At 28.4% G+C, this 72,089-nt stretch overlaps 1 protein-coding gene across 1 annotated transcript; it reads right to left on the bottom strand.

Moving 5' to 3' along the window:
- Nucleotides 1-26,420: 26,420 nt before the first annotated feature.
- LOC136969659 (IDLSRF-like peptide) lies at nt 26,421-60,951 on the bottom strand. Its single transcript, XM_067263948.1, has 4 exons — nt 60,694-60,951; nt 44,145-44,282; nt 28,221-28,373; nt 26,421-27,111 (listed from the first exon to the last, which is right to left on the bottom strand). Exons 1-4 carry the CDS (start codon nt 60,821-60,823, stop codon nt 26,918-26,920), a joined length of 615 nt encoding a protein of 204 aa, XP_067120049.1. The 5' UTR covers nt 60,824-60,951; the 3' UTR covers nt 26,421-26,917.
- Nucleotides 60,952-72,089: the final 11,138 nt, after the last annotated feature.

Below are 72,089 nucleotides of genomic sequence, written 5' to 3'. Positions count from 1 at the left end.
ATTTCTATAATCTAGTGACGAAACGGCTCTTTTCAGAGCTATTTTATAATGGTAAAGAGTAATTCGATAGCATTTTAACGAACGTTTAGAACCGACGCTGTTGTTTGTACAGTAAAACCTCGATTTAACGGACTAATTGAAGCAAGAAGATATCCGTGAGAGGCGAAAGTCCGTTATATAATGAAGTAGGTTTTTCAAAGGCGCTTGTTAAAAAATTGACAAATTAGTTAGTTTATCTGTTTTTATCTTACGCAGAACATTTGTATAATTAAAATGATGTATGTGTGGGAAGTTTAATTTTACAAAAAGGTTTCTAAATGTATTATTGCTTTAGTTCTGAGACTAATAATCAAGTATATGATCCAAATCGAAATAAATAAACAAAGATATTTTTTGGAAAATACATTTTAATGTAAATATATAAAATTACTTGTCTTGACTGAGTGAGTGAGTGATTGATTGATTCATCATCGCCCCGAGCAACCCGCTGAACCTAAAGAGGTAAAATTTGGTGCACAGTTAGGGTACGTCATGAAAGTGCAAACTAAGAAGGGATTATTCGAAATTCCCCCGCGGGGGGAGAGGGAGAGGATTAAGGCTTAACCTGAAGAACGGCTTCTACTGTACTATTTTAGATGAGATTTTTTGTTTTTAACTACGTTTAGTCTTCATTAAGTTTTGTATTTATTGAGTACTCAGATGTATTAAATTTATAACATTTAAGACAAAACATTTTCCACAAAAACGAAAAAAACTGCACCTGCGTCTTACACGTCGCTTTCTCTTAACAATTTCCTTGTTACTTAAAACTTTCATTGTTGACAATTCCATTGTTACATAACACTTCCATTGTTGATGGAAGTGTTAACACTTAATCCAGTCCCTCTCCCCCGTGGGGAGAAATTTCGAAAAATCCTTTCTTAGTGTGCGTTCTCGTGACGTACCCTAACTGTGTACCAAATTTCAACTTTCAACTCCTAACCGTTTGGGCTCTGCACTGATTATTATTATGTTGGGTTAAGTGAGATATACTCGGTTAACACCGGTGGCTGTGTACTATGCCGGACCAAAGTCAAGGCATAGTAACCAAAACAGAAATTAAAGAAGTGTATCAGTGTGTGTGTCTGTATTCAGGAATTTTCTCACAATATGACATGTATTCAATATAGTGGCCTTCTGTAGTGTGATGTATGTGTTTCTATTCAATTGTAATGTGCCCAGGCTTTTGTGTAGTGTGTGTGGTATGATACCTGTAGAGGAGAGAACAACAGGTACAATAAGCACCCATCCATCCTCCACAGATGCCTTATTTCCTGGACGAATTCTGTGTACTTGCTAATTTTTTCGGTGCATGCGTTTTGTATATTGTGAGTGTTTGGAATGGATATGTCTATAATGTATGTGATTTTATTGTGTTTGTCAATGAGTGTGATGTCTGGTCTGTTGTGGTAAATTGTTTTATCTGTGATTATGGCTCTGTCGTAGTACATTTTGTGCGTGTTGTTTTCCAATACTGTCTGTGGAATGTATTTGTAGTATGGTTCGTGGATGTCTACTAATTTGTGTTTCTTTGCAAGCTCTTGGTGTATTATATTTGCTACTTGATTATGTCTGTGTAAATAATCTGTCTGTGCCAAGAGCTTGCAACCAGAGGTGATGTGTTGTATAGTTTCTGGCATGATGTGACATTTTCTGCATGTGTCATTTGTGAGTGTTGCATCTTTGAGTATGTGTTTTCTGTAGTTTTTAGTATTTATGACCTGATCCTGTATGACAATCATGAATCCTTCCGTCTCCCCAAAGAGGCATCCCCGAGCTAACCAGCTGTTTGACGCAGTTTTGTCAACAAAATCCTGGGCCAGATCATAAGGATGCCTGCCATGGAGTGCCTTTCGAGCCCACGATTGCTTAATGGTGTCTATGCTTTTTATATGTTGTGTTGTGTCCATATGATGTGAGTGTAAGTTTAATGGTGTGTTATTCGAGTCTGCTAGAGTTACTGCTTTATGTAATTGTGATGTTTCTTGTTTTCTGTAGAAAAACTCTCGCAGTGACTGTATTTGTTTGTAGTGAAGGTTAACTATGTCAATCAGGCCACGTCCGCCATCTTTACGTGGAAGGGTTAATCTTTCTGTGGCGGATTTAGGATGATGTTGTTTATGCTTAGTAAGTGTAGTTCTTGTTTTCCTTTGGAGTTGCTCAAGATCTGTGTGAGTCCAATGTATAACTCCAAAAGAATATGTGAGTACTGGGATGACATATGTGTTTATTGCTTTAACTGTGTGTTTTGCATTTAACTGTGTTCTGAAAATAGCATTTAACCTACTTTGGTATTCTTTAATTAATCTTTGCTTTATTTGTGTATGTTCTGTTAGTTTGGCCTGTTGGAATCCTAAATACTTATAGAACTCGCCCTCTTCCATGGATTCAATAACGTCTCCATTTCCAAGTGCAAAATCTTCTTTCTTCAGGATTCCTTTTTCTATGTGAACTGTTTTGCATTTATCTAGGCCAAATTCCATTTGTATGTCCTTGGTGTATGAATGTGTGATTTGTAGGAGTTGATGAAGTTGTTTTTGTGTGGATGCATAAAGTTTTATGTCATCCATGTACTGTACATGAGATGTGACAGTGTAAACTGTGTTGTTTTTTCATGTCTGATATTGTAACCATATTGCGTGTTGTTTAACATGTTGGATAATGGGTTCAGGGCTAAGCAGAACCAGAGAGGACTCAAGGAATCTCCTTGAAAAATTCCTCGCCTAATAAAAATTTGGTTTGTTTGTATGGAAGTGTTACTAACCCTGAGATGTAGTGTTGTTCTCCAGTGCTGCATAGTGTTTTGAAAGAATGCAATGAGTGATGGATGTATTTTGTACATGTGTAGGATATGTAGCAGCCAACTGTGTGGAACACTGTCGAATGCTTTTCTGTAGTCTATATATGCCATGTGTATGTTTCTGTGTTGTCTGTGTGCTTGCCGTAGAATGACTGAATCTATGAGTAACTGTTCTTTGCATCCCCTGTGGTTTCTACGACAATCTTTTTGTTGTTCTGTTAGAATGTCGTGTTCTTCAACATGTTTGTATATTTTGTTTGCAATACAGGATGTCAATAATTTGTAGAGTGTTGGAAGACATGTAATTGGTCTGTATTGTGTGGGGTCTGTGGTATTGTTGTTTTTAGGTTTCATGTAGGTGATGCCCTGAGTAAGAAAATTTGGCATGTCTTGTGGATTGATGATGATGTGTGTTAGATGTTTAGCTAGTTCCTGGTGCAGTGATGTAAACTTTTTGTACCAGAAATTGTGAATGTTGTCTACACCAGGTGTCTTCCAGTTGTGTGTTCTGTTAACAGTGTATTGGAAATCATGTATGTTTATTTCAACACAGGGCATAGTTGGTATGTTGTGCAAGTTTCTGTTTTCCTCCTCGATCCAGCCTGCATCAGCATTATGCGTGACAGCACTGGACCAAAGAGAAGACCAATATGTTGTGAGTTCTTCTTCTGTTGGTGTGCCACTGTGCTGTGTATCAGTGTTTGCTTTGTTATTAATTTGTCTGTAAAAGAGTTTTTCATTGTTTGTAAATAATTTATTTTGTTGTTTTCGTAGTGTACATGTTTTGTATCGTTTGAGTGTACGTGCTTTGGCAGCAAGTTTCTGTTTTAGTGTATCAATGTATTCTGTAATGCGTGTGTTGTGATGTTCATGTTTTGTGTGTGTTTTTATTTTCTTGAAAATGTTTTTGAGCTGTTTCCTTAATTTGGGTGTTATGTTGTTTTTAGTGTATTGTGTCAGCCTGCTAATTGCTATCTAATGTCATTTATTTGTGTTTCTATTCTTCTCTGCCAGGCAGGCTTGTGATAGAATTGTGTTTTCTGTGTATTTGTCTGTGATTGTACTTTCAGTCCATGGTGTGTCACTACTGTGACTGCCCCAGCATAAACTAATGTATGAATGTCTGCGAGTGTAGAAATTGAATGAATGTAGTGTGGTAGTAAGTGAGTGTTTACATAATTTAGTGTTTTTCTTACTTCCTTTGACGTGTTTAATTTTGGTATTCGTGGTCGTTGTGTGGGATCTGTACCTGTATATTTAGTGAGTGTTTCCTGAAATATAAGTGAGAGCGTATTAACTAAATCCAAGTCTATGTTATCAGTGATGGATGAGGAAGTGTCTGTAGTATCATTAGTGGTAATTGTTGTATGTGTGTTATTATCAATGCTTGTTGCTGGATTATCCTGACAGGTTACATGATCTTCATTAATGTTAGATGTTTCTGTCTGTTGATGTATTTGATCAGCAACCTGTTGTTTGATAAGTTCAATTGTTGTTTGTGGAATAAGGTTGTTGTGTATAATTGTTCTTTTTTGATCAACAACCCTTTGTTCAGTGACAGTGAAATGAGGATATTGTTGTGTGAATTTATGGTGTAGTTGTTGTCTGTATGCTGTCATGTTTGTTTCAAGTTTTGTGATTGTGTAATAAGTACGGATGATAAACTCGTTCATTTCTACTGTCCATTTCATCCGTTGGCGTGGTTTTCCAGCCTTTGTGGTCTGTGGATGCATTGCCACAGAAACACCAAGGCTGGGTTGGTTCCTCACATCTGTTGAGGGCATTGCAGTAGCCATGCTTGGGCCGGTGCTGCTTTCGCCACCGGTAACCAGGGGAGACTGTGGCCTATTTTTCGAACGTGAGCCTCTGCCTAACCCACGAACGCGGACCTTGTTAACCCGGGCGACGTCCGAGCCGGTATCACACTTTGATCTAGTTATCACCATAATAAATATCACCACAGAATGAGGGTGTGGTCACTCTTAGCTTCATTTCTCCCCATAGACCTTACTGGCATGGGTGTCCCTACCAGGAGCTTGTGCTCCAGCCTGCATTGCCCTATGGATCAGTAAAATTACTGGGCTCTCCCACCACGACCAGGTGGTGACCATGGGAGAGTTATTATTATTATTATTATTATTATTATCATCATCATCATCATCATCAACTCGTCTCGATTATATATATAGATTGTAAACGTTCCAGAAAATTGATCAGGTTGAAAACGTTCGTTTGAAGCAGTGAAATGATTCTCAGTAATAAGGGATATGTGTTATATAACAATCTGTGGTTGTTGAAGATTACCGTTGATCCAAATCATTTTCCCAAGCAACACTGGGCTTATTTGCTAGTTGTATATAAGTAAATAAAGAAATAATGTTCTTGGAAATAATATATAATTTTGACAAAAACACCAAAAAAATTTACCAAAGTAGGAAAAACCCTTTAAAATATTTTATTCTACATTTTTTCAAGTCTAATTTATGACTACAGCATCTTATCCTCCCCTTCTTCACATCAGTTGTCGAGTGGAGATAAAAGTAAATAAAGAAAAATGGAGAAGTTCACCCTTAGGCTTTCATTTGTTTTCTTCTTTTTAGCAAGCCAGGCCCACAATTGGGCGGCCAGGAGACGACGGACGTAGTCGGATATATCCGAACGGACAACCGAAAAATTCCTGGGGTTTTGCGACCCGTCTAATGGCCGTGTCGTTTAATGTAGGCCCAATATCTTTCTCCTTTATACATGATTGCAATAAAAGTTTTTATGCTTAAAATAGCTTTTTTGTCCAAGATAAAAAACGAGCATAGTGTTTTTTGGGTGTTTTAAAATTTGATATGGCTTTTTTAATATTCGATGGATGACCGGCATGACACTCTTGTTATCAGGAAAAGTGTAATATATAGTGGCAAGATACTAAAATCAAGAACATTGCGCATCAAGATCAACCAGGCATTGTGACGATGTCACAATAAACAATTGCTCGTTCTAATTTAGAGTTAATTTTTTATAATCTATGTATAAATAGTTATAATAATTTTTAATCGTATAATCTAAAGTAAACCACAAAAATCTATTTTATCAATGTTTAATAATGTTTTATCTGTGTTTTCAAATAGACCTAATGTAAGTGATATCTGATAATTCTTTACAGAACTTTTGTTAACATTTAATTATGTAATAAAATGTTTTTGTGGTATGTTTTTAATTTGTTGTGATATATCTCACATTGTTATCTATAATTTTTATGAAATAAGAGCAAAAATTTTGTTTTCTAACATTTGCAATATTATTCTCCTAATAACTACTTCAAATTCTAGTAAAAATTGGCAAGAAGTTTTTAAAAAACTTATTTCGATCAATATATTCTCATATTACGTGTAACGTTAATTTAGACACTTAAAAAGTCGAAGAAGGTGAGTGATTAACACTCAACATTGAACATAAATTGTTTTAAAAAAATAGTTTTGAATTTTATGAAAGAATTTTTTTCCCCACGTGGATGCAAAGAACAGATCATACTTAGCATTTTTATGTTTTAAAAGTTAAAATATCTCTGTTAGTTTTGAACAAATTAAGCTTTTAGTGGTGAAATATATACGAAGTAACCTTTCTCTATGGTACTATATTGTACGTCTAATTTTGCATTTACCAATCGTGCAGAATTATGTTCCGAACAGTGTCTAATTTAAGGACTTGTTATAATGTATGACTGAATTGTTGACAAAATTAACAGTTCAGATAAGTTTGTTACTTGTTAATCCTGAATTTTATTCTAAGTAACATTCCATAATTTGGAGGTGGCTGTTAACGAGGGTTGAAAACGTTTGTTCTTATAATAAATTGGTTTAATGTAATCTCATCTAGTTTTGCAGTATTTTTTATTTATCCTGCCATTAATGCACCTGAAGTACAGTACATTATAATTATTTTTTACAAAGACAATATCCGCAATGTATCCGAACACAAAAGTAGGGGATTGTCGACGAAACATGGCTTCCCTATATCACGTGAGTTCATTAGTCAATAGAAATGGGTCGGAGAGAATGCCAACCTCTTACTACATAGGGCCAGGGCCGGATTATCGAATAGGCAAAGTAGACAAATGTCTAGGGCCCGTAATTCGGAGGGGCCCGGCTTCAGTGCAGAAGATTTCTCTGTTTCAAAACGAGTTAAAAACTATTTAAGAAATTAGATAGGACAGAAAAGGCTGTATTTAACAATTCCTACTAAACTCCGCTCGACTAGCCATTACCTAAAAAAAAAAAAAAGGGTCAGCCACCCGTGCGTCAGAAGTAATGTGCGCCACGAGATCTCTCGCACCATCTAGAAATATTCCTAGGGCCGCCTCTCGTGGTAGTAATGATGTATGGTTATGATTTATTTTCTAAATCTAAACTTATACGTCGCGACATCGCATATTCGATGTAGCGTTCAAGTTGCTCGAGTGCGAAGATATTACAATTCAATAGTGTTTTATAAAAGAGTTAAAAAGGGTGACACTACGGTGTGACTTGGGGTGATACCACGATATCCGCACCGGGTGTCACTCATGCTAGCTACGCTAATGTCACATTATATAAGATTTGTTTAGAAGCAACTTATTTAAATGGGGCCCCAATTTAAATTTTGTCTAGGGCCCGCTAGAGGCTTAATCCGGCGCTGCATAGGGCCACTAGTTCTGGGCCTTTAGAGTTCAAGCTTCATTCTATACGAACCAAGAATGCTATTTCAAGAAGAAAGGAAACTTCAGATATAACATTTATTTTTGAAATATTGCTTGTTTACTTGATGGTTATATATTTCCATATTATATATATTTATATCTGAAATTGTATAGTTAGTCTTTAGTAATAAATGGTTTATACTATTTTAAATTTGATTCTAGTGAAATATATCCATTTTCGAATTTGGTATAATACTTTTATTATTTATGAATATGTTGGAAAGTTACTAAAATTTTGATTAACAATGTTTTTCCTGTTTTATATATAAAACTGTGTACTGAATTTTAGACTTTAATGTTTATGCAGAATTCTTACCGTGAATCCTTATAATCCTTAACATTATGAATATTTTACGTAAATATCGATCTTATGTTTTTCTTTTCTACAAAATTTATCTGTTTTTTTTCTTTTTGTCGGGAATTTACAAAAAATAAGTTTTATAAAATTTATTCTCCGATTTATTAAACTTTAAACATCTAAAATTTTTACATTAAAATACATAGTCAAATTGAAATTCATTGCATAAATATACATATACATTTATGCAATGATTTTCTATTTGACTATATATTTTAAGTTTTTTAGTACTAATAGAACTTCGATTTGTTAAATTTGTAAAAATTTAAACTGACTATGAGGAATTTCCTTTTATTCCAGAGATGCTCACTAGTCGTCGTAAAATCATTAAACACTGCATAGAAAGTCTTCCCAGAAGGCATCTTCTTTGGCAGATCACTCAATTGTTGCTTTGCGTTCTGTCAATTCTGTCAATCCTTTATCCCAAAGGATACAAAATAGTCACAAAAATAAGATTGAGTTGGATTAATAGAATTAGGCAATGCACACATTTGCGATCTGCCATGGGAAAGATGCCTCCCAGAAAAACTGTTACGGGAAACTGACCCCTATTCAAGCATTAGACACGTAAAGAAAACCTGGAAAATCCACGTGATCAACGAGGCTGGTCCCGTTGGCGAGGCGTGAACCCGCGACCAACTACCAATCTTCAATAGTTTTACCACTCGGCCAGTAACAAAAATAAAAATAATACATTTAATTTATTGTAAACATAAAAATATTTCTTTGATAAAATCAATAAAGCCATAAATTGACTTTGACATATCTAAATGATATAGTTTAAAATCTTGTTTATCACAATTAGGAGTTTAACACAAGTATCTTATCCTTATATTTCCAAAATACGTAAGCCTACATAGAAGGATAGAATAAGATATCAAAAATGAAGTTGAAGAAACGAATAGTTTTACAAGAGAAATTATATTTAAAAAATAACTAAATTATCTTTATACCACAGGTAAAAATCAGAAAATTCTCTCCTGCTTTGTCCATTTTTTAAATAATGCCACCATCATTCTTGAGTAATTTTTCTTAAAGTATTCAAAACAAAGAAATATTGAATCCAACAGATTTTACACCATTTGTCCACATCTTCCAGATTTATTTTCAATTGCTAGCAGTAAATAAAAGCAAAGATTTCAAGGAAGATTTTGATCATCAATTGTTAAAAAATTAAATAAGCATTTAAGAATAAGTAAAAGTAAAAAAAAAAATTGGAGTTTTCTCAGTTGTAATTTAATTGTGTATCCCGGAACGGATCGATCTAATTTGAATATCTTAAAACTTCCTAAACTTTTATGAACTTTAAAATCTCAATTTCTAAAAATAATTTTATAATAAATTTATTTGAAAAATTTAATAATTTTTAATGGTAAATTGATGAAACAATAAAATTAAATGGAAATTTTAATTGGCTTTAATAACTGCAGTATAAAAATTATTACCATATATGTGATTAGTAATATAATTTTGAATAAAGCAATTTAATGTAACGAATTAAATTCTAAATTCAATGTAATTTAAATTCATTAGATAATGAAAATTAAAAACTTATTACGAATAGTTCAATTAGTAACATTAAATGCATCTTACATTATCTTTAATACGTAATAATTAAAGATGATATCATACAGTTGTTTTAGGCCATTACAAAATTATGCATTTTAATTCATGTAATGATTTAGTGGTTTCATTAAACATCTCATTCAACTGCATTAAAATAAATAAGGTCAAAAAACCGCTCTATCGGCATAAACCGTAATAATCAATGTACGATGTTCTCAATTGTCATTTCTAATTAAAATTTATAATTAATAATACTAAATAAAAAATAAATTGCACAATTAATAATTTAATTTGATGATCAATTGCGTAAACGTCTTAAAGAATATAAGAGGTATAAAATTTGATTTAGAATTAATGAACAGAATAAAAAAAATTAAAATGCGTTCGTAAAATTGAGGCAATTTGAATCGAAATTGAAAACGTTTTAATCAAGAAGTCTGTCAGATTAATGTTTATACATTAGCTGATGCTACAGTTGATGATAATGTAAATGTATTCAATTCTTTATATTCATTCTGTATATACATTAGATGATTATATGGATGATAGTTCTGATATGTATGTAATTCGTTTTTTATCTGATCTGAATATTTTTAATATTACTGAAGACGACATAAATAAAGCTATTGTTGCTCTTACGGATTAATTTTACTCGCCGTTGCACCTACCAATCGTTCTAATCAAAGGATATAAAGAATTATTTGTTCCATATTTATTAAAGATATTTATGTCGTCCTTTGCCATATTTTATTACCCCAACGTTTTGAAGTACATTATAAAACCTTTATTCAAGTTTGGTAATAAAAATAAAATAGAGAATCATCATCCAATTTGTTTGGTTCGTGTTAATACTTACGATCCTATCAATTACTTCTTGAGATCAGTCACCTACTGGAGATTGCATACGTAACCAAAGAATTTACAATCAGCCTTAATAAAGATATTTTTAAATATTGGAACTGTACGATAGTAAGATTTTAATAATCCAAATAATATCTTATTTCCATATTTTTATATGCAAATAAAATAAAATTGTTTAAAAATATTAGTAACTAGCAGGTTGCCCGGACAAAGAATAAGTACAAACATCAAGATTATTAGATGATTTCGTACGTCTAACCCTTTATTATATTATAGTATTTGCTTTATATAATTACAAAAGTTCTTAGGTAAGGGTTTATCACACCGAGTGACCAATCTAACGTATTTTAAAAATTCTTTAAATTGTGTACAGTAGAGGAATAAAAAATTTTAAAAATGTGTTAGATTGGGTACTCGGTGTAATAAAACCCTTGCCTAAGATAACATTTATAGTTATATAAATCAAATGTTCTACTATAACTAACATTATAACGAAAACCATATAAAGAGTTTGGTTATTTCAGCCTTCGATTGTCTCACGTTTATCGCGATAGTCGGTACGAAATGGCACAATTTCATTGGTCAAGTAGATACCAATTTAAAATATGTCTTCAATTTTTTCAGATATCATATTTTTTCTTAATATTACTGTAAGAAACTGTACCATGCAAAATGGTAATCTGCCAACAAATCAAATTTTGCGATAAATGGATCAAATATTTAAACTCGGCACCCTCGAAAACCACTTGAATCATATTTTGTGCTAGCGATAACCTTGTATTATGTAATTTTCTTATTAGAATGCCACCATACCGCTGGTCCGAAAGAAAAAAGAAAGGGAGATGAAGTTAATTTGATCAAAAGTAGTCGTTGATCTCCTCCCGGAAGAGAAGATGGTCAAAGATTACTACTTAATACTGTTCTACTATTAATATTTGAAAGTGATCCGAGTTAGACAGATTGTGATGGATTTGCAAGTGATCGAAGTTACTACCTTAATGTCCGAAAAACTTCATATGACTTGTTTAAATAAAAAAGTCTTGTAAAAAATACCAGAATAATTGCTTTTATGTGATAATAAAGTGTTTATCATTTTGCACCAGATTGTATCAACTACGTGAGAAGTACCTGTACGTTCTTGTAAACATAGCTTTTAAACTGCAGTCTATAAATTCAGACTGTCGTTCGCCTGTCAATCTCGAGAAAGGAATTAGACAGATAAAAGTCAAGACCAGATATGGAATATGGGCAGAAGGCCCACGTTACTTTAATTCAAAATTTCCCCTGAAAAGAGTTAGATGGATAACCGGCATGACTTTATTGCTTACAGGAGAAGTATGATATACAGGGGCAAGACTACTCCTAGAAGAATTGAGGATATTGAGGTGAAAAATTGCAGCCCGGCATTGTGACGATGTCAAAATAAATAATCGCTCGTTAGAATTAATTTGGTTTATTTGGTTACGACAATGCGACACTTGAGCGATCTACCGAGGGGAATGCATTCCGGGAAGACTTTTATGTAAAGCTGGTCCCTATTTAGGTGTTTCTAATATGAAAATCTCGGAAAATTCCACATGACCATCCCGTTGGACATGCCCAAACCCACGACTAACTACAGTGTTCTGTGGTTTTATCCACTCGGCTACTGAAGGAAACTTATTAGAATGAAGAAACTACCATTCAGAAATAAAAAACCCGAGTTGTTAGACGTAGAAAATTAATAAATACTTACAGGCTTTTCACAAGCTTTCACACGCTTAAACACTTCTGATTCCACGCAGGCAAGTGCTATATGCAACCTGTCTCAGAATGATATAGCACGTCTATTTCGCGCTGTATCATTGTCGCAGTAATTAAGTGAATATAATATATATACATATATTACAAAATAATTCTTACTTCTAATTAATAATTCTAATTATACTTAATTTATTATTTTGTTAAATTTTTTGTCAATAGATAGCGCTACGTGTAACTCAGCAAATCGAATAAAGAAGGAAATTAATTGATTTATAGAAATTCAACTGATATTTTGGGAGGCGATGTACGACATGATCTAAGTTAGAAGTATTTGAACATAACTGCTGAGTTTCGTAGCAATTGGTCGAACGGCCTAGGAGTGTATAGCGAACAAACAAACACGCAAATAAATGCACATACAAACAAACAAACATCCTCATGTATATATAGATAAAGATATAGAAGACAAAATATGCTTTAGATGCTGTGGCTTACAGCTGGATATGCAATAATGGATTAAAAGTTAACATTTAAAAAGATCATACTTTATGCGTTATGCTTAAATGCATCTTAAAAACGTGTTTAAATGGAATACTTTTTGAAATCTCGCGTAACAACTGATCTCGGTGTCATATTTTTCTAGTAACTGTAGATTTAACAATCATTACTGGAAAAAAACTGAACTATAAAAAATTTAGATATAAAAAGATTTTAATGTTTTAGAAATTTTCGCATTACGAATTTTTATGTATTATCTCGATCTGTTTTAGAGTACGCTCTGCTTCGACAGTTTGAAAAAGTAAACAAACATTTCTATGAAAAAGGAGGCTAATGCCTGCCTTACATTAAACAAACACAATGTAGTTTTTTTTATCAAGAATCAGGGCAGAACACTTAAGGTTTTAAAGGTTGCAAAATAGTAAAGGATGTACATAAACTTGTTCATTTTCAAAAGTATATTTTTTAAACTACGTGGCAAAATAATATTTATTTCAAAATTACCAAAAATTAAATACATAAATTATTACTTATGATACAAAAACACATGCAATTTGGTCCGGTGTGGTGCGGGGCAGCCAAGAACGTTGTTGTCCTTATTATTTAACAATATTAAATAATAAAATTACATTGTTCATGTAAATATTAGTCAAAATTGGGATAGTTTTCGGTACGTTAAATTGTGCTAAAGCTTTCTTTAATCCCAACTCCTTCCTTATAACATCATTTTCAGATTGTTTCAAATTAGTTAAAGACCATTCTTGTCTTTTGGATTTGCGAACATAATTTTTTATCAACGTTGTTCAATATATAGGCTCTCTGTCTAGAGAGCATATATATATCAATATATATAGAGATAATTCTACTTTGGCAGCCAAAACAATCGAACCTGCTTTAGAATAGGTGGTACATTTCTACAACTAGTTAATCGTAGTACATAAAAAAGCTTTTTTATAATATTTCTATAAATAATTACAGTAATGGCACAAAAGATTAAAACACTTTTAAGTTCTTTTTATTTATTTTTAGAATTTTTATATTTTTTAAACAAAATTAACAAGAAAATTTACTTAACTATTTGTCTTCTATTTCGATAATTTTTCAATATCATGAACAGCATAAAAACAGATCGATTGGTTTAAAGCCAATCCAATATTTCCTATAACCGAATTAATTAAAGCTAATTTTTGTGAAAGTTTTAAATGTAAAAATGTCAATAGTGGTTGATAAATTATGTATTTTTCGTAATCCTTTCAAATTTCAGCAATTGGCAAATCAATTCAAAGCAAAATTTATAAATCAGATTTATTTTTCTAAATTTCACTTAAACTTTAAAAATAAAACAAAAATATATTACAAAAATACATCAAACGAAATCCGATATCATAAGCAAATACACCAACAACTGCCGTAAATGATCGGGCTAAATTTTGGATATATGATTACATTACAAAAAAAAATCCAGCAACGAGTTGCACAACTTTCTCGACTATTATGAGATTTTATTTTAAAAATAACTTTTATATTATTAATTATGATAAATAAAATTGTGTGTAGCGTCATCTGTTATGAGATTTTGCCACGAAAAACTATTTATATTACTAATTATTATAAAATGACAAAAAGCTTAATTTTGAGGGTAGTGTTGAGTTTTATAAAACATTGTAATATGCCAATAACAAGTAAAATATTCATTAAGTCCGACCCCATTCGAAATATGACACATGACATTCCTCCATCTCTACCTTTGACCATCAAAATTTAATATCAATTTACTTTTCTTTACTATTTCGAAATTATAACTTCAAAATATCAATTAATCTTAAATATAAAAGAATATAAATAATATAATTTCAAATGGCGTTTTATTAAAATGAATTTTTTGAAATCAGATAATATAACTGCGATACAAAGCCACAGTGCTTGATATCTTAATTAAGAAGATATCAAGCACTGTGGCTAGAGGTAGGCTGTTAAGCCTCTATCTCATGTTAAATTTAATGATTAGGATTAAATTTAGAATATTTTTTAAGAAAAGATCTTTCCAAAACGAAGTCAACAGATGACTGCGTAATCTATCCTTATATGGAATCCAAATTCTTAAAATTTATTATGTGTAGTTTGAATGAAGAATATTGTTCCTTATCTATTAACAAGTTTGCTGGTCCAATCGCGTTTCTGTCCTATCCAGAATAGGTACCGAATAACCGAGAAGATAGCTAACAAAAACAAAATTAGTATATTTTATGTAGTCGTAATAGAAAGTTTACAATTTAAAATCGGAATTGTAAAGGACGAGGGCGTAAAAATGTTTATTGTGCTTTCATATTTTTGGATTCTATTAATTAAGGTAGCAGACGACCGCTCTGGGGCTCACCATAACCGACTTGGCCATCCAGACAGGTCGAAAAACCCCAGGAATTTTTCGGTTATCCGTCTGGATATGTCCGACCACGCCCGCCACCACTCGGCTGCCCCATTGTGGACCCGGCCGAACCAATGGGCTTGCTAAAAAGAGGAAAACGAAGAAAAGGCGTAAGCGTAAACTTCTCCCTTTTTCTTTATTTAATTTTATCCACTCGACAACTGATGGAAAGAAAGAAAGTATAAGATGTTGCAATCATAAATTAGACTTGAAAACATTTAGAATAAAAAATTTTAATGATTATTCCTACATTTCTCGTTTTTCGAGCATTAAATGAGCCTTTTATCATACCCATTACAGGCTACAATGAGGGGTGAGAGACGGAGGCCGATGTATGGGACCTACCGTTTCGAGAAATTCCTGGCGTTCTACAGCTGCCTGGACTCGATTCCGGATCCCCCAAAACGAAAGCCTGAAATCTTAACTGCTTTGAATATCTGCAGTCCATAAACATTGGCTAATTAAAGAATTTATTTAGATTATGTCTTGATTGTTGACATGTGACGAGTTTTCAAACTTTTTGTTTAAAATATAACTACACTGTACTTTAATTACTTTAATAATTTCAAAAATTAACGCGTATATTAACTGTATTTATACTTTATTTAAAGAATTATATTATTAATAACGGAATTGTTTACTGTAATGATTGAAGCATTTCATATTTTTATGCTCAAATGGGAAAAAATGGAATGTTTATACGGTAATAACATCCTAACGTTAAACATATAAAAAATTTGCATAAATTTAACCAAAAGAAAAAATTTTAAAGATTCGAATGAAATCTTTCGAATACCAATCGTTCGACGGTGAAACTCATTCGTCACTACTTTAAATCGAATAATTTTCAAATTTTTGCGTGCGATCGAACAGAATATTAAAACCGCTAACCTGTCGTCGGGTCGAATTTGAATCAGAAACTTCAGAAATTTTTATGGGCTGGATACTTCAGGACGGAGCCCGAAATATCCGGACAGAAGGCCTATGAGTTATCGGCTCACCTGGCTCACAATTAGTCATCACTCGGCTGCCCAATTATGGGCCTGGCCGAATTCAGGAGAGGCCTAGAAAGAGCCTCTCACTTAATACCTAGAGAGAGGAAAGCGTTTTAAAAAACAAATCCTAGATTAGATATTTAAAATAGTCTAAAAATTTAAGTACCGAACAAAACCGAGTAATCCCGATAATCCGACAATTCTCATCATTTTCATATATTTTGTTATAAATTTAGCCTATTTATCAAAATTCCGTTTGTTTTTAATCGCTGCCCATAAAAATAGAGTTATAGAGTTAAATTTCATAAAAATCAAAAATTAGAAAAATTATTTATAAAACTTTCTTAAATTAATAAAATTGAAGCTTATTGAGTTGCGCTAATTCTTAACAAAACTGGGCATTAATGGATATGATGAAACATTCAGAATATATAACAGTAATAAGTTAGGAAGGTTATACCTTTTCTCTATACCCAAATGAAAAAAAAATATTTTAAAATGTTAACTAAAATATTATACAATCTACACATTTTCATAACTTTGCATACTTTGGTAGCATTTTCAGAAATACATAATTTATTTAAATAAAACTACAGCAAATCCTCGATTTAACGGACAAAATTTCCGGTCATATTATATATATCATATACAAAAATTAACACCTTGTTATGCGTTTTAACATTCGTTTTATACAGAGTAAAATTAACAGACTTTTTTTTTTCAAATCCAATAATCACCGCTCTTAACTTCATGCCCCGAAGGGAGTGTCTCGATATATCATCACCCAAAGACGAATAAATAAAGAAATTTTTTTGGTGCCTTTGTCAAAATTATATTTTGTTTTCTTTTCAAGAACATTATTCATTTATTTATTATGTACAATTAAAGTGTATTTTCCAAAAAAAATCTTTGTTTATTTATTTCGATTTGGATCATATACTTGATTATTAGTCTCAGAACTAAAGCAATAATACATTTAGAAACCTTTTTGTAAAATTAAACTTCCCACACATACATCATTTTAATTATACAAATGTTCTGCGTAAGATAAAAACAGATAAACTAACTAATTTGTCAATTTTTTAACAAGCGCCTTTGAAAAACCTACTTCATTATATAACGGACTTTCGCCTCTCACGGATATCTTCTTGCTTCAATTAGTCCGTTAAATCGAGGTTTTACTGTACAAACAACAGCGTCGGTTCTAAACGTTCGTTAAAATGCTATCGAATTACTCTTTACCATTATAAAATAGCTCTGAAAAGAGCCGTTTCGTCACTAGATTATAGAAATCTAGCAATTTCCGTTGATCGTTTGTATTTTATGGACGCTTATTTTCTTCCTCGAACCCTCCTTCTGCTTTTATTGCGTGATCTTTTTAACCCACTTCTTCCCTCTCTCAGTTTGGATGATCGTCTCTTTCTATTTCTGCTTTTCCTCAATACAAATCGAACTTTTGTCTTGTCTTTTCCAATTTTTCTTCTTCTCGATCCCCTTCCTCTTCTAGATCCAGTGCGTTTACGAATTTTTTGGCGTCCCGTTGGTCTTTTGCTATGAATATTTGGAATTTCCCTTGGGAGAATCTTTCCTGCTTCATCAAACATATCTTTCGGATTAGGAGCCAATTCACGGTTTAAAAGATGGACTTTCTCAATTGAGGGCTCGTCACGATCACGTTTTCTCTTTTTAGATCCTGAGTTATTCATATTGCTTCTTGCTTAGTAAATCGAAAGAAGAAGAATAACAGAATTCGACGCTTTCGAACAATATTTAAAAATGAATCTGTTCTATCGCAATGAAATATTTTAAATTCAAATTAAAATTTTTGTTATATTGAACTTTTTATTAATTTTTTAAGGCTCTTTTAGTCTTGTGGGAAGAGGACGTTTTTCTCATACCTATCGTGAATCGGTCATGCTCAGAATGGGACGAGCGGGTGGCGAGAAACAGGATTCGACACATCCGAAAATTTCCTAGAGTGGTTGCCTTGATTCTATCCAGGATCAATTGAGGAAAATATTGATTACCATAAAATTTGGGCATTCCACTGTTCCCCTGATTTGATTACCTTGACACATACATGCATACATATTCTTACGCTCATAATCCAAAAAGAATGAACAACAGGCAAAAGGAGACTACAATCTTACAATTCATCCATTCAGCAACTTTCGCCACACTTTCCTGTCTAGACACATCATTTTTGCATTAGGCATGTTCATATCTCTTCTAATACACTTACTCGCATTTTCTTTCTGGTTCAATACTCTTTCAGATACTCGTCCAGCCAAGAATTTCTCGGCTTTCTCCTATCATGCTTCCCATCTCCTTTTTTTATGCATAGGCCTACTCTCTTCAACAGTTTTTCTCTTTTCATTCTTCCAACACGCGAAATCATTGTAGTGCCGTTTTACTCATCCTTTGAACCATACTGTCTTTTACTCCATATTCTTCTCACACTTGTTCATTTCTTACATAATATCTCCTCGTTATGCCATACACGTTTCACAAATTCCTCATCTCACAAGAGAAGTGTCACAGGACTGCCTGTTGTAACTCTTCTGCCATACCCAAGTTTCGCTACCATATATGAGTACAGGCACCACAACACTCTCATATACAGCCATTCATTCATGCTTCTTTAGCCATCCTTTTATTCGTTGCAAATTTACTCTTGCACTCACCACTTGCGCTTCTGCATTCACTCTTCTGGTGATTTCACCTTGACACTTCGTGATAAACATAAAAATAGTAGGCCAATAACCAAATAACTAAACTTTTAATATGGTTTTCATTTTAACGTTTAGCCTTCTTACTTTTTGGCCCGGCAACGCCTGACATATCTGGTCATTATTAATAAAAATATAAATTTTAAAAATTCAGCAACGAGTTGCTTAACTTTCTCGACAACTTTTAAAACCGCGTGTGGTGCTATCTGTTATGATATTTTATTTAAAAACTTTCTTATATTTTTAATTGTTATAAAATGACAAAAATCTTAATTTTGAGGATAGAGATGAATTTTATTTAAAAAAAAAATGTAAATGCTAATAACGAGTAAAATCATCATTAAGTCCGACACCACTCGAGATATGACACGATCTCCTCTATTTCCCCATCTCCTCGACCTTTAACCACCAAACTTTAATAGCATCAATCTTCCTAATACACAAACCTCCTTGCAAAATTTCAAAAATTTTTGATTAAAAGTACGGGAGCTATTAAGTTTCAAAATGAGTGAACAAAATTGTGCTCTCTTACACACACTAACATCCATACATACAGAAAACCCCCCGAATTTTTTGCATTTCTAGATATTTCAATGTCCCCTGGGTCCAAAACGAAAAAATCTTAGAGGGGAGGTCATTTTTTGACCGATCGCCATACCGAAATTTTTTATATATAAAATTATTTACTACCAACCTACGAGTTATGTGAAATTTAGCTCATTGATCAAACTGCTTGGGTACCAATGATATAAAATTCTTCAGTCATTAACGACAATTTCATAATAGCAATTCTAGAAAACAATTACGGACGAAATCAATATTCCAGTTGTATTAAGCTAAACTTTACCTAATATATTAAATAAATCTTATTACTTTTATATATTGTTACTATCAAATCTTTTCACGTACAGTATTTACATTTGCGTGAACATTGTTTTTTTTCTCATTTATTTTTAAATTTAGCGTGAATAAATTTATTTTTAAAATATAAAAATGTACAGGAAATTCATAACTTGGGTGTATCTAAAATATCGTGTAAAGTAAGGAGTAAAGTTTTGCTTGTATTACTCGAATTATGTAAGCACGTTATCTCACAAAGACTACACCCTTTTACAGATAGATCTATAAATACTACAAAATGAACTTTTCATTGATAGACTGTAGGGAGACTGCAGCAATCCATAAATCAAAATTTAGATAGATCAACTAACGTTTCTCTTTCCAAAGAATCAAACATGGAGATTTTGGGCAACCGCGGACACTTTCTCGTGACATTCGCAAGGAGCTTTATAATACCTGGAACTGCCTTGGTTTTAGTTATAATTACAATTTTCTTCAACAGATTGCAGTATCAATTGATATAAAATGATGTAAGTTTTTTCTAACGAGTTTCGTGATCTAGACTAAAAAAATCTCTGTGATTCTCATCTCCCGTAAATATTGTGTAAAATTCCTCACTAATTTTAAAAGTAAATGACTTTTTCATAAGCCAAAATATATATAAGACGATTATATGAATAAAATAAAATTAATTTAGATATAATTTAGTATCGAAAATATATTAAAGTATTTTATATATTGCGTAAGTAGCCTACTATTTATTTTTGTACCCATCCTGAGAACACTAAAAAGGCCTTTTTATTACTCGCTTGAATTTGATCCCAGATCCCTCATAGTATTTAGGATGATGCCTTAACAGCCTTTATCTCTGAAGGAAACTATGTTCTATATCCATTTTTGTATATAAATTTTAATACTAGGGAATATTATTGTTTCATTTTTCTTTCACTATCTTCACTTAACTCCATTTTTGTTCATCTCCATTATTGACATTACTTGAACAAGAATCAATTTATTTTCGTTTGTTTTCTGATAGTTTTCCTAAACTTTCAAATTCAATTTCTCAAAAATTACGAAAGCAAAAACAAAAATAAATAAATAAATAAAAACTGCAATATACAAAAATAAGATAGAACAAATAGGTTGTCGGCCAACGAAAACTATAAGATTTTAGAAATCTTATAGTTTTTAGTTATTAAATAAATTGAATTTTAGTGATGTCAATTATATAGACTTATTCGATAAATAAATATATATGTTTTCTTTTCCGCACGGTGAACACTCAAAATATCTTTTCTCTATACACATCGCGTGTTCGACCAATCCTAATTCCGTTCCACAACAGCCAAACCAAGCAACTGGCTGATGAGGAACGGAGTGGAATATATCCTGGATAAGATCACGCATGAAAATTTTTAGGGTACTCGCCCGAATTCGATTCCGAGTCCTAGAGAAGTACGGCGCCTTAATATTTGTAAGCAGTTAATTTGGGTTGCTACTAATATCGTTGGTTGTGGGTTCGCGCCCGACCAATGGCTTAGCCATTTGAACTTTTCTGGTTTTCTTCACGTGTATAAAACTTAGGTAGGACCAATTTCCCTTGGAGGGTCCTCTCGAGAGACACTACCCCTATTTGCACTCTCGAGTGACACTACCCTGGCATATTACCTATTTGCTGCATTGTTCCTTCGATTCAATCCAATTTGGATTGCTATTGCAGTGTATGTGACTGTGTCAATTACGATCAGATAAAGATTGGTTATATTCAATATAATGCATTACACTATCTCCGAGACAGATTTATCTATTGGATGTGTCAAGAGATAGAAAGTTTTAAAATACTCTTGTATTATTTTCTCTGTGCTGATTATTGGTTAAAAGTTATTTATTCATTATCGTTATCTATAATAAATATAGCTATTCCCATATAATTGGATCTTGCGAGATTTTATAATTTTGAGGAATGCTATCAGATTCGTAGAAATTACAGTCGGTTTGCAAAATAGTGATATACGCACACACATTGACGTTACTAAAGTAGAAATGGGTGATTTGAGAATTGAAAAAAGTGATAAGCTTGTATTTATGACATCGAATAGATACGAGTGACATAAAATTCAAATTATATTTCAAGATAATTTTTTCGCATTATAGTTTAGAATTAAACACTGTTTTCGCTTTATCTAATAAAATACCTTTTACATTAAAACAGATTAATATTTAAATATTAAGTTTTCAGATAATTCAAAATTTGTTTTTTTTGAAAAAAATAGAGATATTTATTTCGATAAATTCTACAATTGTTATATTAAATTTTTTATCGTGTTTTTCTCACCGGAATTTCATGATCGAGTAATATTTAATGCTTTTCTTTTTAATTTGGTTTCTTAAATTAGTCGATAGATAATAAATTTATAGATCTAGTAATAAGATATTGGACATTTTGTAATAACGAAATGAAACATTTAAAAATATTTATGAGATCTGCCAGATGAAAATATCTCCCGGGATGCACTTTCTATGTGAAATTGGCTCCTATTTAAGTGTTAGACACGTGAAATAAATCTGGAAAACTGCATCTGACCAATAGTGTTCAGTGGTTTTATCCAACTCGGCCGTTGGATATAAAAATATGATTTCATAAATTTATAAAATTATTCATAGGATAACTTATGTACTAGAAATGTACAAACTTCATTATTAGCCTACTGATCATAATAACATAAGCAAGAATATTCTAAATTAGTGTTTACTAATTTAGAATGATTATATTGAATGACAGAGTAATATTAAATTTAATATTACTAGAATATTAAGGAAAATAGTTTCGTGTTCATTACAAAGTAGAATATAATATTCTGTATATGTAAGGCCGACTGGGTGGCCGAAACGATTAAGACGTCAGCTTCTACTCTGGGGAATCCAGGATCGAATCCAGGTGAACAATTCAAACGAATTTTAGGCTAATTTTAAAAGTTAAGAATAGTTTTAGTCGTATTTCCAAAAAGTAACAGTCAAAGAAATGTTTTGTTTTTAATGATACAATTTATTGTAACTAAGATATTTAAATGTCTTAATGATCGATATTTATGAAGTACGTAATTACACGAGCAATTATAAAACATAAATAAGTTTCATTCAGAATTTTTTTGATTGAATGCTAACTTTTTGAGGCGATCATTTTTTTAAAGAAGGAACATTTGTTTTTGCCCCTTCAAAAAAATGTGTTATTTTTATTTGTATCTATGAAGTTATTAATGATTAAAAGATGTATTAAAATATTTTTTAAATCAAAATGGCAATTCTGTTAAGTAATTTAATTCTTACATTTAATAAATTAAGAACTTGAAATAAATATTAAAAAAAAAACAAATAATAGGAAACTTGAGCATTAACTGTTATTGTTATTTACAATAAATTTTCTGAACTACTGAAACAATACGATTGTTGATTTTACAAAAAGTAGGTCAGAAAAATATTTTAAACAAAACTTTATTATTTTTTTAACGGAAAATCCAAAAATAGAAAAAATAGAGGGGTCTCATTTGAAATTTTAAAGTTCCCCCCTATAAGAGGCAGGGAGTGGTTTAATTTTTATAAAATTGAAAAGGTTCCCTCGGAAATAAATAACTTTTACTCTGATCAATTTTTCAATTAGATGCATATTTTACGAACATTATAAATGAAGCGGGATATTGTGCTCTAGTGTTCTATATAGCAACGAACACAGAAATATCTTCCTTCGAATATATATAAACTAATGAACATCAATTCCATTTTTATTCTGGGAAAGTCTATTAATCAATAAATAAATAACGAAATTTATAACTCTATTACTAAGATTTTGTATTAACTTTATACTTTTATGATAATATTTTGCTTTATATTTAATTATTTAATTAATTATTAATATACTGCATCGTCATCATTTTCTTCAACAAAAGTTCAATTTTTTCCTCTTTTAGACAAGAAATAATTTATTAGCTTAATTCATCTAATTGTTATATTTAATTATTTTTAAATATAAGAGAATGTTCATGTTGAGCAAATTCGAGTATTTTTCAATGTAATTTTCAAAATGTATGCATACGTGGACATTTAAATTTAAAATTTAAATGAAGTAAGTGATATTTTTAAACATCATTTCGTATACAAGAAGTTAAAATATTCCGTACAAATAAATTCATTACTGTCAAATAATTACTGTGTAAATAATATAGTTAAAAGTGATGTTTTAAATATTAATAGACTACACTGGAAATAATTTTGCGCAGTAAAGTATAAAATTATATTAACTTGTTTGAAACTAACGATAGTAATTTGGATATTTATATAGAAATTTATCTACGAAAAGTTTATGTAATGAGCGGGAATAAAGTTTAAGTTTATGCAATGAGAAGTAATTCAATATTTTAAATAAATTCAAGTAAAAATTCAAACGAAAATGGTTGTGATGTTATGGTTGGATTACTAGTTCGAATGTTATTAGCAACATTCACGGTATTAATATGTATTTTAATTAGGAAAGATGGATAGAAATAAAATTGGAGTTAGGTTGATGGGATAAGGGCAACGCATGGTCAATCTGCCAAGGGTGCTTCTCGAGAAGATCGTCTATCCGTGTCTAACACGGATAGAAGATCTTGGCAGATCGTCTGTGCGTGTCTAACACCCTTCTATGAGAAGCTCGCTTTCTTTGTTTCTATGAGAAGCTGGCTCTTGGGTGTTAGACACATCAGATAATCCTAAAATCTCCATACAGCATCTGTTGGTCAGAGACAAATCTCTGACGAACTGTCAGTGTTTGGTGGCATTATCCACTCGGCCAATAGTGGGCTCGAGAAATGTACGATTACATTATTGTACATATTCTTATAACCTCATCGCTGACAGAATCTACGTCCTTTGACACATTTTAATATAATCATTGTGGTTAAAAAAAGTCATTATTTATGCTTTTTAAACAAGTTTTATGTTTCTTAAAGTAATATTTTTCTGTTTGTAACTGATAGATTTAACTCCATTGTATTTATTTCAAATTGCGAAATTTTAAAGTTAGAAATATGTAATATTCAAATAGTAATTTTTTTCGAATCTTATTATTTTATCAAAATATCAAGATTTCGCAGGACACGTCAATAATAAGATATATTAATTTCTATTCAGGTAGAAATATAACTTTGTTTTCTTTCTAGAAAACCCAAGCTCGAATGTAGAAATCCTCAATTCTCTTAGGTTTTATCGAGGAATCCATCCGAAGTCATCGATCATCGTTCTTTTCACGGGCGATCGATTCTTTTGCGTGTCTTGCCTGTTGGGCATAACAATTCGTTATATGTATTTCTTAATACTACCTACAGGCCTACTTTTTACTATTCGAAATTTCTTTCTCTTATAACAACTGAGAAACTCGGGAAAAAATTTTTAAAGGGAGATTTTTAAATAAAACAATTTTTTTAAAACTGTAAATAAATAACCAGAATAAAGAAAATTATAAATCAGGATGAATTTAAATATTTCATTAAATTAATTTTTTTCTTTTAATTCTTGTTTTTTTTTTAAATTTAAAATTTTCTAATCTTTCAAATAATTAGAAAACATATTTAGAAAAAACGAAGTTGAATCAAAATAAATCAAATAAATATTAAATACATCGAAATTATATTTTTATACTATATTAAGTTCAGAGTGAATAATGTTTTAATAAATTTTTATATATTATGATAAGCAATCGATAGAATTATTCTTTTTCTTACAACTCGATTTACATAATTAAATATATTTCGGCTCATGAATAAGGAAATTAATTTTATTCATGAATTTTTTTACACTTCTCTCTGTTATTATTTTTTATTTTTGAAAATTCTGTATTTCATATACTGCCTACATGTTATTTTAGCGCTACATGCTTAAACTTTCGAATGTTGTTATTAATATTTGAACAAATTGAAATTAAGTTAATTTTTTTTTCTGATTGAACATTCGAAGAACAATTGGATTTTCTTTAATTATCGAGTTTATTTTCTTTCGCTTACGTTAATTGTTCTAAATTGGAATAATTGATTAATCACGCTCTTATTCGGTAAGGAAACGTAATGACCTTTGATATGTCTGTGAAATCTTTTATAAGTCAATCGCAACTCTCTACATAATTATAATTCTTTCTAATTATGCCGATAATCTTTCTGATTTTACAATTAATGCATAATCTATAATGCTCTCGGTTTATTATTATTATAAAGTTTTAATTAAGTACAGGATTTGCTTTAAAATGCTTTATTATTAGAACATGATAACCGGAAAAAAACCAAAAAATCAGTATTATTATGGTTTGAATCCGATAATATTCACTAGTATAATTACCACAGTGCAGGGATAAATTCTTTTATTAAATCTGAGAATAAAATTATTAATTATACAAGAGGATTTTGCTAAGGAGTTTTGGATTAAATATGATAAAAAGACATTCATATTTAATGTATGAATCAAATTATTCTAAAATTTAACGTTGTTCTACAATGGAAATTAATGTATGAACTATTTTTATAAATTACTAATTATGTTAATTTTAAATTACATTAAACCTACATAAAAGTTTACCCAACAACTATAACAGTTTGAAATTGAATAAAACCACCATAATGCCTTTATATTTTTACTGTATGTAAGTCAATTTTTATATCAAATTTAGTAAAATTCCATCAGACAACAAGGCTAAAATCTAATTTTGATGCAGAACATTGGAATAATTTTTAAAAATTGATCCAAACATTTTTTTCCTCTGTTGATGTTGGAGAGTGAAATGTCATGTTTCATCTACATATATCAAAACGACAAAAATCACACGATATGCATTTATTTCCATGCCATTAACATATCACTCAGACAGAAAAATATATTTACAGATCACAGTTTGAAATCGAAGAAATAGTGTAAATAGAGCAGAAAAAATATTTAAATATGGATTCTATAATTAAGAGTTTACTGTACTAATTTATTTTTCTTGTCTGATTGAAGCAAATCTGTTCTTATTTACGGTTATATTAAAAATACATGTTATCAAACCAAACGGATATTTTTAAAGCGATTACGATGTATAATAAGAAAGAGATATGGGTAAAATCACAGAATCACATTTTGAGCAATGATGTGATTCATACACAAGGATATTCAAGATGCTCGATGCTCGGTTTTTTTATATCGTATAATAATAATAAAAAAAATCAGAGAATAAATAAATATTGCTGTTTTTAATAATTCTTTTCTTAACATCACTTCTTAAGATCGTTCGTCGGATTAAGAATTTAAAATTTAAAAAAGAAATCCGGTTTTACGGGTTAATCCATGAAACCAGTGCTGACTAATTTATCCAAGAAAACCTTGACGTCTGCTAATTCGGAGTCTCTGATCCCCAAAGCTTTGAGCAAACTTAAGTCTCCACTTTCGACTGCCGTAAGAACGCTTCTCAAATGTTCCAAATCGGTTCTCATTAAGTGAAGTGCTGTCCCAAAATCGTCCAAAGTTTCACTCTCTGTAAAGAAATAAATTACAAATTATTAGCACATCAATTAAAACTATCTTTATTGTATTAGTATAACCATTAAACTGAGGAATTTTTAGCATCTTTTTAAGTGAATAATGTTTTGCAAAAATAAATTTTAAACGATATTTTTACAAATACAGTCTAACCTCTGAACAACGATCACTGACGGTAACAAAAAATGACCTTTGTTTGAAGGGTGTTCAAAAGGAAACGTTTATGAATAAACATTTCCTTTTGAAGCTAAACGTGCTAAGAAAGCCTCTTTTTAGCAAACCCATTACGTATTCGATCAGACCCTCAATTGGGCGGCCGTATGGCGAGGGTTGAGGCCCGACGTATCACGATGGGCCACCCCCAAAAAATTCCTGGTATTTTTCGACTCATCTGGATTTTATCCCGGTCCCTCAGAGAGGTAAGCTGCCATGTGCTCGGCCGTTCGCCATTTAGAGACGGCCGTTATTGGAGGTTCGACTGTACTTCTAATATATTGATATATACATTTATATATAATAAACATAATTTACAAATAAAAATAAATGATAGAATTGAGAGTGATATGTTATCATTATAAACAAAAATTTTAGAAAGAGATAATTCGATACTTTCTTTGGCTCTGCCATATCTTTTCGCCGTATTTTTGTTTATGTTTTAGAAGTTATAGTCTATAAATAATAATAATTTACGTCAAAATTATTAAATTATAAGAAAACTTTGAAAATATAATTTATTTAAGAATTTTCTTTCCTGTTGCATTCATTGATTGAAAATGATTAAAATGTGCAGTGTGTGTGTGTGTGGGAATTTTCCACACATTTTCGTCGAGAAAGTAATAATTTCGATTTGAATAATAGTTTTCCTGTAGAAATTTTTCACATAAATCTTTATAATTATTTAATCTATATCAATAATAAATTACCCCAGAAAATTTTATACAAGACGAAGAAAATATTGCAGAGATTTAAAAGAGTAATTGTATATATTAAGAATATAATATAGTTTATATGCAAAAATTTGCAAACTAGGTTTGGTTTAGTTAATTTACTTACAGTTTTAAAGTAAAACGCAATTTAAACAATGAAAAGATCAGTTTAATTTACCCGAGAGAGCAATTGCAACTTTCTGAACTCCTCCGAGTGGTGCCAGTGCATCTCTTGCTCTATTACCAAATAATTTTTCTAGATAATTAGGTCCATGATTTGCTAATAATGTTTGCAAAATGTTAGCCGTTTCTTCTACTGGAGGTCGTTTGGCTGGAAGAAAATAATGAGATGTTAATTGAGGATAAAAACTTAGTCGCTGCCAATTTAAAAAAATTAAATTTATATAAAAGTATTGCATTTTTAGATAACAAAGGATACTTTTAGAATTTTAAGTTATGTTAAACAGCAAGTAAACAACATCTGGAAATGACATGCTCTTCTCTATGAAAGGAAGTAATATATATATATAAATTCGGATGTAGATCTCAGAAAAATGTTTGTAGTTTCCGTATCATTTAACCAATACACTTTGATCTTTATCTGATATAAATTTTATTTCCTTAGTTCTGTCTGTCAGGTTAGTTTTTTACTGATATTTTTCGTGTGTCAGTTATTATATAGCATGATTTTTCGTAGTAATATTCTAGTAACCTAACTACTAGATACGAAGAGCTGAAAAATAAATTAGAGTGCAGGAAAAACCAATAAAGATATATTAAATTTGAGTTTGGTGATGATAAGAATCTTTATAACTAAATATTCCAACGGAATTCATAGCATTTTTATGTCTGCTTATAAGAAATTATTGACTTTGTTTGTATCCGTACGAGTAGCGAATAGTTATGAACAAATGGAAGAAGCAAAATCTTCATAAATCAGAAATCTGTAGGAAGCTAGCTTTCATTAATTATTCATGGAACTATCTCTTTAATGATACATCAGTCTGGGATTCACATGATATACATCAAGCTTACCTGTCCAATTTCTCAGATGAGAACATTTTCTGAAAGGATAAATATCGCTATAAGAAAAAACTTATTTTCAAAAATCTTATTATAATTCTGCGGAAAAGTTACGATATTTTCGAACGAGTTTACGTTTGCTTCATATTCTATTATTAAAAATAACTTTAAAAATACACAAAAATATAATAAGTTAAAATTCAAAAATGATATAATTTCTTTCAAATATAAAGTCATTTTTATAAAAATCGAAATTAGGGATTACTGATTGAAGAAAATCAATTTTAAACTAAAACAAAAAGAAGATCGTTTAGAAAAGAAAAATGGACACATTTTAAATCGAGAAGATTTACTCGCCTCTCACTTTTTAAATATTCAATCTTAGTGGCAGTCAAATGGGGTTCAACTTGAGAAACTAAAATAAATTTTCTACAAATTCTTTCTTACTTTCAATTTCAAAGAGAATTTCGCATTCCTTCGCAGAACAAAAGAAACCATAGGAAAAAAAAAGAAAAAACGAAGATAAGAAGATATCCGATGCAATTTAACAATGACAGCCAGTACATGAAGGATTTACAGATAGAAGGTCTGCTCATGCCCTATTGCCTTCTGGTAACAAATCCGGATGTCCCAGAAACAGATTGAAAAACTATCATTTAGACTAAGTTAAAGATGGTTTATGGATACTCGTATCGGGATAAACATTCATTACAGTAATGAGCAAGTTATATTTTGATATTTGTATATTGGAATTTGTAATACGATCACTTTAATTTGTATAGAGAAGATTTTAATGAAACCATTATAGCGATAGACTTGATTGTATTCTTTTATAATTACGTCCGTCGTTAGAGATCTATTTATTTAGGTTTGAGATTGTTTTAATTAATTAATTTTGGTAAAACATTTTAAGAAAACGTCTAGAATCTTATAAAAGAAAATAAAGTATTAAAAAAATAAACAATTCGAAGACGTTATAATGATGAAAATACATCCATATTATATATTTTACAGTTTAATCACGTATTAAAAATATATATTAAAGGTGAGGATGATTTAAATTTTATGTTAAAATTGAAGAGATCATTTTTTTAAATATTACTTTCAAATTGCTAGATACGTGAAGATATAACCATAATATATTTATCTAGAAGAGTGCCTTGAAAATCGAATAAAAACTTTCTAAATTTTATCATTTATTGGAAATTTTCTCTAGAGGCTCTCACAAAGCCGTTCGAATTGGCTTGATATTTATATCTAAATTCTTAAAATTTCTACAGCGCTAAATATATATTTAAAATCCTTTGTTTAATAATTCCACTATCTACATATACTTATCCTCGATATTACTTGTTATGTTGGAATAAAATATGAAAACTAAAATTCAACACGGATCAAGGATTGATTTAAGTTCAGTATAACTTGATATAAACCAATTTTCAAGACATGTTCAATATTTTATTATTGAATACATTGTGCATGAAATAACATTTCTTTGAACCATAGTACTATAGGAAAATTTAAGTCTAAATTTAGTGGATGAGGAGAGAAAAACAATTTTTTCTACTTTGTTTTTTGCATATGCAATCGTATTTTTTTGTCAATATTTTTGCATAGAGTTAAAATTATAGTATTTCTACATTCAGAATCATTTCAAATCTGTATTTCTTTTGTTTTATGCGCTTTATCGATCAAGATTGGGCTAATACTGGATATTTTAAAGAAAAACTAGATGGATCTAAGAATAAGAATGTATGTAAGAGATATAAAAGCAAAACTGCATTAAACTAAATTTTTTATTTTGTTATTTATTTATATATTATTCCTGTATTCTATAAATAAAATGTGTATATTTTTTTGATTACAAGATCGCTAACGGGAAGAAATAAAAGGAAAAAATATAATTAATTAATTCTGTTTTGATGTAATTGGATATAAATATTTTTTTAAAAACAAACTTCGTACATTAATTTAAAAAAATTAAAATAAGATTAATTTAATACCTGTAAAATTTCAAGAAAAAATTAATTTTCAGCACCGAATTTAAATTTTATGATGCTTAGTGAAAAAAAATACTAATTTTTTTAAATAGATTACTTTAAATCTATATAATTTAGGGTATAAAACGCCGACTTATTAACCTTATTAATTTTTTTAATATATATTTTTATAAATATTAATATAATTTTTTTTTATAAATTAACATTATTGATATTTTGAAAGGTCAAAGGTACAATATCTTATGAAAATATGATAAATTATAAAAATAATCATCATTGTTATTTGCTTAGTGAATTATGTTTGCGGATCTTCCTGAATTTTTCTTTGTTTAATAAATTAAAAGAAAGAAAACAATCAAACACATCAACAATAAAAATTATAGATGAAACCTATTAAAATCTCAATTAAATTTTAAAAATTTCAGGAAAAAAATAAATTTATCTATATATTATTTTCTGTTTCGTGCTATTAAAATAAGGTATCCTTGACAATGCATTATAAATTATTCTAGAAAAAATTAAATTATTAAAAATCATTATTAATGGAGTCTCGAAGGCGTGGTTCATGATTCTTTACATTTATTAGGATTCGTTATATCATACTTCAAATCTGAATATATTCAAAAGCTAACAAACACTTTGTGCAATAAGTTTTATGCATTTATCTAGCTTCAGGCAATTTTGCAAACTTAAATTATAGGTCTTGAATTTGCCTGGTAAGTAAATTTAGTTTGCTGAGTTCGAAGTATGTTTTCACAAAACAGTGGAAACGAATAAAGATCACATTTACTCAACATTAATATCATAAGATTTATAAAATTGTGAAAAAGTTATAACAGTAATAAATGTTTTAAATAAAAAATTATTAATCTTTACATCCAAGTCTAATGCTTTCGTACTTTTAAAATAAAATAATGAATTTGTTTAAAGATTTTAAACTATTTTTCTAATTTTAAGAGATTTTAATAAAGTAAATACGATTATTATTTTTAAAATCGTTCTGCTTAATTAAAAATAAAAACATCAATATTCATTAACATCATTCTATAAATAACGAGCAGACATTCACATAGAAAATCTTCATATAATAATTCCGATTACCGTTTAAATTAAGCAGATTAAATTAAAACATTAAAAGTTTATATACTCGATATAATTTAATTATTTTGAATATATAAAAATGTATTTAAATTAATTATTTAGACACCTGTATTTAATTTTTCATCATTTTAATTTGACTTATAAAAAAAAATCTGCGTAATAAAATTTTAGAATATTTTGAAACAGTATTTTAGAGCAAACGTATATAAACCTGCTTGATTAAAACTTTTTAATTAATATAATCACGTTTTACGTTGCTGAAATTACTATCGTGGGAGAGTCCCAGAGAAATTTCCTCCGGGATAGATTGTCTACATCACTAGATATTAACTAGACCAGATCAGATCTATCAGATCAACAAATATATATATATATATCTTTTTATCGATCTGGTACTTTCAGGTGGACGTTTCTAAGCATTTCTCGTGTTCAGTTTTATAAAGTATATCAGATTATGTTAATCGTTTTCGAAGTTTGGTACTAAATAATCATTATCATTATCTAATACAGATATGGAGTAAACTGTATTAAAATTCCCGAGTACACGTTATCTTTTACCAACCTGAGATAACCAACGAGAAAAGCCTTACACTGTATACCGTAGAAAATAAATGAAAACGATTGTTTAGCAAACAGAGAGATAATGAATGTTATGAGTGAAATTCCTTACAAAATGAATCATAAATCTCTTCCCAATTAATTGGGAGAAATAGAATTAAAGTGTATCAATTCATTACGAGAGTAAATTTGATTAAATTCATCTGTTGGAATTGGTAAAGGATCGATCAATGTATATTAAGTTTGTGTCTTCGGGTTATCTTTCAAGTTGAATATTAATATCAACTTTTAACAACATTCTGCTTTCTACGATATCTTAATAAGTATATTTTGAATATTATTAATTGTTTATGCAAGCCGCTTTCTTATAAGTAATTATAAATAAAAAATATTCTTTAATTACTAAGCTAGATTCAAAAAAATCTATGATTAACTTTTTTTGGGATTATTGAAATTCAAATGATTTTAAAGCTTCTGCCTTGTGAGAGAATTTAATCAGAATTTATGACAAACTAAAATAACATCGTTAAAAAATCAGAGGCATTAACTTTTATAAGTTTTGAATTATTAATTTCTTCGTTAAGTATTTTCCATCTCGAAAACTTTCAACCAATAAATGTGAAAATAATCACTATTGAAAACGTAATAAAGTCTTTGAGAAAGACTACATTTTACATCGTTTTTATCACCTCAATTTACAAGATAATGGATCTTGTTCCCGAGTGTTAAAAATTGGAATGGTTTAGCATAATTTTTAATCTTCGTGAACAAGATCATGAATATTAAAAGTGTGAGTAAGAAAATGCAAGTGTGAAAGTATTTTTTTTTAATAAATGAATTATTATTGCGTGCGATAATACTACAAAATTTTAAATAAGTGGTTCATTAGCGACGACAAAAATGAAAGTTTTATCTGTATCAATCGATAATAAAGAATTATTTTTAAAATATTCGTTGCGGATACAAATCTATCATTTAAAATATTATCCTTGCTTTAAGATTTCATATAAAAACAACTTTCAATTTATGACATTCGGTTGTAGTTCAACTCTTTACTATTGAAACATTTATAAATACATTTGTTCTGAGTATTGAAAGATTAAAGTCGTAACTGTCAAGAATTGCATCTTAAATTGAACTATTGTAAATATGTTTTTCTCTTTTTTGCGACAATTATTCAGAATTTAAAAATAAATAAATAATAAAATTAAATATGTGATTTAATCAATTTGTTATTTCGCGTAATTTTATAAAAAAATACTTAATTTACTTTTCTTAATTTAAAATTTATACAGTTCTTAAAATTAGTTTTGATTCAGATTGCATTCGGAATTATAATTTAAGTTTTATTAATTTAAATTCGAATTAGTTGAATTACTGTGTCGAATTCAGATTACATTATTGACGGTAGATAAATTTAGTAGAATATTAACTAAGCCAAATTACTAATATAATTAAGTTAACATTTTAATAAAATTCCTGCGAAAATTATTGCTCAAAGGTGTTTATAATGTTCTTTTTTTATTATTATTATAGCTTCTTTGCAGACTTTAAAACCTATTTGTTTCTATAAAATTTCTACTTTATTGCAAACGTAAGTACTGTTCTTTGAGGAGTTTGATTAAGTCTTGTTCTATCCAAACACCAAAGTAATTAAGAAACGAATAAAGCTTTGCTTGTAGCATAACTGAGATAAGACCACCTACTTCCTCTAAATGATCCTGTTTTGAATAATCTAGTCGAATTAATCAGTCGTGATACTGTACAGACAGGATTTGAACATTTATATAATGTTACCTTATTTATACATACATTAATTTTCCATTTAAAAGTATTAACTACGATTTCGATAGCGTATCAATAATTTCATAAATAAAGATTTAAACGTTATAGCGAATGATATTTTAATGATTATAATAGTTAAATATCATTGTATAGATTAAACAAAGGAGCTAAATTTTTAAAGAAATCTTTTAATTCGTGGGATAGGAAGTTTATAAATTTTTGATCATAGTGATGAATAGAAAAGCAGATGGAACTGTCATTCAAATCCGTATTATAGTGTTAATACTGGTGTTAGTAAATTACATGGACGATATCGATTTAAACATTAAATATATAATCTCTCCACATATTCCGCTTTTATCTGCATTTATGTGGAGTAACATATATAAATATTTTAGTGTAAAGTTCTTCATTATTCCAGGAATAACTATTTAAATTTAATGACGATAAAATTATAGTTTATAGTAAAATGCTAAAGTATAACACTTAATTATTTACATAATTAATATAATATCGAGTCGTTTCACGAATAAAATAATTATAATAATTTTTTAAGTTGTGCTAAGAAAAATGTTTTTAAATAAATTTATTTTATTTTAAAAATAACATAAATTCATCTTGGATTTTATAGTTTTTGATTAATCATTCTTAAGTGTTGTCTTGATGTTAAATATCTAGATTTAAACAATCGACTTAAGGAAAATGTATTTACTCCAGCGATTTTTTCACTTTATTTTATTTTTCGAAAGATTATAGAATTGTTAAAATAGCTAAATAATCATAATTTAACGTTAAACTTGAATAACATTTTAATTTGTTTAGGGTAATTTCATCTCATGTAAAAAATGCGGATGTTTCATCTGTCTTTTAAACTTATATTTAAATCTCCTTATGTAATTATGTGTGGAACTTTTATTCTTCATAAATGGCAGAAATTCTTTTGTGCGTAATAAGTAAATTTAAGTTTCACTTAATATTTGAAAAGTATTAAATTATCATTAATTTCAGCTGTCAAAATCTTTTCGCGTTGATAAATTCCTTAAATTCGATGGATTTTTGCAAAATCTATATGCTGAGCAGCATAGCTATTTTTATTAAAATTTTAAACATATCTCTTTTTTTAAGATTTATGACTGTTTATGACTTGCTATAAACACGAAATCTTAACATGTATAAGTCTATATAAATAATATCTATCTACAACTGTAACATTTTTATTGTTGCATGGTTATAAATCGTCGCGACCCTTTCATTTAAGAGGAAATATTTAAAATCTCGATAGACATTTAGAATTTTTTAACATTTATTTTTAAAAGTATAATGCTAAATAAAGTATATGTAATAATTTAAAATAATAAAAAAGAAACACAAGTATTGTTAATAATTATATTTAAAAACTATTATAAGGATGCGGTTATTATAATGAACTATGATCTAATTTATGTTCATATTGGCATGGAACTTTTATATGAGAATTATAATATTATATAAAAAATTTCACGTTGAAGTTTTGCATTAGGTGATACTTTAAGATTTAAAAGAAATTATAATTATTTACTACGGTTATCATTTTGGTAATGATGTAAGTATAATATTCGGTTGATACCAATGCCAATAGTATTGACGGAGTATGGCAAAGAAACACGAGCGATCTGCAAAGGTGGCTACCTCCCTGGAGGATTTTCTATGGAAAATTGGTCCCTATTTAGCTGTAGACAGGTCAAGAAAAAAAACCCGGCAAACTGCATGTGGTCAGTCCATTGATTAGGCATAAACTGACTAGTGTTTAGTGGTTTTATTCCTTCTGCCATTTGTGGGAAAGTCTAGTCAAAGTCAAAATATAGTTTATTATTATTATTTATAATATAATTTGAAAAGAAATGTGACCGTATAAAAACCTTTATTTTTTATTATATTTTTTTGTTGGCAAAATAACCAGGAAATAAGGCAGCATCTTATCATTACCGTCTCTAATCTATGCTAGTCGATGCCATTACGGGTTAGGCCTGACCGTAATGGCTTATAATTGAGCGCACTGAACAATCCCTATTGTTCTAGTACCTCGCGTTAATAAATAAATTAATTAATATACTTGTTAATTTATTTCAATTATTTATTTTAAAATTATATATTTAAGAAAATGTTTTATGTAGTAAATTAAAATTTATTCTAATTAAATTTCTGGCTTTTTTTCCTTTCAGCTGAGAGCTGGATAAAATAACTGAGAGGCATAAACTGCCAATAAATGAGCTTTATAGCTGGTCTTAGTTTTGCTTATTGCGAATGTACACGATCCGTAATTAGGTTGGATAGCATGAGTGAGAGAGATGAAGGGAGCGAAATTTCGATCTGGACTATCCATGAAAATTTACGATATCCAGATTATATTTTAATCCGGATTTGTCTGGATTAAAATATTTACCGTTGGGAGGAAATTATAATGAATCAAATAACTACATTAGATCTATATGATCATTGTTCATATAAATCAAATATTTATCTTTGGTACGTGAATTTTGGTTTATCTGTGAAAAGTGCATTTCTACTTTAAAATAAATGTGTACATTTTTGTTGTTTTTTTTAGAAAAAATTGCCTACTATTTTTTACTTGTCATCTGCACATTTATTTTTCTTTAAATATATTTTTAACTTGGACTAGACAGTGGTGTAAAAAATGTGAAAAAATGCAAATGATACACAAGATCAAAATTAAAAGAAATCAAAATCCCGTTAAAAAACGTTTTTATCAAATTTAATTTGAAGTAAGTAGATTCTTTTTTACACGATTTTTAAGTATAAAAGTTAATATAAATTTTTATATAATCTGAAAATTAACAAAGTGCCGCATCCACATCAGCTTATGTAACATTAATTTAACTCTTAACTGAGAAATACAGCTATAAAATATACGAAGCACGTTTTATCGCATTATAAAGTAATATTACAAAAAATACATAACGTATGAACGGAAAATTTTTGACATGCGTCAAAAATTGATCAAATATAAAAAAATTGTATCAAACTTATGACAGTTACACAATGCAGAAACTTTTTATTTAACATAAAAAAAGATGACATTCTTACTCCTACAAATATGTAAAATTACGTTTATTCATTTTTCATCTTAAAAATTAAGGTTTAAATATCTCTTTATAGGAAATAATATTAAAAATATTTTAATAGACACATTTAATAAAAACAAATTTAATTCATTATAAGCTACGTAATAAACTTTTATATAATAATAAAATTAAGTATTCATGCATTACTTTATATAAATTTTTAACTCCCATCATTATTAATTCTCTTACTGATTTTGTATTAAAATGGACTATTAGAAAGATAGATAGGTGAAGTTTGTTTCTACTGTAATTCGAACCTGAATCCTTCTAAATCTACTTCTAAATTGTCTGCCTATACACATGGACATTAATAGGAAAATAATTACTTTAACCAAAAGAAATGTATAATGATCCCAATAATAAACTAATAATAATTGTCTTGATATTCGAAATTTTTGAGTAGTTAATTTATACGGTATCGAATAAATGACAGTATAAAGACAGTGATGGCTGGATGGCCGAGTGGTTAACATGGCAGCTTAAGTCGTAAAACTCCAGGAATTTTTCAGAAATGGTTCGTTCGGATACGTCTGGCCTCGTCCCTCACCACCCGGCCGCCCCACTGTGGGCCGAATCCATAATCGGCTTCTTATAAAAGATCTTCTTAGTGACCATAAGGCGAAAAGAGTTTTAAAAAAGTGTAATGGTAGTTGCTTATTAGTATTAAATTAAAAACTGCCAAATGAATGATTGTAATTGAGTTAAATTCAAATGAAAATTTTGAGTTCATTTGAATACTCGTAAAACGCCATGATTTTAAGCGTGAAATTGTCTCAAAACTATATTTCACTTATACTGATGTTAAATCGGGTCGGGCGGATAGCTGAGAACGGTTAAAGCATCAGCCTAGAGCTATGGATGACCAAGGATCATATCCAGTAGGTCTAAAAACTCCAAAAATGTTTAGATCTGCAGGCCTTCAAGAGGGAGGGACTAGGCCCGGAGAAAACGTAAGAACTCCGTAGTGATACCAAACTCTATAAAATTAACGTTATTTTTACTAACAGAAAATGAACTTTTTAGGATTGCTTTTTACTAATAAAGAAACATTCTACACATTTCATTTGTTCAAGAAACAAAAGGCTTAAAGCGATCGCTAAGAGATGAAAGAGGCCAACTCTATTCACGTTTCTCATAAAAATTCTCGACGGCTCTGGGGCCCTATTCCAGATATATCGAGCTCTATCCCTCATTATACATCCTGGCTGAACCGATAATAGCTCGCTAAAAAGGCCCTCTTAGTGCCCATAGTGCTGAAAGAGTAAAAGAAAACCTAATATATTAAAAACGCAACATTATTATTATCTTATTTCTGTAGCGATTCTTTATTATTTATACAGTATTTCGATCATAATTATATTTATGCTTGAGTTTCTAATAACAACGAATCAATTACATAAAGGTTTTTGAGTTTAATTTCTTTTTCCATTCTAATTAATTAAACTTTATATTAATATATTTATTTATTTATTTTATTTCTAAGTATTTTATTAATATTTCTTAAATTTTTATGGTAATGTCAAAAAATCAAAATATACAGTATATAAAATTTGTTTCCATAGTTCATTTTTTAAATGCTTATTATCTTAATTCTACTTTGTCAACAATTAGTCTATAAAGACTTAAATCGTTTAATTTGTATTATAAAGATGTACAATTTATTGTACATTCCGAGCTTTATTATTACTTTAATTTTAACCATTGCTCATAGATGTAACTCATAATACAGCCAGCTGCATGGCAAGGAAGAAAAACTAAATCCCGAATTATTCATAAAGATCTGGATCGAATTCGTCAAATATGATAAGAAAATACAGATAAAACTTATTTTATATGTATTTTATTATATATATTTATATGTTTTATTTTAGAAAAATCAAGCAAAATAATTACTATTTTAATCTTTCAAGAGGAATTCAAGAAATTTAAATATCCATTAATTAATAATCTGAAAAAACTAACAGTTGAAAATGTCAAAAATTGCAAAAATATGAACTAATTATTTCTTTATATCTCAAAATTTTTCTAATTAATTTCTGCAGATTTAAATGGAATTCATGAATAATATTTAATCTGCGGAAATGAATTGATTTCAATTATTAATTGCATGAACTGTTGATTTAAACAAAATTAATGAATTTTGTTTAAATCAACAGTCTTCACAGAAATCCTTCATTTTATCAATTGTTTATACCTGTACTAAATACTGTATATATATTTTTTATAATAATAATAAAAAATAACATTAGAATTGTATAGAAAATTTTCATTTAAGTTTTTAACATTTTGAATGGATAATTCCAAGCTGATGACCTAAAATATTATCAGTAAAATGTTAATTTAGTTTTAATCTAAAGTAACATTTTACTGGCTCTCTACCTTTATATCTTTTTTACAGATGCTTATTAATAATTCTAACTCAGATAATTGTGTTGAATGTTCTAAAAATATATTAAAAGAATTGGATTGGATTGATGGGATATGGCAATGCAACACACGGACGATCTGCTAAGGGAGATGCCTCCCGGGAGGGATTCTTGTTAGTTTTCTATGGGACACTGGCCCCTATTTAGGTGTTAGGCACGTGAAGAAAGCCCGAAAATCTCCACGTGGTCAGGCACAAAACCACGACCAGTATGGTGATCAAATCCATTAGTGGCTAGACTGAAGCGAAAGTTACATGATCCGGGCTTCAAAATTAAGAAATAAAAAGCGTTTTTAAAAAATTTATATAATCTTTAATGAGATATAATTATGGAATTTTATGATTTTAATCAAGAAAAAAAAAACTAAACTGTAAAAAAAATATTATTAGACTATATTGTGTTTGAATAGCAATTTTCTCTATATAAAGACATATCGGATGAATATTTTATGAAATTTTAATATTACATCACACCTAAAATCATGTCAGTGACGGAATAAATTGAAAATTTAATATTTTAAATTTATAAATAACTATTTTCAATCTGTTATGATGCAAATTATTTGCAATCATTCATTGTATTTGCAGTTCTACGAAGCCTGTTGCATTAGTTTGTGTGTTTAAGACTTCGACTATGCTGTCCGCAAAGATGATGGATGAGGAAATTGTTGATGAATATGGATATATATTACAAGAATAATGTGTTATTTATCGAACTCGGTATGAATGATGTGATTTAAATATTAGAGTGCATATCGAGCATTTCCTTGATAATTCGATCGGTAATTATAACATTAATGAATATTATAAGTATAAAATTATTATATGTAAATCGTCCAAATTTGCAATTTAAGTTATTCGTTTTCTGTTCACGTAGAGAAGAGAAAAATTGCCATAATATGGTTACTAAATAACCTACTTAAGCATCTGCATTCAAATTATTTACGAGTATTATTTGAATTGTGTATAAAAATTCCGATAACGTTTTATTAATTTTTCTAGGAAATATCCATAAAATTCCTGCAAATAAATGTTTGTTTTGATTGAAGTTGATTTGAATTTTATCCACATTGAAGAAATGACAAAATTATACGATTATAAAATAAATGTTTTATTATTTGCTAAAAGCAATAATTTTAAGAAATAATTCTAGATTTGTTTGTATTTTCTTGTTTAAATTGTTAAATTGTAATTCAAAAAACTACAAAACTAGAATAATTTCTAATGTATTTCTGTTACACTCGCTTGATAATTATTTATAAAGAGAAGTAGGTTTTGTTCATTAAAATTTCATATTATAGCTTGATGTTACCGCTTAAAATAAACATTTCTAACGTTTAAAGTAGGACATTTAGATTCAATATTAATTAAATTTTGATCAATTTTTATATATTTTTAATAAAATTACAGCAAATATATTTATAAGGAAAAGTACAGAGATTTTAGTCTACATGTAGTATTTATGAACATAAACATTAGTACATAAATTTTTAAAAACGAAAGCGTATATCCTTATCCTTCATATTTCTAAATCTGTTTATAGAATACTTTTTTATGTAAATTTAAAAATAACGTTTTCAGATCTTTATTATTTGCTTCTTAGCCAAATTTAATTTGAATCAAGAAGTGTAATTAGAAATAGTTGAACAATTAGAAAACATTTTAATATCTTAAAGATTTTCTAGATCTTTTTGTTCATTTTACTCGGTGACGTATCTGTAGGACTTACCCACAATAGAAATAATTGATTGTTTCTATTGTGAATCTTTAAGCTTGGGCTCTAAGCAAAACAAGGGCTAAACCGTTACTAATTTTAGTAGAGTGCTGTGATGTTTAGATTGAAAATTTTTAAAAATAATATATTTTAAAAACTACTTTAAAGAATTTTATATATTGTCGATTATTTAAGTAAAAAAAAGCAAAAAACACTGCTTTTGTTGAAAAAAGTAACGTTTTTTTGGGAGTTTCAATAGAAAAATAGAAAAGATAAAGGTGAATTGTCTACCTTGACACTAAGGCAAAAGTTAAAGAATATTTTAGCAGCATCCTCTGCACGTGATATGAATATATTTTATATAAATATTTAACATTATATGCAGGAAATATTTATAATCGTTTCCATATAATCGATATAATTGAGTTATATATACAGTATATATACACATGCTTAATTATAAAATGTAGATAAATATACAGTATATATTTCAACCAATAACAATAAGTATAATTTTCGGTCTTTGTACAGTACTGTACAGTACATAAATTAGAATTTTAATTAAATTATTCACAAATAAGAAACATAAAGTTGTAGTTTAACATACAATTAGCATAAACGATAATAATAATTTATGTATTATATGTTTGAAGTGTAATTATATATTATACATTCTATATTATCTATTCTAATTCATTTACATAAATAGGTTTAATGTGTTTGAAATACTAGAGTCGTAGTAAACGTATTTTCATGAACGATAAATTATTTTAATTGATGCATTAATTTTAGAAGTAAAGTTAAATTTGTTCTGAAAATTTAGATTTTTAGGCATGCAAATTAAAATATTGATTTAAACATAAAATTCTAATAATAATTCTAAAATATTCGGATATTTTGACACGTTCAAAGTGTATAAAAAATATCGTGTATACGCTTTAGAACAATATTTTATGTCTTTTAACTTGATTTACAATATTTATACGTGTGTTTGTGTAATACTTAATTATTAATTATCTTTAATATCTTCATATATTAATATATATTAAATTAACATCTTAACATCACTATTTTAGTTATCTTAATATTAGTTATTAGATATTAAATTAATGTAAATATATATATGTGTGTAAACACTTATAATTACTACAGTAATAAAATAAAATATCATTAATTTTGATCAGTAGCTTTACATTTTCTGCTAAAAATACTAAAAATATAATTGATTTTGTTCTAATAATTGTTAAGTTTCAAGTTTAAAAAGTGCTGATTTTTTAGGAGTGAAAATTATGTTTAATGAATATTGATATATATTATTACTTATAAGATAAAAAAAAAAGAAAAAGAAATTAATTCACGAAACCATTATTACAGTTTTTATCCTGCTGAATAAAACATCAATATTACATTCACGAAAATTTTTGTTAATAATTACCATAATTAGTTTTTGTCGTTTGTTAAAATATACCAAAAATGATAGGTAATTTTCTTATATTTTCCATTTTACTATTTTTTGATATTCTCTTAGAATTATAAGAATTAACTCAAATAAATTTCTTACGAAAAAATAAAAAGAATCAGACGTTATATACGGGGAAAAAATTATGGAATTGTAGAATAAGTTTTTTGTTAACACGGTTCATTTGATTCTTAATTAAACATTTTCTTTACTTATGGAAGTAATAAATTAAAGTGCAAGTAATGAAATAGTCCTAGACAAAAAATGAATATCTTTTTGTTTATTGACGAGTTTATTATTCAAGCTTTTCGTTATTATTTTATGTTTCTAAACAAGAAAAATTTCTTGCTACTCTAATGAAGGGAATATTTTTTTATTCCCTTTTAAATAAAGGAATTTTTTATTTAAAATCTATCATTATTTTTTATTATGGAAGATCTTACAAAAATTTCAGTAAAGCTTTATTATTCTCGTTCTTATTCCATTTAATTGCCTATGGATACTTTATAAAAGAATAAATAATTTTGTCGATGCATTTTAGGAAAAGAATGACAATATTTACAAAATTTCTCTTAAATATTTTGTCCTAAATATATATCTAATATTCTATTTTATAATAATTTCAATAGAATTATTAATAACATATATAAAAATAAACGTTAATTATATGTGAAATTCACATTTTTAAAATCTTTATAACGATATGAAAGGGGAGCGCAAGGCGCAGCTGCACCCCTCTTTTGGGGGTTTTCTTACAGTAAAACCGGTTACCTCATCTAGTAAAAAATTTTATAAGGCGTATTGTTTCCTTTCTGCACCTGTCTAAAGATTTCTGGACCCGTTAGTGTTTGTCTAGATTTTAAAGAAAGCTTTTCTGTCGCCATAGATTTTTAAATGTATTAATAGCAAACTCACCTGCTATACACAAACGGTTGTCTTCGTCATATCCATCGGGACAATCGGGGGCTCCATCACAAAGATATTGGAGGGATATGCAAACAGTTGTAGTACCAGGACATCGAAATGGTTGAGTAGGATGGCAACGATCAGGATCTAAAATAAATTTAGGGGCTTTATATTTAAAACTCGTATTAATAAATATACTTATATAATTTATATTCATTAATGAATTATTTTCTAAAAATTAATCAACACGTTATTAAAAGTTCTTAATTTAACTTTCTTTTAATCTTAAGCTATTCTCAATTACGGTTTTATCAGTTATTTAATTTAATTAAGCGCGTTACGGTTTAATTTTCAGCAATTATAAAGTTAAAGGCTAAAAATTGTAACTGGCCCACTAATCATATTTACTGTTGGTTATCTTATTAACTTTCCTGCGATCTTTTCTTAATTTAACGAGTCAACGGACCTAAAATTATTTCCCATTTTATCATCTTTATTGCTTTTTAATAGTCATATTCTACTTATAATAAAGATATTTTCTACGAGGCTAATTTACTAATTAATATTTTTGAACACAAACTAATAAATATAATGTTAAAGGTGCCGAGATTTTAGTAGTGAAGATGGCAAACACATTTTCAATTTTACAGCACAGAACAAATAAAGATGTTTACGAAAGATGTAATAAAGTCATGTTTTATAGCATTCCACATGGACATTGATCTATAGCTGTTAAAGCGACCATCTTGTTGATATCAGTTGGCTTTGAATCTAAATGCAGTCACGCCTGGAATAAAATGAAGTTAACAGTGAGTTATACGATGTCTCTCTTAACGATAATTTATTTCTCGAAAGAAAAAGATTTCTGTATACAATGATACGTTTTTCTTTTATTTACCTTTTAAAATACATATACACCTAAATACAGTATATTCAGATTTTTGAATCATGAATAATAATAACTTTTTTTTTAATGTTTTCATTTACAGAAGAAAATATTAAATTATAGTAATTTTTTATTTTGATTAAAAAACAGTGGGGACAGTCGTAAATAATCTATTAAAACCGATTCTCTAATTTAGAAAACATTTATTAAATGTCAAACAATGCATTTATTAGATTAAATTACTAAAGTTTTACGTCTATAAAAATAATTCTGAATATATTTCTAATTTGATATTAATCGACTAATTGATATCATACATTTTTGAAACAGATCCACATTTAGAATGATATCATCAACAGTTGCATTCAGCTGCAACATGAAGCAGTAAAGCGTTGCTACATCAATATTCAAGACGTATAAGAACTGTTTTCGATGTTATTTTACTTATTTTAATGTGGTACTAAATTTGATTAAATACTTTTTTGGCGATTTTATTTACAGTACTTTATGAGATCTTTTAAGGACGTGATTTTAAAATAATTGCTATTTTCTATATAATTACAAATCAAAACAGGAAACTTTTACTGGTTTCTATTTACTTAATATGATTTTCATATGTTTTTATGTAATATTTTTTATAAGTAACCGTTATAAAAAAAAGTAACAGTGTTTGAAAATATACTGTTATAAGGAGTGATTATAATTAAAGTACTCCTCCTATCAACGCTGTCTAGAGAAATATTTAGCAGTCCAAATGCAACCAGACTTAATGATGACATTTCAAGACATGCAAGACTTCCGTAAAAAATAAATTGTACCGAAACTCGTCATTAAGGCGTTGCAAGCAATAAACATTTATTTGTACAAGACTTTAGTGATGCATAGCATACTGTTCAATGTGGTTGCTTGGTGTAAATCCTGAAGGCAATGTACTGTACAGTATCCTGTGTGATGCTTCTCACATGAAATGTGATACTGTTTTTCAATGCTGCTAAATTTGCAACAGGTTCTCGATAAACCGCACTCAAGTGTCTCCACAACAAAGATCACAAGGATTAAGATCTAAAGCATTGAGCAGAGGACCACGTTAAGCAGTATCTCCTACATCACTAAGATCTGTGTATATCATGAGTGTCTTTTACAAATAAACTGCTTGTTGTTTGCAGTGCCGAAAGTGCCAAAATGGCGAGTTTGGCACAAATCTTTTTTATAGGAATGTCTTCCGCATGTCCTGAAATGTCGCTATACCAGATTTGATTGCATTTGGACTGCTAAATATCTCTCTAGGCAGTGTTTAATACGGGTACTTTACGATAAATATCACAAATTTGACAACGAATTTTATATTTTTTCAATACAGATGTTCTTTTAAACTATTAACATGGCTTTAATTAATGTTTGATATAATGAAAAATATAGTTAAAATTTCAGAAATTTTATTGGGAAAAATATGTTTAAAATTATTCCATGCAATTAATATTATATTATTATAAACCAAAAGAATATTTGAATAGTATGATTGTCAATAAAAATACGCCACTTTAGATTATAAAAGCAGAAATTTTGAACAATTCTAAAATATTGAATCACCTAAAGTATAATTTAAAAAAAGATGAAGTTCTGTTCATATTATCTAGTTTCAATTAACATTAAAATGATTGAATAAGTAATGATAATCTGAACTTTAATTTCGGATTAGCATTTTAAATGTGCTAATCCGAAATTTATTATATTTTTAAATTTCCGATTAAAAGATTAGCAAAATTATAGGCTTTAGCGATAAGATATAAAAAGAATTTCATATTTTATACTATTCTTATGAAGCTACAACCTAAAAAATTTATGAGGATGTATGTGAAGACGAATTTTGTCAGAAATTTGCTACCAGATGCGTTTTAGACATTTAAAGTGATATCTATCGTATCCATCTTCATTTTAAGTCATTTTTTTACCACAGATTCCAATATTGTTGATGCATCTGAAGCATCAAATTTCAACTCGAGCTACGGCAGAAAGGAACGAGGAAGCTTCATATTGTCATTTAATTAATGCCTTTGAAAGCTTTTCTATTATATCTATGTTAATTCGTTTTAATGCTTTACAATTACTATGAATTCTGTCAAAGAAAAGGATTAATATTCATCAGATTTTATATAATAATAATGCGTACATAAATTTCGAATAATCTCTTACGGTATGTGCCACGGTATCACGTTTTAATTGATGATTAAATTTGAATACTGTTTTACCTTTGGGCTTTTGTTATCTCGTTATAACGAGTGTATACGTGCAAAATTTGACGACTACAATAATAGCAAATTAGAAATTTCAATGAATCGCAAAATTTCATCATTGAAAATTGCATATTGCAATGCATTTGATATAGTTAATTAATTACAAACACTCAATCGATTTTCCACATCATAAAGTATTATTGATATTTTAATAATCGTGCTTTATAAATGCTTTAAATGTTTACTTAAAATTCATCTGATATTTATATTTAAATTACGTTATAATCGTAACGAATTAAATGAATTTTATTTAATGATGATAACTAGCGTGTTTACTGACGAAATTTGAAATTATTTTATTATTCTACGTTTGTAAACAGGAAAAATATTATTCAAGTATACGGTAAACAAATAAAATATGATAATTTATTTAAGACAAGTCTAAATCATATAGTTTTTTCACGTAATAAACAATAAAATAAAATAATAAAAAACTGAGTAGCTAAAAAATTTAATGTAAAACTTTAATTTATATGAAAATCTTCTAATGGAAAATTATAAAGAACTTACAAGAAAATTATTTTTAAGTGTCAGATAAAAATTATATTAAAGAATTTAAAGAATCGTAATAAAAAGACAAGTCAAGACGACCATTAATTATGGTACAAATTGTTACTGCTCTGACATAATTAAATTAGGAAATATTAAAATAATTTACTTATACAGTAATTAAAATGAAATGGCGCAGACTCGAATAGTGCAAATTAATCCTTCTTTGTCAGTGCAGTTAACAAAAAAATAAAAAAACGGTCTTTTATAAACAAATGAATAATTCAATTAGTCAAAATAAAATGTTACATTAAATACCGGTACACATTCTCGATGAAAAACATTTGACACTTTAGAATTTTAACATTTAATCTTAAAGCACTTTACTTACTATAAATTAAATTTGTAAGAAATCTTACAATTTAACAATCTTACAAAACTAAATTGTAAAGATTAATTAAATAATTATCTAATTACTTTTATCTACGAGATAAAATATTAGATAATTATTTAAATTGTTTGCAGTGATATCAGTTTCTTATCTTCAAAATCTACTTATACTGAATTAAAAATTTTATACTATCGAGCAATGTATAATAGTATATGTAGTTTCCAATGTTTTGAGCTGAATAAGTCGGACCCCCCGCTCTATTGTAAGCCTGGCCAAACTCACGATAGGCTTCATAATAAGGCCCTCTTAGTGTCAACAGGAGAAGAGTAAATATATACAGTATATGGAGGCTCTCTTAACAGTATAGTACTATTTGATGGAATAATTAAATCCGAAAAATCTTTAAAAGCGTAAATTCAGTTTATTTTTGTATATACAAGGTAACTATTATATTATGTATCTCAATTTAAAATCACATATGACGTAGAAGAAATCTTAGAACTTTAAGAGGTAAATTAAGCTATCAACTATGAAATTAAAAATATATTTAAAGAAATTTTGAGATTGTGACAGTGCAATGAAATCGTTATATGGCACGGATGTGTTTTATTATACATCGCCATTTATGAAATATGAAAATTTGAAGGTATATTGTGCAAATTTTACAAGAACCATGTGTAACTTTAATTGCACTTAATTAATGTATAAAACGTTAATTGCATTTTAAATTAAATTTAATATTTCGTATAGAAAAGCGTTTAGCAGCATTTTTGCAAATTCTAAAGCTAATAATAAGTTAATAGCATGTAAAATCTTTAGGATATTTATTTTGTACTATTTCACAAAGTTCAATTTAGTTTGTTCAGTTGTATATGTTACAGTACTTCTCCTTCGAATGATCTGTACAAGATAAATGTACTGTACCATCAAAGCAGGAGCTGAACGAGAAATCTAAACAAAAACGATAGTGCTTCCTTCTATTGACTGAATTCAAAGATACAATTTTCATAAGAAGCGCAAACTATTTGGACAAAATAGAAATTTAGCAACTAGATTTCTCTTCATGGCACTGCGTGGTATGACTAAATAGAACATTTCGGATAGTAAAATTACAGATTATAAAGTTTTTACTTATAATTTATTGATGATTTTTCATTTCTTTTCTTCTAAATCATCAGTTGTGTGGTTATAAATGCTGGATAACTGATGAAGTTATCCAGCATTTATTACCACACAAAGGATAAAATAGTAACTTATACACTATGAAAAATGGCAATATTTTGATAAAATTTGGCAAAAATCAATAATTCAATATATATTCAATGAAGTCTGTGTAATTTCAACCTCCTACTGTGTAACTTTACAATAGCCTTTCATTTTAAAAAGTCTCCAGAAATTTATTTCTTGTTTTTCCTTTTCTTTTTCAAATTTCATTTGTTTTGTTTTTTATTTTATTATATTTTGCGAGAAAATAATAAATCAGAATTCTTGGAAGTTTTTAACTTCAGCTTGCACTGTTGTATCTACACAACAAGCAATATACTCAAATTTAGATAGAATTGTAAAAAGAAAAACTTTATTCTTTATACATTTTCTCTGTTAAGATAGACTACTCATCGAATCTTAAGCTAAAATATATTCTGCAACTTTTATACAAGAATATATATTACTGTTTAACAAGTTTTTACAAATAAAATATGAAAGCTGGTGAAACTTATTTATGAAGAAATAGAAGAGAAAGTGAATCGTTCAAGATTCATATAACAGTGTGTGATGTGTATTGTTTAGATAACTTTCTTTCTCAAGTCAATAGAAATTCATTGTGCAATGCAAACACAACAAAAACTTATATGTTTACGTATTGCTTTGTTGTCTGTCATTGTTGATTTAAAGCGAGTCTAAACATAAATATATCAATAGGATGTCATCTTTTTTGCCAAAGATTGACTAGCTTTTCTACTAAATTGTAGTTTTTATATGTTTCTAAACAAAATAATGTATATAGATTACATAAAATATTTATTATTTCATTCGTTTTTCTTACATTTTTAATAGACTTATTAAATAATTTATTTGTTAATTTGTATACGTCAGCATTCGATTAACTTTTATATAATTAGGTATAGTTTAAAACATAAAACAAAATTATTTTATTGAATCAAATAACGTTAAAAAACAAAAAAGGAAGAACAAATAATACGAAATTGAATTTCATTTGCTGTAGTACATAAAAAAAACTTTTGTTGTTTTTGTGTGTTGCGGTTGAGAAATTGATGTCATAACTTATAAGTGTTAACCAATTTGCTCCTCAAATAATTGGAAATGTTCAGCTGATAAACTTTATTCGCTGCTTGCAGACCTAAACATCGAAAAGTAATTTGATGGAACGTTTTGAGATATTTTATCTACACTAATTATAAATGAGTGGCTATTCAGTTATTATCAACTGAATTTTAACCAATAGATTATATTTATTTTATATTATTTAAATATCTAATATTTTATCAAAATTCTTAATCAAATTCTCCGTTTTGTCTCCATTTAAAATAAATAAAAATACGGCAAGAATAAATTGATTTGATCACAATTTTCTGTAAACGATGATATGATGTAGAATTAGATTTTTAAAGTATATTAAACGGTCAAATCTTCCAAATAATATCTTTGCACTTAAACATGATACTGTACTTGATAACCGAGATAGCATCCTTGAAGAAAACGTTTCATTATGTTTTACTTTATCTACAGGTAATATAGTAATAATTTTTACTTTATAAATTAAAAAAAAAAACATATAAAATATTCTAAAAATAGGTGTAATAACGTCTACACTGAATAAATATAGAGAAAAGTAAATTTGAAAATGCAATAATATAAAACAACTTTAAAATATTTAAAGAATAATAATAATAAAGGAGTATTTCAATTTCACACTTTAGAATTATAAATGAAATTCTTCTTTTTTTTATTTATTCAGGAATCTTTTGATAAAATTTTCTTCTAAAGCAAATAATAGATTTTTCACCGATGAAGAAATGTCAACATTATTTCGCTTCTAATGACGTGGAAGCATTTATAGGAAGAAAGGATATTTGCTCAATTTTCCTAAAGACATAAACGAAGATTTACTTCTAGCTTTAAAATATTTTACCCGTTCATTCTTCTAGCAATCTAATATTGTCCTGGCCCATCATAGCAACGGATTGAGTAAACGTCATTTACAGGATTTGTATTCCTATAAATTTATTAAAAGGAAAACGCTGAAAATTATCTTTGATGTCACCTTTTGTAAGTCATTTCTTGGTTGATTTTAATAGGTTTGAGTCTACGCTAATAATTCTAACTATTGTTTGCACGAGACGGAAATTGCTAAAATTTCCTGAATTTCTACAAAGTCTGATTGAGAATAGATTGTTTATTGAAGGTTAAAATATTATTAACGTGGAAACAAATTATGCAAATTGAGTTTACTCGTGTGTTAAAAAGAGTGTAAAAGTCAGGAATAAGTTATTATTTTTATGATGTTTTATTTTAAGAAATACATTAACGGGGATGATAAATTTATTATTCTGCATATCAAATTAAAATTATATGTACTTTCTTAGCTTTTTTCTTTTTCTTTCTGGAAGCATTAAAATTTGTAAATAAGTTTGTCTTACATAGAATTGCAATTTATAAAACATTTTCTTTCCTAATAGATGGGATATTTATAAACTTAAATGTGTCTTATAGTAGCAGTGAATGCCTTGATACATAAATCCTCTGCTTCATAGTTTTAATTAAATTTCTTAATTAAAGAACAAATAAATAAGACGGGATATACAAATAGATTAGGAATTATCTCATAATCCTATTTCTTCTTTTAGAAAACTTAATTTAAAAATAATCTTTATTGTTCAATTCTTGTAAATGGAAATTTTCCATTTTAAATTTTAAAATATTTTAAACTAGCGGGTGGGCCCGGCGTTGCTCGGGCAAAAGTAACAATACCGAAGATTAAGATTATTACCTTACCCGTTTTCACAGAATGCAAGAATTGGGTCCTCCCTGTTTCCAGACTAATTACAGAATTTTTAGATAGGTCTAAAAATATGTTCGATTTCCCGCAAAAACGAAAAAAACTGCATCTGCGTCTTGCACGTCACTTTCTCTTAACACTTCCATTGTTACGTAACACTTCCATCAACGATGGAAGTGTTAAGACTTAATCCTGCCCTCTTCCCCGTGGGGAGGAATTTCGAAAAATCCCTTCTTAGTGTGCGTTCTCGTGACGTACCCTAACTGTGTACCGAATTTCAACTTTCAACTCCTAACCGTTTGGGCTCTGCGCTGATTATTATTATGTTAAGTGAGATATACTCGGTTAACACCGGTGGCTGTGTACTATGCCGGACCAAAGTCAAGGCATAGTAACCAAAACAGAAATTAAAGAAGTGTATCAGTGTGTGTGTCTGTATTCAGGAATTTTCTCACAATATGACATGTATTCAGATATAGTGGCCTTCTGTAGTGTGATGTATGTGTTTCTATTCAATTGTAATGTGCCCAGGCTTTTGTGTAGTGTGTGTGGTATGACACCTGTAGAGGAGAGAACAACAGGTACAATAAGCACCCTATCCATCCTCCACAGATGCCTTATTTCCTGGGCGAGTTCTGTGTACTTGCTAATTTTTTCAGTGCATGCGTTTTGTATATTGTGAGTGTTTGGAATGGATATGTCTATAATGTATGTGATTTTATTGTGTTTGTCAATGAGTGTGATGTCTGGTCTGTTGTGGTAAATTGTTTTATCTGTGATTATGGCTCTGTCGTAGTACTCACTGAATAAATATAGAGAAAAGTAAATTTGAAAATTTGCTCAATTTTGTGCGTGTTGTTTTCCAATACTGTCTGTGGAATGTATTTGTAGTATGGTTCGTGGATGTCTACTAATTTGTGTTTCTTTGCAAGCTCTTGGTGTATTATATTTGCTACTTGATTATGTCTGTGTAAATAATCTGTCTGTGCCAAGAGCTTGCAACCAGAGGTGATGTGTTGTATAGTTTCTGGCATGATGTGACATTTTCTGCATGTGTCATTTGTGAGTGTTGCATCTTTGAGTATGTGTTTTCTGTAGTTTTTAGTATTTATGACCTGATCCTGTATGGCGATCATGAATCCTTCCGTCTCCCCAAAGAGGCATCCCCGAGCTAACCAGCTGTTTGACGCAGTTTTGTCAACAAAATCCTGGGCCAGATCATAAGGATGCCTGCCATGGAGTGCCTTTCGAGCCCACGATTGCTTAATGGTGTCTATGCTTTTTATATGTTGTGTTGTGTCCATATGATGTGAGTGTAAGTTTAATGGTGTGTTATTTGAGTCTGCTAGAGTTACTGCTTTATGTAATTGTGATGTTTCTTGTTTTTGTAGAAAAACTCTCGCAGTGACTGTATTTGTTTGTAGTGAAGGTTAACTATGTCAATCAGGCCACGTCCGCCATCTTTACGTGGAAGGGTTAATCTTTCTGTGGCGGATTTAGGATGATGTTGTTTATGCTTAGTAAGTGTAGTTCTTGTTTTCCTTTGGAGTTGCTCAAGATCTGTGTGAGTCCAATGTATAACTCCAAAAGAATATGTGAGTACTGGGATGACATATGTGTTTATTGCTTTAACTGTGTGTTTTGCATTTAATTGTGTTCTGAGAATAGCATTTAACCTACTTTGGTATTCTTTAATTAATCTTTGCTTTATTTGTGTATGTTCTGTTAGTTTGGCCTGTTGGAATCCTAAATACTTGTAGAACTCTTATATTATTATTCATTATTATCAACACTCGTCTCGATTATATATATAGATTATTCTATTGCATATTATTTCTTCTGCATGATAATTTAATAATAATACAAGAATATATAATGTTAGAAAAGTTATTTTATAAATAAAACTTATGTAATTTAATATAAAATATCTTTCCGATGTATATTTTTTATTATTAATTATATAATGTAATGAAAATATCCCATTGCACTATTCGCATGATAAGATATAAGTAGCCGGTTTTTTACTTAAAAAAAGAATTTATAAATAGATTAAAATCATTTTATTTTAAGTTTTGTTATGAAGATATCATTAAATAAATATTTTAAACAATAGTTTTTAAAAAGTTTCCTTATTATTAACTGAAAAAATAGTAGTTTTTTTCACTAAATAAATATGAAAGGGTTTCACATTGCTGCAAGCTAAACCTAATTCCACTGAATAATGTAAAGTGGTTGCCCACTATCGATTTTTTTTTATTTCCAAAAATGATAATAAGGGTTATATCGGTTAAAAAATTCTTAAAGATTTTTCCACAACTGTGAATCCTCATTGTTTGATCTTATAACTTTTGTATTATTTGAAATTTAAACAATCAAAATCCAAAGATTTCTAGGGGGAAAAAAAGAAAATTTCTTATGTAAATTACTCCATCAGTCTGATTTTTACCATTACTTTTAAGGCTTTAAAGCTCTAGAGGGAAAATTCGTCACTTTTGAATATAAATTACATGTTCAAGTACAAAAGATATTGGAATAAATAAATATTTCAAAAATGTAGAAACGTCAATAAGGTATTAAATTTCGCTATACAACATGCTAAAACAACTGTTATATATATATATGTTTAGAAAACAAATTTATTCCAACATTTCGAATTTAGTGATAAATAATCTTTCAAAGTTTTTAATAATAATAATAATAATTTATTTTAATAACAAATTTAATGTAGGCGTTTTAAAATAGTTCATTATTTAAAGTATAATTAATTTGAATAATTATAAAAATTAATATAACTAAATTAAATATTTAAATGAAAAGCATTTAATAAATGCGATTTTAATTAATGAAACTTTCGGCATGATTGCAATTAAATTTATATAAATTTTTTATAAATTTTATATAAAATTCATTATTATAAAAGTAAATAATTACTCTTGATAGGATTTATTTATATGAATTTATATATAATTCAGCCATCCGTTTTAAAGATATTTCTTTAATATAAAAATAATATATTTAGTAAATATTTTAAAACTATGATACTTTGACATTTTATTTTAGTTTTAAAATATTTTTTTTTGTTTCTTTTTTTGAAGAAATAAACAATTAATTAAGATTAAGTTTCTATTCTGTTAAATTAATTTAATAATAATAAAAAATAAGAAATAAAAACCTACTTTATTTTTAAATTAGAATAAAGTATTGAAATTTAACAATTTCATAAAAATTAAATAATATCTTTAGAGACATCTCACCTGTGGGTATTTATTATCAGAGATAAAAATCTTGATAAAAATTCAAATTTACATTTACTTATTATTATTATTATTGTTTAAAATTCTTATTTTTCATCTGTTATTTTTAATTGATTTTGGATTTAATCACTATAATTCATATTTATTAATGAAAATTACGAAAGGCTTTAAAGAAGTGATTATAAATATTGTATAGTTTAATTCATTTGTAGCATAGTGATGTTAATTAAGATAATGGAGTATGATTGTATATAGGATGATGAAATCTTAAATTCTCTGAGGATTTTAATTTATTTTGATGAGTTTTTTTTTACTTAAATATTATTTATTTGCTTGAAATAATCTAATTTTAAATTCAATAAATGTTAAAAACTATATTAAATATAAATATTTCCATAGGATTTCTATTAAAACTTTTCTTTAAATTTTTTATGTAAATTTTCAGAATTTTTTTTTCATATTTTAAACATGTATTAAGCTCATATATAAGTGTATTTTATTTTAAAATTTTGAGATGTGAACTTCTTATTTTTTTTTATAGATATATGTATTGTTTAAATAAAAAAAATATTCTTTTGAAATATTTATATATTTAAATTTTCATACACAACAACGTTACTTTATAAGCATTTTAAATTTGAGAATAAAATTTTCATATCATATTTATTTTTCAAGCATTACAATTTTAACTTACGTAAACTTTTAAAGCAAAATTATATAAAATCACCTAAAATTCTTCTTAATTATTCTCATATATAAATTATATTTTAAATAAATATTTTAAAAAAAGAGTTTAGTTTATAATAATATTTTAACTTTTTAAGTTAATAACCAAATTTTACATGAATATTAATATAATACTTGCACTTATATAACATAAGGAAACTTAAAAAATTCATTTAAAATGTACATACGTTATATAAAAAATTTATATTTTAAAAATTAAATATAAATAAATTTAATTGAGTTAAGTGAAAATAACTGTTTACAGTAAACTTTAATTTAATTAAAGAAAATAAATTATGTACATTAAATTAAGTATAACAAATTGAGAAGTCTCTATTTTTGCTTTTATTCATTAATATAATTATATTACTTTAAAAATGTTCTTTGCTTCAAAAATTCTTGTGTTTAATTTTCTGTCTTGCTAATAAACATTTGCATTTCTGACAATATAAACATTTTTGTGTAAATATTTTTTCCTCATCTTCTTATTTTTCTAGAAGAGGTTATTCATGCAAAGAAGCCTTTTCCATACATCAAATACCTACTTCAATGCAAATAAACATGTAAATTTATTCGTTTATGAAATAAACAGATTTCAAGTTTCAAATCTCTTAATACTAAAAATTTATCTTTGAATAATATTTTTGGAAAAGGCATTTCAGATCAAAACATTTTTCAAAAAATTTTTTGATAGATCAGATTTTTTAGAAGAAATAATATAAAAATATATATAAATCTGCATTTTTAAGTTTTAAATAACATCAAATTAAATACTCTTATTTTTATAATATTCAAAAAATATCAGCTTAAGCTAATTATTATTTTTGTTAGAAATAAATGCAACTTGTGTCAGCTTTTTCCGCATAGCTTCTGAATAATACATGGAAACACCCATTACAGGCGCGACTCTTACAAATATATTAAACAGACAATGAACTAAGGGGCGGGGTCTGTGTATAAACCCTTTGTTAGCAATTGCCTTCCATAATTCTGGAAATCCATTTATTAAAATTAATCCTAATAATCTCTTCGGCTTTTCATGTTGGATTTAAGATAACAAATGAAGAGTTTAGGCTTTAAAATATTAATTCTGGACATCTCGATATCAAAGGAACCGCATTTAATTTTTTTTTAACTACAACAGTATAAATTTTAAAATTTTCAGTGAATTTTCTAGAATTTCTCTAGAGATTTAAGTCTTAGAACTTGTTTCTCAGGTTATGAAACTAATTAATTAAAGGAAGATTTCAGAACGGACAATTTTTTTCTGTGAAAAATACCTCAAAAATGTTTTATTAATTATGTAAAGAGAAATTTTTTGAAACAGAAAGTTCATGTAATGTTTAATTTATTTTTCTTCTTTTCTAAACAAGACTTTAATCCTCACATTTAATTATAATTTAGATAAATTGTAATCATTCAAAGCATGTAGGTTAACGTAAAATTATTGAGGTTATCTGTTTTATATGTGAAACAAAACGAGACATAGTAGAAATACTTGAGATTCTCTACATGATTTGGAAAGAAAATCGCATCCGCAAGTAAAATGTCCCATTTACAAATGGGAATGATGCTATCTACCTACTGCAGTTACTTCTGAGGTACAGTACATCGATCCTAGAATTTTTTTTCTTTTGTTGTTTTGCTAGAAGAACAAACCGCATCAGAGATAGATAAGCTATGTATAACCTCTTTAATTGCTCCCTAGTGAGATATGTGGTCACTCTACTCGTTATCCACTGGACACAAAGAAGCTAAGGTAAGAAAATACCAACTAGTGATAACATTACTTTTATTGTTTTTTTCAATAAAAGAAACATCAAGAACTATGGTAAAACAAAATATATTTTCTATCTGATGCCAAGTTTTAATGAAATTTTTAGTATAAGTAATAATTTATGTGTATAAATTATACTAACTATATTTAATTATTTAACAAAATTATCGTCCTTGATAAAAGTATACTTGGATACATAAATTAATTTAATTCTTTCATATTTTTTTATAACTGAGTTTATTCAGTATTTTAATATTTCAGTAAATGATATGCATAAACACTTTGTCTAAAAACAAAGTTTCTAATGGAAAATATTGGACGGTTTCATTTTAATCAATGTAATGTACAAAAGCTTCATAGAAAAATGAATCATTTTATAAATGGACTTGTTATATAAATGGATAAAACTTAATGGAAGATTCTGAAATACTTAAATGCAATTTTAAGTATAAAAGACTATAAAATTATGTAATAATAATCTATAAAATTATTTCGTATTATATTAAAATTTAAATATGATATCTGATACCATTAATTAAATGTAGTACTTAATCTTGACAAATATAGAAAAAAATTCTCTAAGTTTTCATAAATAAAATGGAAATATTTCCAAGTGAAAAAAAATATATACTGTAAATCAAGAGTGACGTCACTCAAATGCTTATACTTTACTTATCCGTGACGTCATGGGTCTTTCCCATCTTTTCCAATATTGTAGGCGTTTCTTTCATGCTTCGGGTAGTAAAATCACCGCCCTTCGTGCTTTCAATACTGAGGAGGCGTTATTTTTGAATTTGTATAAGCTCCTAAAAGCAAAATAATAATTTTTTTTATCTAATCGATAGTCTTTTTAAATAAAACTTCGGTATTGTAAGCAGTTAAATATGTATATGAATATAGCTTTCAGAATTGATATCTTCTATTCTTTTGTGTTTTCGTACTAGAAGTGATAAGTTATCGAGCATTAAAAAGTAAAATTTCTTCACTAAAATGACTGAAATATAAGGAAAGGAGATAGGCAAACAGACAGGCGAATAACGAATTCTATTCATCTTGCCGCCATTAGTTCATTGCCAACTTTGATTGAATCATTTGATATATTTATTGAAGTGAAAGATGTTTTAGGCGTTTATCGATAGATCGAAGAAAGACTTGTAGTTTTTCACCAAGCGAATTAAAACGTAACAAGAAACTACACAAAAGAATTGAAGATGTAGGAAAAAATTTTCGATCATGTTAAATGTTTATATCGCTACTTTTTCTATTACGTGTTTTCGTTATTTTCTTAAGAGAAAAACAATTTTTTAAGATTATTTCATCAATTAATAACTGTTCTTGTTTCCATTTAATTATTTTCTCATCAGACTCGGATAGGAAAAGAGTTTTTATAGTCCATTCAATTATATGAATTGTTGTTTTTTTATATTTTTTTCGTCCGCAGGGAAGATAAAAGTAATTCTGAGCTTCTAGGATAGTTGCTTTCTTTTCTATAGACACACCTAGAGAATTAGAACCTATTGTTCGAAATTAAACATTAAAAATAGAATAGTTAGCTTTAGATTTAATCCCTGAAAATTTTAAGAAGCTTGGAACAGCCATTCAAATAATAAGAATTTCGTAGAGATTGTAATGCTGAGTGAATTTTAAAGCATCGAATTATCTAAGCGAAGATCGCTTCGATGTAATTCGATGAAGAAATCTGAAATTTAAGAAATAAAATAAATAAATAAAAAATAGCTGAATCGCTTAAAAAGGTCAAGGCTACTAGAAAATTAAATTAGATCAACATCTACCTTTTATCTGTATTTATTTAAATGTAACTTATAAATTTTAATGTCGTTTAGACGAGATGAATTAGACTCTTACATAAATCAAGTATTATATTTTTGAATAAAATTAATTATCGAAGAGTCGAATATAGATCGAATGTGATCAAATAAATTCATGTAAATTAGCAGAAGCGAAAATTTACGAAGCCTTCAATCATTTTCTTAATTTATTTAGCTAATAAGCAATAATTTATATAAAATTAAGTACATTTTCTACTTTATCCATCTAAGTTTAATTATTTTTAATTTAATAAATTTAACGTTTCATAAATTATTGCAAAGTTTGATTGTTTAGGATGCACGCAACGATCTTCAAATAATCATCTAACCGAAGACATAACATTAAACACGCACGGATCACAAATACTTGATTTATGTTAAACTAAGCAAACATTCTGATCTACAGGGAGAGAAATACTGTATAGGCGTACATGCGAAATGATCTTTCTTACTATATTTGGCACGAGTCCGAGTTTTGCCAACAGGTATTCTATACAGCAACAGATAGGCAATCGTTCATATATGATTATTTTATTACTTCATATACTTATACATTAAGCTGTTAAGAAAATAAATTCGATTAAAAACGGTCGTAAAATGTAAAAGGAAAAAAGATCAGATAAAAGAATTGCCTTTTTTTTCCTTCAGAATTTATCAGTCTGTCGTAGCTTACAACGAATTTAAAAATTTAAAGCGCTGATAAACTTGCATGTATCTAGCATATAAATTTTTAAGTGGTGCGCTAATTTAACTGATACGTCTTGTCAAACGCACTTAGGTAAATGCCAATTTTACACGCTTTCAACATACTTACAACTACGAAATTAAAAAATAATTTAATATATAACTAACGTAGGATAGTTTTTTTAAAGTATCTAGTACTAGAAAACTTACCTTCACGTTTAACATTAGCCGAATTGTGCTGGAAGATCCGCGAAAAGTCAATCAAATAGGCGCAATGACTCCAACCGACGCACAACAAAAGTAATATCAGGTGTGTTTTGTAAGAAGTAGATTTTGCCATTTTTGTGGACAACGTTGGAGTTCTTCTCTCGACCCTTTACGGCGATCTAATAGTAAGCTTGAGATGTGATCTGTTTGCGTCTGCGCAGGCAATCTCTCTTCCGTCTACCTACCGAAAGTGCTTTTTAATCGTCGAGCCTACGCGATCTATGCGTTAGCGCCTGCGTCATACGTAACTAAATTACGAAAGACGCAGGCGCTAACACTCAAACCGCAAACAATGCGTGGATGTACCGTACTCGAGTTAAAAGAAAGACGATAGGTGCCGTCCAAATCCCTCGTCCTCCCTCCTCTACCTTACCGATTCTCGGAAGTGTTTGCCTATTTTATTCTTTCCATCGCTTCTTTTTTTTTATATACATCCCGCTTGTGATATATTATCACAATATGCTATTGCTTAACTAGACGCTGATTAAATTCATTGAATTTTAAAGCCATTGTCGTTAAAGACTAAGTTAATTATGATCTGTTCTCTTGAGAACTCAATATTTACTAGAATAAATTTGTCTCTGTGCCGTTTCTAGATTCGCGAAAATTGAAATTACGCAAACAACATTATCGGCTTCGAGTAGGAATTTTCCATGATAACCAAGAAAAATCATTAAACAATTTCAATTATTTATTTTATGATTTTAACGTTGACGTACTGACCTAAAATAAAAGTATTTTTAATGAGAATAAATACGCGGGCGTGGGGTTTTTACGTGCGTTACTCCATTTACGTCAATTATGAACTAGTAATGCCGAACTTTTACGCTCTTTGTCATTTTTTTTTATTAAATTATTTAAGATTTTCTCATATTTACAGCGAATTTCTCTAGTTTTAATGCCAGATTGTTATCCATTTTGGCTTTAAGTGATTGTAATCTAGCTATAGACTTGATAGTTCCTGTATTCTGAACGAAAGAACAAAGATAGATTTATGTTTGATGTGACTGATCAAGCGTTACGCGTGATCATACTGTAGATCCGTGATGCGTGTTCATCATGACTTCGGTTTACTTAATGGGTTTGATGAAATATAACTCAAATAATAAGCAGATCTATATTTTGCGTGTTACTTATCTAACAATATATATAGTTGAAGAAACAATAATTAAGTATCGGTCACGAAGAATCTTCTTTTTTTTATCGAAATAAAAATAATTATTCTTAATGAACTCATCCATTTTATTTCGTGAGTTGGTAAACACGTTGTTTATTTAACAAAAATAATTATATTATTATATTTTTCTTTTGTAAAATCTTAAAAGATTCTTATTTTTATTTCTGAAAATGCGTTTAACGATAGATTATTTGTTAAAATTATATAATTTTTGGAAGGAAAACACGACGGTTTGGGCTATTGAACAGCATTAAATATAAGTAAATAATGACATTTTTTAAGAGGAAATATAGAAAGACACAAGTTAATCTTATGTTTAGGAATACAAAGAATGATTATGTAGACTGAAGTGAAATCTTAAATGAGTAATTGAGGGTCGGTTTTACCTGGAAGATCGTATTTTTATACGTAGCTTTATTCTAATCTGAGAAATTACCGTTCCTTATCCATTTATTAATTCTAATTTGTAACATTGTGTAGTATTGTATCTTTACCTTGTTTTATTTATTAGAAAACAATTCTCACGTAGAATGAAGAATTAGTTAGATCAATACAATAGATAGAGGAAGAGTAAAATAACTTATGTAACTTATTCTTTGGTTTGTATAGCCAAGAGCAGCCTACATATACTTGTTCTCCATAAAAAAATAACTTATTACTGAAAAGAGAGCTGTTTCTCTTAACAAGATTGTAAAAAATGGAAAGAATTTTCAAGCATCTCTTACTATATTCAAGTTAGAATTTTTTCTTCCTGCCTGAAATATATCTATTTTCTGTTTAAATAATAAAATATTTAAGAGGAATGTTCCTCAACGAAAATAATTCATAATTAATTAAATTTATTAAAAATTCTAAAGGAAAAACAGAAATATTTCTAAATCAAATCTTTGATTCTTTTTGATTAAAAGAAATAAATATTAATGGGAAATAAACAACCAAAATAAATTATATTTTAAAAATTTATTTAATATTACAAAATATTTAAATATTTAACGTTACGCTATTGGAACATTTATATAAAAGTGAATCACTCAAAGGTATTGATGTCTTATAAAAGTAAATTTATTGCCAGTATAACAGATGTATTTAACAGTTATTGTATTGCTGATTACGTCAAATTCGTATATATTTTGTAGGATTGCATAAAAGAAAGGATTGGAAAAAATTGTAGGCTGGACATCTCTTATGATCTTGACATCTCCTTTCATCTTTGACTCGCCATTTTGAAAATCACTGAAGGGGATTCGATAGAAAAGTAGCTTTACACGTGTTCTTTTCGTAACTTCATGTGTTTATTTCGTTATTTAAAAGTCTCTAAACGCTGCAAAGAGGGAGGTAAGTCTAGAAAATTTAATTATTAACGCGATTTTTGTAAATTTTTCGCTTTTAATTATTCTTATTAATAATGGAAAGTGACTGTAAAATTTCAATTAAATTAACGAGTAACTATTATGAATGCGTTAAATACACGATTATTTTTGATTCTTGTCTTTTTTCAAATTTTGCATCGTAGTAAATTTACAATAAATATCTTTAAATTTTGATCCTCTGTACAATTGAATCGTATAGTGTTATAAACATTCAAAAATAATTTAATTTTCAAAAGTAACGCGAACTATTGTTACTACGTAATTTGATTATGAAACCAAATTTCGTGAATTATTTAATTAAACTGAAAAATTAAATCATCAACATCAAAACATCCACATACATACAAACGCCATGCACACCTGCGTTTTGTTACAATACTGTACCTGCTGTTGCTTAGCAACCAGACGTGCCTGATGTCAGATTGGCCTGAACCTTTACGGAATATAAATGTTTAGATATATCTCTCTTTTGTTTTTATTATATCCTCACTCCATATATTAAGCTATTAGTCTACCCTACTTTAACCACCGATTCGGACACCATAGATTGCATAAATGATACTTAACGATATAATTCTTTGTAAATTAACGATGTAACATCGCTGGGATGCTTGTATCTTGCTTAATTTGGTGTCGCCAAGGACCTTATTACCAGTATACATTCGCATATTGTAAAAAAATAAGTTGTAATCGTTTTTAACGGCGGAAAAATATAAGAGGAACAAATAATAAGAATGTAAAAATTGAGAATTTTTCAAAGTTTATTTTATTATCGGTCTGACTTATAGCCTAGAAAATACTTATTATGAACATTTAAACGAGGTGTGTCATTGGTGACATCCAGTAACGACTCTTGAAAATGTTCTCCAGTCACGTTGTCAGTTGTTCCCAATCTATAATCTTTTTTTAAAGTTGTGAATGGCTGGTTTTTTGTATGGCACGTTTGTTAAGTCACACCCCACTGTCGTATTTATAAAAGAAAGTAAACAATCGAGAATCGAAAAGTTTTATATGATTTTATTATAATAATTTATAAAACGAGCCTTTTTCTTTTCTTAACTTTATTTTATATATAAGTTATGTTTTTTATTATAAAAAAAAGTTGTGAACTTTTGTAAATCCGTTTAAAAAATAAATGGAAGCAAATTTAATTTATATGGGGCATAATTTTTATTATTCAGGCTTGTGTTGTAAGTGTAGGCGGTACAGGAGTTGCGATCCAATTTTCACTGTTCTTATCGGATAAATATCGACTCGAACAGGCACAATCTGTATTTCTTGTCACGAAATCGTATAAAAGTCATGTAGGTGTAGTAGCATCTTCGCAAACTGTTGTAGCATTGAGCACGCAACACCTTAAACAACGAAATCTGCAATAGGGTTAAGATGTATAAAACATCATTTCTCGACAAGTTTATGATCTTCCTGGGCTTTATATCGAGTGAGAATGGTACTTTTTGAACTGGGTTACCAATAATAAAATCGTGGTTATAAACGAAATTATAGAATATCTTTATTACGAATTTTATCGTTTATTATATTAATATTTATACAATGTTTTTAAATCCGAAAACACGCGTAGACATAACTTTAAAGGTCGAATTTTACTGAATTGAAGTGTTTACGAACCATTCGTGTGTGCGTGCATTCAGAAAATTGTCTTTGTTTTGACATTTGTTTATGGGCATCAATCAATCAATCATCTGTTTATTTTCACACCCAAAAAAAGGGAATTACAGTACTACAATCTTCCAAACTCTCGTAGAACTTTTTTCTTCGAACTAATGCATTTTTGTGCGTGTGGAAAACAAGTAATTTCTACTACCTGCATAACTATAATTTAGTTAAAAAAAATCGCATGACTAATGGAAGAATTCTGCGTGCTTAAAACAAAATTCCAAACAAAATATTATTCGAGTAATTTAATTTATGGTGCGAATAGATGTGTAAAGACTGTTTTAACCTCTTAAACACGTTTGTCTTTGGATATAAATTTTATTTTTTTATCTTTATTTTATTTTTTTTTTTTTTTGCAAAAATATGTATTATACCAGTTATATATATTTTAACTGGAGAAAATCGACTGAATTTCAGTTGAATTTATTTCATTGCATTTATCGATTATAAACCAGAAAATATTCTATCGAATTTTAATTTCGTTGAAATTAAATTATTCTTAACATTTAAAGACGTATTGACTATTGAATAATATAATAATTTTCTTTAAAAATATATCTATTTTCCTCTAAATTATCATAATTTTTTTAAATAAATGCACAAAGTTACAGCCTTGTTTTTTATTGTTCGATGATTTAATGTAAAATCTTTACATAAACTAAATATTAAAAAAAATTGTAAGTTTCGAATAATTTATAACCTGTATCCAATATTTTAGTTATTTATATCTATAAACGGTCTACGTTCTAAGTCAAACTCGATAAAAGTTTAATATTTTTACGATAAAAGACACGAACCCTCACAAGTGATTAATGAAACATATAGAAATTCGGGCCTCTATAGAAAATCTAAAGATATTATTTAGAACAAATAGTCTAATGAAGAAACTGTGTAAAAGAAAAAAAAAAAACATTTGTAAACATGATTTCAACCGAAAGCATTTATTTCTTTTGATTTATGTAGGTCTCCGCTTTATCTAGCTATACGATAATCATTTATCACGCTTCACCACGAGTTTCTATTTAAAAAAATAAGAATTAAAAAAATCTGATACATATGTGCGAGTGAAGATTAAACAGAATGTAACCCGAACAACGAAACATTAATTGTTAAATTACACATTTCGTTAATTGCCAAGAGTTTTTGTTCAATGGCAAAAAAATAACTACAATAAACGGCTTAAATGTCATTAAGTTTGATAATAATGTTTTAGCGACAAACAAATAAATCATTACTTTTATAAAGAAATGACTAGATAAATATTTGCTAGAGATTGCTGCTAATTATGTTTGACATTTACAAGAATATCATTTCGCCAAATAATTATGATTAAAAATTTCTTATAAGCAAAATTTATAATCTTTAAAATAAATTCTTCGTCTGTATTAAATTTCCATTTTTTATAATGTGAAAATAATTCCATTAAAAACTTAATTTATTTGATAATTTTTTATTTAAAAAAAAACCTTATTAGCTAACTTTAAATTTTATTTTTAATTTACTGATTAACTTATTTTGTAATGGATAAGAAATGCATCCATTTTATTTATAAATGAAAGGTTTTCTTAGAAAATATTTAACGAATAGAGATTATAAAGTTATAAAATAAAATTGCTAATTTAAGTAAATATAAGAAATATTTATAAATGCTTACTAAGTATTTATTTCAGAGATATTTTTGTTGAAAATCGGATACAAACAAAAATAGTTTCTTTATTTTTCTTGTTTTCAATGAGAAACTTGCTTGTTTCGTTTCATTTAAATATTTTTATTGTTTATTTTGACTAACTTTTAACTATTAATGAATAATTTTTGGTATTAATAGGTGAATACATAACAACCAGGACCGTCTATCGGGCTTTTGATTCACCATTTTTTTGAACAAATGAAATACGTAGAATGTTTCTTTATTAATAAATAATAATGGTGATTACGATGATGAGGGTGCTACAGGATCTTGAATACTTGGTATGATGTTTTTTCTGTTCTGATCTGATTAATGCAGCAGTTCTAATCTGCAATGGAATAGGTAAGCTTCAATCAGTGGCGTAGCGTAGTGGGGGCGGCAGGGGCGGCCCGCCCCGGGCGGCACTTTTAGGGGGCGGCAAAATTTCACAATAAGTAACAATATCTTGTAAAAATACCTAAATAAGGGGGCGGAAAAATTTTCCTCCGCCCCGGGCGGCTGACACCCACGCTACGCCACTGGCTTCAATAGCTGTTTTAAATATTTTATTTTTATTGGAAGAATAAAATAGGGTTAGGAACCACTGCTAGACCCTAAGTTTCTCGAGAAAAAAGCCCTAGTTTCTCCCTTTCGACTGCCCTAACTGAAACTGATATAGGTCTATCATATATTTAAAAATTATTTATCTCAGAGTATTATATATATAATTTAATAGATGAAAAATTTTTTATTATTTCTAAGATCGAATATCAGATTTTCATTATTTGAAAACATGTAAATATTCTTTTTATCTGATTTTATCTTATTTATTACATTTTCTGAGCAATGATCTTGTTTATAAAGATCTTTAAATTTATATTTATTTATTTTAAATGTAAATATATTAAAATGATAAATAATTTAGATAAAATTAAAATGATTAACACGTTAAAACTTTTCTTAGATTAAAAACGTTTTTGACAGATACTTTCTATGACCTTATAAAAAAAATTTACTTCTTGCTACAGTTTAAAAATACTTTTAAAACATTTATTTTATGCATTTTATATATAAAAACGTATTTTATATGTGTATATGAGTTAATTTTTCAAATGATTAACACTAAATTAATATAAAATGTTATGAATTTTAATATAAATACCTAAAATTTATATTAAAATATTAATGGAGATTTCGGGTAAAAAGAGAGTAAAAGCGATGTAAATTGCTTGAGTTTTACGAGAATAAAATGCAATATTTCGTAGTATTTTCTACATACATATGAGGCAACAAAGAGAATGATTGTTATACATCATATCCTTTATATGTATTCGGTAACGCCTCTATACATCTTCCAATACCTACTGTCTCTGTACATTTACCAGAATAATTCCATAGTTAGCAATGGATCATAAATTATATTTTGCATGCATTACTTTAATATATATATTTAGAAAAGAAGATATTTGTTTAAGCAATAGGAGAACCGGTTTAAAATAAGTAGCTAATTTAAATCGATGCTGAATTCATTTATGTTTTATGTAGTGCCTTGTTTGGTTAAGAGAATAAATGTGTAAACCTTTGTAACCCCGTAACGACGTTCTTCCTCGTTAATTTAATTTAATACTTAATTGCTGTGTTTTATTTATTCGGTCAGTGTTTCTTCCTTTCCTATTTTCTTAGACTAGAGAAGACATTCTCCTGCGAAGGGAAGATAACGATCTATCCGCTTAGGAAAACTGTACCTGGGGCAAAACACTCAAGATATCGATTTTCAGTAGAGATAGAACGGTTAGAAAACGTAGTCAATTAGTGTGGAGCCTCAAGCAAATTATCCAAACCGCTACTATTCTCCATCTTACACGACACTCATGGGATAAAGGATAATGTATTCACTGCAAGATTACTCATTCAGTGTTCCGGGTTAAAGGTGACTATAAATTTCTGGTAAATGGAGCGAGAGATTACAACTCATTCTTCACTCTAATATCTCGAGTCTTATTTGGGATTTTATGGAATGACTCGATACACGAAATTTGATGTCTTTGGTTTGATTGGATTGTTACAAGCGTGGTAGATTTTCCACCCATAACCTTGTTAGCTCCTTTGGAAAGGAGAGATTTATAATTGTGGTTTTTTCCAAATTGTATTATCTTTCTGATAGATGAGAATTGTAACCTATAAAAGTTTTGATGTATCTTCTTATTACTCAACGTAACAATCAGTTTACCTAAGTTCTTGATAAGAACATTAATGTATTGATGTTAATTAACGTTTTCCTAAGTGGTATTAGTTGAAACAGTGGCACTAAGCTGATAAAAATAGTAAACGTGTGTTGGAAAAATGTTAATGGAACACCTCTAATTTTACAGATAACACAATAATCAATATAATTTATTATAAAAATTTATTTTATATCTTAATTTTTATTAACAATTTTTAAGTTCATTTAAAGCTTCATTAAAGACTTTTTTCATATACAGCAGTGGCGTGCCGTGACATTTGATGATAGGAAAGCTGTGTTTCTATAAGAAGCCGATTTCCAGGGGCAATCAGTTAATTGCGCGTCAGTGATGATCTAGGGTCCATTCGTATGTGCGTGGTGGCGGAAGAGACAAAGACGACAAGTATCTAACAAAACCGTTTATTTTAACGTAAAATAAACATACACTATATACAAAATAGTTTGCTTTAGGACAATCAGCCGTTCGGACGTCCTGGGCGTCGATGTGGTTCTTTGATCGTCGATCGAAGGTGTCCCCGGGACGTTGGCGTTGACCAGTCTGTAGGGCACGGGGAGACTTCGTCCGTTGGCGTCGGGGACACGGTCTAAGTCCGAAGTGGCACGGATTATATGTTGACACAATAGACGAGAAATTGTTTTTTTGCGCGTTGACACACGGCGTTTTGGTTATTCGGAACATTAACAGAGTGCGAGGTGTCCTCGATTGTCGGGGATTATATCAATCTCCGTTCTTTCTTTCGTCCATTTTGATTGGTTATTCTCCCTCAATCACGCTTCCCGAGTGGTTGGTCCCTGGTTACAACGTAACGAGACTTACCTGGAGCGCGAGAAAAGTCGAAATCGAAGATGAATTCGATCTTCTACCGATCATAGGACGACTTCCTTCCACGATTTATGGTTTCTGCCTGGCACTTTGATATAAACAATGGGTGTCCGACTACAAACGACTTTTTCCTGTGTTTTTTTAAACTAATAAATTTTTCTCTAAATTAACCGTTTTTTTCGCGTCTTTCGTGACGGTTCGGACCTGTCCCGAACTTCGTATTTCCATAAAAATTTTTAACAAATACTGGAAATGACAAAAATAAACAATTTATGTATTTTAGTTCTATAATACAAATAATACATACATAATACAAATTGATATGATACACACAATAATAGAAAAACCTGTTTTTTTAATTTTTTATAAACTAACTCCACGATTTTCTCCGCAAAGTCGTTAATTACTTTATCATAAAAGTCGCTTGTCGTTGATTCCATCAACATATTTGAAAGCTTTCTTTCTATCGAAAGCAACGCTAGCGACGGCAATTTTTCCTCCGACCGAGTGTTCCTGGCCAATGTATGAATTTGTTTCGTGGTCGAAAAACTGCGCTCAACAGACCCACTGGTAGACGGTACCGTAAAAATTAATGATATTAAATCATATAATTCTTTTAGTACGTCTTTGTTAGGATCGACATTAATTATAATACTTTTTATGTCTAAGAATTGCTTGTCAATATAGTCCAGACACGAATATAAATATTGCGATTCGCTACGTAATTTAGATAAATAAAAAAACATTTCCCATAAAATTTACTTAATTTAAAGAATTAAAACACGCTTGGAAAAATTGTATTTCATAATATTAAAATTATTAACATCTAAAAGTGATAAAATTTCTAAAGATTTTATGTCTGAAAATCTGTCAATATAATTACAGTATAATTAAAAAAAATTATAATTAAATATAACTTTGCAAAGAAACGTACATAAAAATAATCGTCCAATATGAATTTATATTTTAGAAAATACAAGGGAAGCGGCGCTTCCAATGACGGCACGCCACTGATATACAGTATGTAAATGTGTAGACCTACTTTTATACAGAAATATTTTATGTTTTTAATTATTATTTAAATATATGATTCGTAAATAAATAAAGTTCTGGAATCATTTATAACTTGTTAAACACGTATAAAGTTAAATGCGTGGGTGGTGTAGGAGTAACGCTAGTACAAATGTATGTTTTCGCTCGAACAGAACAGAACAAAAAAAATTAAGATTTCTATTACTTTTATTATATATATTGAAGTATTTCATCTTATTATAGATATATGAAATTTCCTATTGGAATAGAACGAAATATTTTATACGAAGTTCAATTTGAAGAGAGGAATTCAAAACAAATCGTTTTGAATAATTTATTAAATTATAACAGGATGGAATAAACAAATAAATAATTCTTGAAAAATCAGAACAATATTTATTTACATTTCTTTTCTACAGGAAGGAATTTCTATCTGATAAAATTCGACGTTTTATTACATAAAGGAAATAATTGTAGTGTAGAATTTGAATGTTTAATTTGTTAAATGGTGTACAATTTACGAAACAGCTTGCATCAATTTTCAACATAAATAATTAATTTTTGATCTAAACCATTCTCATTTTATTATTATTTTGTTATTTATTTACAAAAGTAATTCTAATTTTTTTAAATCTTGACACAAGATTAGCGTTAAGATAAATTATTAAAATCAATTTTAAGAATAGGGGAATAAGATAATAATAATAATAATAAAAACCGTAAACCCTTGCTGAAAGATTGCTAAGAAAAAGTAAAATTGGTTAAGTCTAAAGGGAAATTTAATACAATAATCTCATTTTGACGATTTATAATGCATTTATTTACTAAAGAAGGAAGTCAGACAGATTTCGATTTGAATCTCTGATGACTTCTGTAATCATCTTATAGCAATGAATAAATTACTTTACGATTAAAAAATTCGCATTTCTTTCTAAAACTTAAAATTTATTAGAAGGAAAAAAATTGACTGTAATTTATAAGAAAAAGGGATTCCATTTTCGAGAATTGCTATTTTCAAAAACAATGAAAAAATAGCACTCTATACATCTATTCTTTATACATTTTTTTCCGAAAAGAATATCAATTTATAACCATGATAGAATTCTATTGATAAGTTTAATAATAAATACAGGAAGAAAATATTGATAATATAAAAAATAAATCGTGTTCAAAAAACAAAGTTGTTTTTGTTACTATAATTAGAATATTTATTACATTTATGTAATGATCTAATAATTTAAATAATACGATGATTTAGGATACACGCGAGTTACATTATTATATTAAAAATTTTCTACTATAACAAATTACATTGAGAAAAAATGTCATTGTTCCTATCGATATTTTTC

The sequence above is a fragment of the Centruroides vittatus genome, unplaced genomic scaffold (assembly GCF_030686945.1).
Source record: "Centruroides vittatus isolate TY-2023 unplaced genomic scaffold, ASM3068694v2 contig_18, whole genome shotgun sequence".
In the NCBI taxonomy this organism is placed as follows: domain Eukaryota; kingdom Metazoa; phylum Arthropoda; class Arachnida; order Scorpiones; family Buthidae; genus Centruroides; species Centruroides vittatus.
Note: the sequence above shows the minus strand (reverse complement) of the source record. Positions and strands in the feature narration are given on the sequence as shown.

Excerpts from the sequence above, each read along its gene's own strand:
- LOC136969659 (XM_067263948.1), bottom strand. The coding sequence starts at position 60,823 with ATGGCAAAATCTACTTCTTACAAAACACACCTGATATTACTTTTGTTG. Across the intron at positions 44,283-60,693 it reads GGCTAATGTTAAACGTGAAG|ATCCTGATCGTTGCCATCCT; the intron begins GTAAGTTTTCTA and ends AATTTATTTTAG. Across the intron at positions 28,374-44,144 it reads CAACCGTTTGTGTATAGCAG|CCAAACGACCTCCAGTAGAA; the intron begins GTGAGTTTGCTA and ends ATTTTCTTCCAG.